Below are 72,089 nucleotides of genomic sequence, written 5' to 3'. Positions count from 1 at the left end.
CGTTACTGAAAGTCGGACACATTACCACATTAGAAATCATAACGAATATTAGCAAATCTTATTTCTATTGAATTCTTATAGCGATTATTGAGAATCGATTTATTAATGTTAATTTATTTCGATTTGTGTCCGGATCGCATATCAAAACTAATGTTGTTTTAAGGACCTTGTGTACGTTTCAAAAACAATTATTATCTATTAAAAATACATATGTATAGTTGGGTCGATGCAAATTGAAACTAAAGGAATAGGAGATTTTTTTTTTTTTTAACATAGAAATATGAAAAAAAATCTAATGCATTTGTAATTTATGCAATACGTTTTAGTGTAAGGTTAACGTGGTATGTTATTGCGATAAAATTATTAATAAAAAACGAAATATACCACGCACTTGGCTTTTATTAAAAGTTATCACAGCGATTATTACCGACGAACAAATTCAGGGACGACAACCGGAAATTGTTGTCGGCAACGGGCAAGGTCGCAGTCGAGTTCACCGGTCGACATGAGCTTTCCGAAGTTCAATGTCAGAATTTAGCGATCGGAAGCGTATTTTTTTATCGAAGCCTAACGTTGGATTTCGAAATAATAGAAATGCCACTGATTGCTTTATGTATTCGAGAGTAGAGAGCGGTTGGGCTTTACAACAGGCCACGGTCTTACGAAGAGACGACGACGGAGGACTTTCTTCTGAGATCGACTGTGGAGAAAATAGAAATTAAAATAGACACAGAATTCGCATTATCATAACGGATAACGTGTCTGTTTTTCGGCTATAGCGTCTATCGGAATGACAGCGCTTTTTGCCATCGTGAAGACAAAGTGTGGACCATTTATGAATTAGTAAATTAATATAGCAAAACGACAATTGCAATGGATGGGAAAAAAATCAACGTCACGCGGAAACGACGAGTGTCGTCGTGTCTATTTAGGATGAACGCTAAAAAGGAGAGAAAGACGACCTTTAAAGTTCTTTATATCCGTCTCCAAGGATGTTCGTAGGGGTCTTGTGCGTTTATTTATAATGCGCATTATGTCTGAAGAGATTCGTTCGACCACCGCGATCATCATGTTTAAAAATATACACCGAGTTAATTTTTTAAATATAAATTTATTCGATAATAGCGTGTTATAAAAATAGATAATATCAACTATGAAATATTGCCATCGCAGTAATAATGAAGTATTATGTTGAATTTCAGTTTTATAAGTGGCGCTTTTCTGTAGTGTACGTGTGTCGCATAGCTGAACGAAACGTGTTTGGATCACTTCCAGTCGGGAGTTGGGCCAAACTATTATAGCTGTCCTTTTATTATAAGCTGTTAGCGTCAGTGAGCTCCTTTACTATCAAATGTTTTATTTAAAATTAACGACATATTGTGTAATTTTCTTAGAACAACAAAAAATTGATGCGAGACTAAGTGAGAACACCTATGAAGATAATCAAATTGAACGTGCTATTTTAGGCACATTTCATTTAGCGTATAGATTAGACACTCGGCTATAATATGTACTCAAGGAACACCAACAAATTTCTTCTAATATCATTTGATCTCTAATACAGTCTAAACAAAGATAACAGTCAAATTTTCAGCGCTAGTTGGTCGATGTATACTTGTGCTTATACGAATCATATTAATTTTTTACCCAAGAATACATTTCAAAATAATTATAGCGAGTTCAACGTTTCTTCATAATTAGAGCATTAATAACTTGAAAATAGACGTTATAACATTCTAAGTAAACATTAAATATATATATTTTTTTATGAAATCTAGCACCGTACCGTTTACTTGAGGCGTACTAAAACAACTCGAGTATTCTTACTTATGTCCCTGCACTTAAACTAATCGAGTTTTAAACTGCCGAAAAGTGTTACAGAAAATAAATAATTTCATTGTTTTGCATGAGTTTTGTTGGAATAATATGTTAATACATCAATCAAATTACAGAACGCCTACGGGAATCGGCCATAAATAGTTATACACGTTAAGAGTTTTTACTATTTTAGTCAAACAACGATGGACACGTTATTTCTACCATTCGGACTTCAGGTTGTGGTACCGACGATTTGATCAGTTTAGTCGATTATTAATACATATTTATTATTCTAACAATAAAACATAAAACAGTGACGTCGAATAGCACAAAAAACCTTGGCAGCAATAATTACTTTGTCCGCGACCTTGTGGCGATTAAGACCAGTGTGCTTGTTACACTTCCGTGTCGCATTTATCAGGAGAACGTTGCAGTCGTTGCCCGTTTTCGGCTTATTATTCATAGGTACTATTTTTTTTTTTTTGTAACCAGTAGCCGGTGCCGGGACAATGTGCTTCCTTATGGCCTTAATGCATCTCGTGCCAGTACTTACAGTATTATAATTTCACCTACCTTTGAAAAATCTTAATTAGATTTTACACATCTGCTACTAATTATAATGATCATTAAGTCGGCTCTATTGATAAAACAAACGGAATAGAACATACCGGTGGGGGACTTGAGATAACATAGATTATTATTAGAAAAATATCATACATCTGCACGCGTTGTTGATCTGTCAGTCGGAGAGTTTTTCGATAAACTTTTGGAAATAATTTTCTTTAACTATGTACTTCTTAAGACATTACAAATAGTTATTCGTGGTATCGACTTTGAAATAAATAATTTAGCAATCGTAAGATAAAAGTTCTAGTTTTGAAGCCACTGGATTAAATAATATAACAGAATGATAACCATAAAATATTATTTCAGTAAAACACAGAGGTCGTTATGATACGATAGATAATTTTTTTAATAGAATTATTATTATTTGATATTATCATGAAGTAAGAAATTGATTAGAAACCTCTGAAAACTAAACATTTTTCTGGAAGAATGCTGAATTTCATTTAAATTGATCAAATTCCCAATAAAGTCAATTCAAAAGTTTGAAAGCAAATGATAAACTAAAAAGGTTTTTCACAATCTCCATTATTAAAATTATAGGAATAATAAAAAAAATAGTTCACCATGTTGCGTTTTCATATTTATAAGAAAAAGTTGTAACAAATTGTAAAACTAGTTCTGAAAAATGGATAATTTAGGCTTTGCATTATTGCTGATTATTCCTTACTGACTTTATACGTAGGCAGATAAGAATAAATATATTCCATGTAATTTTATTTGCATCAATTAATCATTAATTAATGCGTATTTTCTTTTTTCATTGAGTGCGAGCCATAAATCATCATAATAATGCTGATAAAATACTGCAAAAACATTATATGCATTATAAGTCTTTGCAAGATCTCTATAAGAGACATGCTTCTATTTTGTTGTTTAAACTCGGTAGTGACCAGGTAAAGAATCCGAAGTCTAAAAATGTATATATTGAAGAACTATAAATTACAAATATTTTCGCAGAAACAATTATTTATTTTTTGAGCGCTACAGAATTTTGGATCTCAATTTATTAATTTTTAACACACGAATTTATTAACTATTGTTTCATTGACATTTTTGTAGTGAGATCTAAATTAAAATGTCTTTAACCTTGAGTAGATAGTTAGTTTTTGCTTCAGGCTTATGACCTAAGAAACACTTCTGGTGCTTATACATTGGTACATGTCAACAACTTGGGTACAGTCTACCTAGTACCTTAGAGCGTTACTTAAAAATAATTTTGTTACATCTTTCCAAGGCTGAATTTGTATAGGATTAAATCGTTGAAAGTAAAACGATTAAAATAACGCAAATCGACGTGCATTGGCATTTACCGACAAGTACCTGTACTTGTTACTTACTATGCACAAAAATTATATCTGTAATGGCCTTCGTCACTGAATGGGAAGTCAAATAATTTATATTTTAAAACGTTTTTCGTATGTATTACGTATGGACACTCAGTTTTGATTTATTCACGATTAAATGATAATAAGGCAATAAAATAAGGTGAGATGATAGTAAGTTCATGTTTATATGTCTTCATTGTTCAGTGCTTAACGTTTAAACACCAACATAGACAATAGTTAACATGTTTAAATGGGGCGATGCTATCCCATTACTGGCAGTCAGTAAAAAAAAACGTTATCATTTGTGAGTTATGCCAGTACAGTACAAAATATCAGTACTGCGCCCGTAATGTACTATGTCCTGAGTACATTTCGGGTTGTGATCGATGTTGGTTTTGGAATAATTCAATAATTCCTTTTAAAAAATCTACTATCTACAGATCTGCATCGAAGCATTTTTCATAATAGTGATTTTAATCACTATCAGATATCATCTGCACTTGTTCCAACTATGCCGCATCCTCACTGACGTTTGATTTTTTATTGTTGCTCATCACTTTAGTCAGATATATCTTTCTAAAATACGAAGTGATGAGCAAACAAAAATCCTCATTTAATATCAGAAAAACATTGATTTTAACATTAACAACTTGAAAAGAATCATTATCGGAAATTGTATTTATTTTCTAGACGGAAATGCTACTACTTTGTTCCTCGATGAGCATTCATGCATACGATTATATTTGTACATTTCTGTAATATATTTGTAAAACATATATGTTTTACAAAAAAGTATATCGCATGAACTTTATTATGCATGGGAAAAACGTGCCAATCTCAAAAATTACACTTCTTTTACATTTATTAATTATATATGGTATATACAGGTGTCCCAACATGTTTGACATCTTTAATTAAAATTATTTTTCTTATTAGAGGAAAATAATAAAATATGTGCTTTTAACATAGTCCAAAACTGTAAAAATAATTTTAAAATAACTAACGCAAAATATTCGCTGGATCAAAAGTTATGAAGGATGTCTGAAAATGGCGGAACACTTTTTATTGAAGAAACACTTGTATGATAACAAAATCATGTAAACTTCTTAGGGAAGAATAAATGCTGTTATTTTAGAGTAAACTGAGTTAATTACAGTATCGTGCATATTATCAGTATTGTAATTTTTAAACAATAAAAATTTCGTTACTAAAATTTCTTTATTGAGCACCATCGATTTAAACATAAAGTTCTTCCTGAAAACTCAACATTAAAATAATTAGGTAAATATTATATAGAATACACCGGAATAATTTGGAGTTAAAAATAATATTGGCGTAAAAAATTTTAGTAGAAAATAAAAGATGGAACGATTTTTGAAAAACGTTAATTTTTATTTATAAGTAGTTGTGTTTTTCAATAATTATGATTGATATAATATATGCAGTCAATAGTTTCTCTTTGTTTCAATCGTATTACCTGCACATTCGACATCTTTTGTTGTAATTTGCCTTGTAAACAGATATAGAGTTGTATGTGCTAGTGCCAAAACGTATAAACAAAATAATTATTGTAATTGCATAAAACGAGGCAGTGTGGTATAATCGCTAACAACGTTGCCCACATCAACTGGTCGATGAGTAGAAGAGCGATGACGGCGTAACGACAATGTTGTACTGGATGGCCGTGAAAATGCTATTGAACGTTGACAAAAAATCGTGATACCGAAAGAGTGTATATTATGTGTGTGCAGTAAAAACTATGAAAAATTATTTCGATTAAAAAATAATGAGCGTCTAATGACTAAAACAAAAAATACATGATCCTGCTGTTTATAAAATGTTTAGTTGTTAGGTATTGACATGAAAACATAAAATTTGTTCAGTCATTTTCCCTGAGCATATTTGAAACGCAAGGTGGAAACTCGTGGCGATTCTCCAAAACAAGAACTTTAGTTCCCAACGGCTTTGCAATGAAGGCATAACTATTGTGATGACTGCACATTTTTAGACACGTGGTGATAGTACGCGAGTCTCATCGAGCAATCTAATGAGCATGTGTGAGGTTGGGAAACAAAGGAAAGAGAAACGATAAACGATTTGCATAAAAAAAAAACTTATTGATATCATAATTAATTAACGATTATTCGGTTAGTTCGAATTGATTAATGGAACATTTCCATCATCATTATTAAGATAATTTATAATTTTTAAATTGATAATAAATGTATTATGAGACAATTCAAGCTCATAATTGTTGGGCCGTATAATAGCACAGGTCTATTTGATAATAACGTGTACATTGCCAAGGTCAAGGTAATCTAGGTTGTTACTATGCGATAACCTATGCGAATACATGGGTGAATTTGTTTATTATCTAATTTAATGCGGCAAAGATGTCTTCCCCACGCCATGTTATCAAATAAATATTTTTTTTTTTTTGCAATACTGGAAAATCCTGTTGTTCATGTAAATATGTTACAAGCGATTCATTTCGTTCAAATATCGTGCACAATAATAAAATTTCGGGCCTCAATTTACCATATGACATTTAGATTTTGAGCAGATATATCGCAACAGACTTTAATTGACGATCCTGCAAATAGAGTTTGTAATTACTCCAGCCCGAGGCTCCAATGCATTTGCTCACGTTCTTGTCAGCGTTTATTAACTATTTCCGTGTAAATTTGCATAAACAAAATTTGCAAGCCAGTTTTTTTTTCCGACAGGCAAATTGTGTAGGATTCACGATAATTAATTAATAAATTGAAAAAAATATTCTACATAGTTGCAAAAAAACATTAAACAAATTTAAAGGTCGTCACGTATCTATACAGTCCATATAGTCGTTGTCAATGTTTTCCGGAAGTCGAGAACAAAATTTTGCACAGCACACACGTAGGGAATCGATCATTATAGTTAGAATTTGTTTGCATAAAATTTGGAGAATCATGTTTCATGTGATTATATATTAAACAATTTTTTATGTTCTTTATATTGATAGTGTTATTTCTCACTAATAATTTTTATATTATCAACACAATTTAAATATTTTTAACATTTTAGGGTTTAATGAACAAATCATTTTTTTGTTATACAGGAGGTAATGATAAATTTAATGTTTTTATTTTTGTGTATTTCGATTTCTTTACTTAGCAAATGCTTTGATAGTTCATTGAGTAAAATTATAAAAAGAATATACGGCAAAAGTATTATTACACTGTATATTTAATAAAAAAAAAAAACAGTATTCCAAAAATTAATGATATTTTTTCACTTTACTTTTTCCCTAAAAGAAGTACAAAAAAGTATATTTTAGTAAAATAATCTTATGTATAAAATTTAATTTTCTAGTTTTTTTTTTAGAGATATTTATAGTTTAATGGCGTTTACTCAGTTCTACCTTTAGTTCTTGAATGAAATTATCTCTTGTTCCCATCCTTAGCCTTATGTACGGCTAATTTTTTGTTACATAATTATGAACTATATAAATCAGATATTCATTATTTTTAGTATTACCTAAAACGGAATATAGTGCAAAAAAGTTTTATGATGATATGCATCACGAAATATCATAATTAACCATTACATAGAAAACACATTTTGGCAATTGGTGGTCAATGGTAAAGTCACGAGGTGATGACTATGATAAAATGTGATTGCACTTACTGTTATAGGATTTTTAACACATCTCATACACTATTAAAAATAATTTTGTTCTGTATATACATATATTTTAATTATACATATTAATAAAAATGTAAAAGTTATGATACTTTTCGTGCACTTAATTATTTTTCTAAAATTTCGTTTCTTCAAATTTGTTTGTTAAGTTAAAAATACTTATAAATAAGTTTATTTTAGGTTCAAATATATTATAAATCTAACTCAATCGCGACAAAAACTCCTAATAAATGATTAAAAAGTTTTATAATAAATTAAAAGTTATTTTTTATATTAATTTTTTAACTTAACACAACTGCGAAAAATAAATTTTCATTTTCAATAGTGATTCAATATTTTTGTTTTGTAGAAAACAAATGACTTTATTAGTCATTTAATCTGTTTAATTGTATTGCATGTCACGAATATAATAATATTAGTTCTGTAAAAAATAAAAAAGTTATTTGATAATTTATTTGTTTTGTTCCTGAGTAAATACTTCTAAACTAACATTAATGTAGTTTTATTAAACAATCAAGTTAAATATGAGCTATTTCAAGAATTTAGGAAATTTTTATTATTTTAAAATACAGGTGTTTATTTATATATTATGAGAAGAATGGAATTTATTCAAATATAAGAGTAACGAATTTTCAATGATTATTATTTTCTAAATTTTTAATATTTCCATTATATAACCTGTCCTCAAAATTGAAATAATATTTTTTCACGTAACATCATTCGTTTTTGGAGTTTGCTTTTAGCAAATTACAAATATATTATGTGATCCAACTATGTATTCGAGTAAAACAAAAAGTTCAAGAATTAAAGGTTAAAGTTTTTTTTTAATTAAGTATACATAAACTTTTATTTAAAATACATTTAATTTTGTAGAATTTTTTCAAACATTTAAAAGAGAAAAAGTTTTATTGATATGTACAAATTACTATATAAAACCCGCTGTTTTTTGTAGATATATGGTTAGATTTTCAAAATATGTTTTTATATCTATATTACATAAGTTTTCATTAAAGATATATTTTAAGGTGTTTGGTTTTGCAAAACATTTCCAAAACTTTTCATACAAAAGTTGCTTCTTTTAATCTTTTTTGGGTAAGGTTTGTTTGTGCACAACGAAAATATCTATAAACACCATTATTTTACATTTTATATACTGTATACTGGTCTCATTTTAGCATTACCTACGATACTGTCTTGTATAGGCATAAAACCAATAAAGCGGACATCGTGTTTTCAATTTTTATTTTTATATAAAAAAAAACTCAGCACAGTGGGGACGTGGCATAGTTGAGTCCAGTATATTTTTAATCTGACAGTGATTTAAATCACTATCATAAAAAACGCTTCGATGCAAATCTGTAGATAATGTTTAATTTTTAAAAATTGGTGGATTATACCAAAAACAAAATGAATTCCTATTTCCTTTATTACTCCTGATTAGTAGTTTTTTGATTTAAAAGTATAATATACGAATAAATATTTATTATAGCAATTAAAAATCTGTAGATAGTGATTTTATTTGTTTATTGTTTGTTTTAATTGAGATTAACTATTTTGTTTTATGCCGTTTCGCCGGCCATTAGTATTTAAGGGCCCCCCGTTACCCCTTAAATTTAAGATACTCTCTGAAGAATTTCTAATACATGTGGTTATTTGATATTTAATTTATTGTCTACTCTCGTTACTTATTGGATGAACAGTTAGCCGTCATCCCACAAGTGACCCATTCCCGCTTCAGTAATAGCGATTTAAATAGGCTTAAGGTAAAACGGCATTCGAGTGTGGTGCCGTCCTACGGTCTAGCTGCCTCGTACAAAACAAGTGTATTCTAATCATAAGAATAGTAAAATTAAGTTGCTACTCGATACTTAATATTGATACACAGATGTTTATGATCAAATATAAATTAGTTTGTTGTTTACTTTTAATCAGTGCTCGAATTGGCCAAAAATAAGTAGGGGAGCTCAACTTAACAATTTGAAAACTGCGTCCCTAGCATTTTGAAGACCTTTTTTTTTTTTTTAACTCATTACTTTATTTAGTATTTATTAATAAATTATATTTCATTATCATACTAATATTTAAAAAAAGAGATGGTATTTTCCACCGTCCTCATAAAAAAAGTAGTTGGGGTGCGCAAAAAAATTTAAAAAAAAGTAGAGGAGCTACGTCCCCCTGCGCACCCCCCCAATTCGAGCACTGCTTTTAATTAAGAAAAACTATTTTTTGTGCTTGTATTGAATTACTGAAAATTCTGTAAGAAATATTTTGATACATTAATTTTGTTNCATTAAAAATTCTGTAAGAAATATTTTGATACATTAATTTTGTTGTATATAACATTATTACGATGAAGGTGAAGAGTTTTTTTCGTCGATTAGCAACATTATTTAAATGCTGTGTTTCGAAGAATAAGAAGCATAATACAAGTGGTAATGTATCTTAGTGCAATCCAGCTCAGATATTTTTTTAACGAATAATATTAAAATATATACAAAAAAGTATATTGAAAAATGCAAAAAGATAAAAATTTACTTAAACATAATAAATAATTTACTATACTAAAATTTGATGTTGCATAACGGGATGAATAATACCTTTTATAATTAAGCTGAAAAAAAAAACAATTTTCTGTGAAATATTATATTTACAATTGTAAATATCGATTGACTATTGCCTAAGACGAATTTAAGACTGTAGACTTAACAATGAATTATAGGAGATAAGTGCTGTTAATGTTTTTGTAGATGATTGCATTAATGAGACGATGTATCTAACATTAGTTTGTTTAATATATTGACTTCATACCTTCATCTATATTTTACATAAATCAATTTTATAAATGACACCTTTTGATGTCAGGTTATCATAAAATTACATTTTTTTAGTACGCGAGTTATATTGTAGTCAAAATATTTAGATTTTATAACTTTAAAATTCAAGGAAACATTTTAGGGACTTATAGAGTTTATTCTTTTTCAATTTAACTAATTATATGTACACGTTTAACGTATCGATGAAATATTTCGTTAATAATTTATTCCAACTTGAAAATTAAAAATAATTCTATTTTTATAGATAAAAGTAACGTCGTAAAATATATAACTTAATGAGTTATATATTTTAATAACTTAAAACATATGATTTAACAAATGTTAAGACATCTGGTTAGTTAAAACTATTGTTTCACTCATTGTCTGTCATAGTAATGTGAAATCTACATGAACTTAAAGTTCATGATCTGAAAATACATCTGTACTTTTAGCTCTGACGAACAACGACGCTTATTTGATCATTTTGAAACAGGAAACAAACAAGCAACAATATTTTGGTAACCCCTCCAATAAAAATTAAAATGTACCTAAAAGATGTTATTTATTTTCAAATGGGGTGTCAGAACCCCTATCCTCTCTCTTGGTATCCTTCAAATAGTGTGATATTAATGTTTTTGGACAGTAACTCAAAAAAGGACTTATAGGATACCTATTTTATATAGTTACTATAGGAATGTTACTAAAAGAAAAAATACTATAACATAGAAAATAAAAAATATTTCGTTTCTGCAGTAAAACTTTGAAAAATGTATTATTACTTAATTAATTACCACCATAATTTTTCAATTACTTAATGTACTTGTTACGATTTTTCATATACAAAAATTATACAAGTTTAAATGATTAAATTTTCATTAAAATACCATAATTAAATTTTTTAAGTACAACTATTAATATTAATAGCACTGTTCTACGTAATATTTTAATTTGAAATCATTATAACAAAGTCTCAATTAATTGTTTGACCTTATGTCAAATCTAGCCTTAGATTTCATTATTTAAGCCTAGTTGCTTAGTAAATATAATAATATATTGAGCTTTCCCCGTAGTGTCACTATTGTAACAATTAACTCTCAAAAAATACACTTTAGGAATTTTAGTGATATATTATATTCATTTTATCAATAATATATAATTTTGTAATTATTGTTTAGACTATAACAATAATGGAATATTTAATATTTTTAGTATTAATAATATCTAATTAATATTTGAAATATTAATCAGAAATTATGTCAGGTGATGTACGTCTAGATATTAAAAACATGGAATGTACACCCAAAGAAAAACCTCAATCAAAATTGAAAGAGAAATTTTATCAAGGGTTTATGATAATGTTTTATTAATACGAACAAAATAACTATTCTTATAAATAATTATTGTTCAAGACAAGAAAAAAAAATATCATATTGATAAATATATCATTGATTCAATAGTAATGATATATTTATCAAATTGAACAATGAATTTATTATATAGATCGAGGTTTTTCTCTGGGTGTACCACAACGCAAATTAAAGATATTGATGTTGAAAATGTAGTGCAGTAGGTGGTGTGATTACAGTAAAACAAGAGAGTGGTGACGACAAGATTGCTGTGGAAAGTATGGATTTACATGATGATGCGAATAAACTTTGCACTTCTCATATTATAATCGAGGATGATTGCCAAAATAATTATACCCCAGAGCTCAAAGTGGCTGGTATAGAAGGTTTGTTGGCTGCTAAATTAGATAATGGTGAAGACATGATTGCTGTGGAAAGTATGGATTTACACGAAGATGCGAATGAACTTTGCACTTACTATATTTTAAATGAGAAGGATCACCCAAATAGAACGCCAGAACTTGATGTAATAGCTATTGAAAAAGCAGTGTTAATGGAAATGCATAAACACAAAGAAGGTGTTATACGCTATTTTGGAATGAATAATGAAGCCGGTAGAATTATTTCAAAAAATGGAAAATGTTATAAATTTTATAAGGTAGGTATATTATTTTATTGTCATTTACATGACATAACCTACATTTAAAAAGAACTAGTCAAGTTTTTAATACATAAATAAAGGCGGATGGAGTATACGTACACCAAAATAAAAAATCTTAAATTTCTTGTAATAATTGGGCATTAAACATAAAACAATTCTCTTTTAATCTATATAAAAATAGAATTTTGTATTCCATAAAAATAATTGATAAAATCATGTTTCGCAGTTTAGTCATGAAGTTGGTAATATATATTGGGGAATTCAAAAAAATCCTTTAAAATTGTCTTTTTTTTAGAAAGATATTGTTGGTTCTTATAAATATTATAAATCTCCCCAAAAAGCCAAGTTTGTTGTCGATGATTCACAAGCAAATTGGGCGAAAGATGTAGAAATAGTTGGAGACATTTATTAAATGATTTAACAGTATAAATATTTGAATTAATTTTGTTATTTTTTTGTATCTATAGATGCTATTATTGTTTAATGCATGGTCACTATACAGAGGAATGTATTCAATTAGACATTGATTCTTTAAATTTTTACTATCCTTACATTTAAGGTACTAGTACTACCAGCTTGGTTATTCTATTTATTCAGTTATTATTCAAATTTAATATTGTATATATTTTAATGTGTTAAGTAAAAAATATTATACATTATAATACATTTAAGTACTTAAATTTATTGTTAAAAATGAAGACTTAAAACTATTGTAAATAATATTTTACGTAATTGTTACTTAATAAACAATATGTTGCCATAAATTAAATTTGAATTTCAATGTTTTGGCAATAGATTTTTCAATTAATTAAAAAAAAAAACCAGCACAGTGGGGTTGTGACATAGTTGGATCCAAAATTGATTTAATCTGATTGTGATTAAAATCACTATCATAAGAAAGGCTTTGATGCAACTCTGTAGATAGTGTTTAATTCTAAGAAATTGGTAGATAATTACAAAAGCAACATTAACTTCTATTTCCTTAATTATATCCAGATTAGTATACTTAGATTCAAAAATATAATATATAATTTTTATAATTAATTGTTTTAAAATTATTATTGATTTTGATTTTTAATATGTTAAATGTAATCATTTTTAATCTACTTATTTTTGTCCTATGAAGTGAAAGTTTATAATAAAAAAAAATTGTATTTATTACCATAACTTTTAGCTCAACTTGCAAGTTTAAAATTGACATCATTAAATAAAAAATATGGGATTTTTAAGATTAATATGCAGTCAGGACATTTTATAATTACTATTTACAGTAAAATTATCACAAAAGCTTGATATTTTTGCATTTTTACAAAATAGATCACTTAAATAAAAATCATTGTAATAATTTTTAATTAACTTTTGGTGTTTAAAAAGATTCTACAATTGAAATATGTAGAACTGAATTATTAATTTTAATGATTTACTTTAACTAAAAAAACCAATAAAAAAAAGTTTTTTAAAAAATCTACTCAATTGAGCGTATTATAAAATTTGATTATAATTTTAAAAATCCATTGTTAAATTCAAGTAAAACTAAAAATCATTTATTTTTTGTTTTATGATTTATTATAAATTATTATTATATGGTCATTTTCCTATTGAAGAAAAGGTGTCGGGACAAATTTTTTTTTTTGAACTTATAGTAATATTGTAAGCTTTAATTTGACATATGTATAAAGAACACAGTATTTCCGGAACATTTTCAAAAGTTAAGTTGAAAAAGTTCTACTTTTTATACGTATGTTTCAAGTTTTGAACGCCCTTAATATAAGGGGAAATTGCCCGATTTAAATAACAAATATATCGGATGAAAGGGGTAGATATTATGTATTAAGAAAAAAAAAAATTTGTGTTGATACATACATTTTTCTAAAAATTATAGCAATTTAAACTTGTAAATATATATAATCGATAATCAAAAATGTTAACACAAAAATAGCATGTTTTTAACTACGGCAGCTATTTGCACATAGAAAATAAGTCGTCGGGACAAATTGTTTTTTTCCATTTTATAGTACATAACATAAGTTTTAATTTGATATATATTTAAAGGATGCGGTATTTCTGGAACAATTTCGAAAGTTAAGTAAAAAAAAATAATTTTCATAAAAAAGTTGCTATTTTAAATCCCCCTCAGTGAGCAGGCTAAGTGATTTTCAAAAAATGAAAGGAAAGGAAAATATCTAAGGTTTCAATATAAAAAAAATCAAGTTCATTTGTTAATTTTTGAAAAAGTTATGGTAGCTTTAAGAAAAAAGTGAAAAATATGACAAAATTTACCAATTTTAAAAATTGTAATTTTTTTAAAAATATTTTCCATTTACATGGAAAAATTTACAAACGATGTAAATTTTTTCAATTTTTAAGTTTAATGTCTTCAACTATATACGATGTGTGATTTTTTGACATATTGTTTATTAAAATCGGTCCAGTAAGAGCTGAGAAAAAGTGGCAACAGACACAAAAAACACATTATGGTAAAATTAATACCTTCTCAGCTTCGCATCCAAGCTAAAAGCAACAATAAATACATTATTTTTTAAATTTATGTATTGTATGCACAACCAAATAAGGAGTGAGTAATTAAGAATTTGTAATCTACTTGTATAATTAATATTAATTTTTTGGGAATTTTTATTATTGGGATCAGTATATAATTTTTGACCATCTAAATAATAAAATTAATTTCCTTTAACAGATAAAAAGTCTAATTTTACCAAAATGTATATTTTAAAATGTCCTACTTCTTAAATCAATAAATTAAACATAATATTTAAATTAACCCCGAAACTAGAAAGAACGTGTCAGTCTTTAATTAAATACATAATTACCAGATATTTACTAATTAGCAATTATCTCAAAAACTAAAATAAATCTAAAAATTCTAAGGCTAGAGTCAGAATTAATTGTATTATATTTATAATCAATAATTTTGTATAAACAGTTAAACTTAAAGATTTTTTAATAATTATTATTAGGTAAACAAATTACATTAATTTGTTATCATTTAAATGATTTATTCCTCATTGATAAGGCGATATCCTATCCATATTTATAATACCTATAGCTTTAGCACAAATAAGATAAACCCAGGTAGTGCACTTTCTATTCAGATGTAAAATTCTCAAAAATGTAAACAAATCAAAACCTGCCACAAATAAGTAGGAAAAAACTCATAGGAAAAAAAATTCTTTATGAGAAATTATTGTTTTTCAACTATGCATCATTGACTTAAAAATTATATCCCTGAAGCATTACAATGTATACTTTACGCAGATGAAATGACTTCAAAAACTAATTTATATTAGTGAAATAAAAATGTGAATTAAAGTTTATTTAACTTTATTTTACTTAAAGTTTAATTTAAATGAATTAAAAGAGATTAAATAAAGGGGTTTAATACAACAAATTACCATAATGCTTAGAATACATGTAAATTGGAAGCAATCAATTACATATTTTTTAGTGTCTACTTCATGTACTGGTTATGACCTACAAGATATTATTTTTTCAACAATAAATAAATTCAAAGTACTTCTATTTATGTCTACCAGATCAAAATTCATTAACTTATCTTTGTGTATATTTCAAGAAAAAGTGTTTAAAAAAACATAGTTGTGGTGTTTGTATAAATTATGCTTATTTTCAAAAAGATTAGATCACTCATTTTTGTTTTCTTACTTTAAATTTATCCAATCAGTTAATTACTATGTCTTAAAAAAGTTACTTAACACATTCATACATTCGTTCCTTATAATATATGTATATATATTTTTAAATAGACAAATATTTTTATTATTTTTTACTACTTAAGGCGATTAACGTAAATTCAAATTTTTTTTTTTGAAGATGTAGAAAATTTTAATAAATGAGCTTACGTCCAGTATACAGAGCAAAAGAAGTTTTTTCCCTCCTTTTCTTTTTTAATTTACCTGCGAGGCACCTAATATGTGCTACATAATTAGGTTAAATTGAGTTTTATTTAAATTATTTACTACTTAATAAATCATAGACTTAATGTAGTATTAATGGTGTTTACTTAAATTTGTAATTTGTTTTCACTAAAAAATAATTAAAAATTGCAGTAAAAAAAGCACAGGAAAATATTTTAAAAAATGTGTCTAGGAGATAATTTTTATTGAAGTGTAAATATTATAAGCATATTTAGCATATTCATATTCATATAGCATATTCATCAGAAGATTAGATAAAATCGAATTATTTAACCTGCAATATATTTAAAAAGACTAATGTAGGTAGATTAAAGATAATTCAAAAAGTTTACCAATAAATAGTACATTGAAGCTACTCAAATTTTACCTATTTTTAATAGCATTAACATTGTATTAATATGCATTAACTGTCATATACAACCAATTATTTGATACAATAATTATAGTAAAAGGTGCTGTACAATAAATTAATTTCTTATATGTGTTGTCACTGATTTGAGACAGGTAGAGTTGGCAGTAAATCAAAAATTGTGCCATCTGGTTTTATCATATCTGTGTCTGTAGTGCATAAGCTTTTTATGTTATTTTGATAAGAAATTCTACCGCCGAATAATGAAATCTTGTGTAACTATTCTATTCTACGTATAATCATTGTTCGTTTTCCTTAGTTCTTATAATTATTTAAACAGCTTTGTTTTCAAAGTACTCAACGTTTTATTTTTTTATAAATCAATTTAATGTTTTTTATAATAAATGATAGTGAAAGATGGATATTAAAATAATAAATTTTCTTTAGCTCTGTTAATAATGGAAAAATATAATTTTAGGTAGGAAATATAAAAATTATATAAAAATTTGTATATAATTTATATATTTTGTACAATAATTAATATAATTTAGGTATTTTTTTTTTTTGTAAAGAACAAAAATGCTTAAAACTGACGTTTAATTGTGAATTATTTATTGATTTGAAGGAACAACTTGCATACTTTGATTGTTATGTATAGAAATGAAATCACTGCATTGATGTATAAGTGATTGATGGACATTAACAATTAAATGAATATTTACTATAAAATTTGGATGTATGGCTTTTAATATTTTAAGTTTGTGAATTGTCAATGAATTTTATAGAATGGTCAGAAACTGTTATTATAATCAGTGAACAACAAAGATTAGACAAAGTGAATTATGATAATCTTAAAGTATTTGACAAATTTGGTTTTGAATGGGTTAATGATGCACATTATTTCCAAATGTTTAATGTTACAAAAGATCCTTTTAAATGGAGTGTGGTAAGCAATTTAATTAGTTGTTTGTTTTATATTATGCTAATCTGTGTTGTAATGATAATCATTTTATTAAATGTATATTACATTTTGGACTGCCTATCTATCTGAAATAGTAATGCTGGTACTAGGCTTTCATTGCCATATGCTGTGCTCCATAAGGTTGTCTTGTCCTCTCTGGCACAAACCATAGCTTTTAGGAAGAATGTTAAATATAAATAATTATAAATTAAAAAGTAGCTTATAAAATATTTAATAAGTATGTATTATTTGTAGGATGTATAAAATTATTATTTTAATTTATTTACAGTGTATATCTAATCAGTTGTAAATGTAATAAAGTACAGTAGTTGTGTTACTATTTTAAAAAATATTATGAATACTTTTACTAAGAGTTTTTACTTTTGAAATCAAATATGTTGAGCTAAATAAAACTGTTCTATTATTGTAACCCTATATTTTTTATTTAACTTATCTAAATTATGATCTTAATAAGAGTTGGGTTATTATATATATACAAATTGTTTTAAGAGTAAAATTTTATTTTATATACTCTGTCAGGCAGTTTTGTAATAAAATATTTGAATGAAAGTATTTAATATTCTTAGGAATTTTTACGGTATTCTAAATTCTTAAAGAAATATGTAATTAAGTATATTTTCTGAATATTTTTTTTTGTATTTTTATTTTATATTTAAATAGATTAAATACCTTTAACTATATTGACCTATTGGATAAATATAGTAAATCTAACCATATTAAAGAAAAAAAAATGTTTATATGCATTTAAATGTTGGTTTTTTATTATTGCTCATCTAGATAATATTGTTTTATCATTAAGCAGTATTTGGGAAACTTTCTTGAAAATGCCAGTATATCTATTATTTTAGTTAATGTTAAAATTTAATTATTTATAAATCTAATTTATTTTAATGTTAATTTTTATTTTTTGGCATAAAATATATTTTTATCATATTGTCATTTTAGTTTTTTTTTCAATACCGGTCTTGTGTTAATATATATATTCAATTTATTACATAGGCATAAATCGTGGGGAGAGCCCCCCTAAAATGTTAAGAAAATGATATGAATACAAAAAAAAAAATTAGGAAAAATCAATTTAGCCCTCCCAAATTTTTCATAAACTTATGCCAATGATTTACTATAGTGTTAAGAGTATTTATAAAATTTCATTTTATATTAAATAGATTATTTTTTTTAAATAATCTCAAAGAATTTGAATATTTTTCTCGTGTTCCATAATATATTTTGAATATACAGGGTTTTTAGATTGTAAAGAAACAGGTTTTTATTGTTCTTATTGCAACCATTGACCTGTTTCATTACTTAATGAACACTCTAATGTATATATGTTTTAATGTTCAAACATATTTTCTGAATATAAAAAAAAGTTTACAAGATTGCTGTCAGAGGTGGACTGACACCTCAAAGACCTGGGTGAGATAGGAGACCTATTAATAAATGTAAAGAAATTTTTTTTGTTTTTTGCTTATTAAATTTTATGCAGATTTTATTTTGTGTATATGTTTCTAAATACACATCTGTCTTAAAGGGTATAGAGATTACATAAGTCATGCAATTAAATTTGTTGGTAAAATTATTTTATTTAAAATCATTTTAGAAATATGTAATTTTTTATAATATATTTTACTTGTTTTTAGAAAGAGGTTTCCATCTGGTTAAATTGGATTGCAAAACAATACAGTCTTATTAATTTTAATATACCAAAATTTAAAGTGAACGGCAGTCAATTATTTAGTGAAACTTTTTGTTGGAATACTAATGATGTAAAAAATATACCACCTAATAATGACTTTTGGATTCATATATCTTTATTAAGAAAATTGAAATGTGTGTTCATAAAACTTAAAAATGATGAATTAGTTGACATCAAATCATTAAAAAAAATGAAAGAAAAAACTGAATTAATTTCAAAATTAAAAACAAATGTAGAGATATGGCAATTTTTTCTCCATTTATTATCTAATAAGGATTATCAAGAAATTATTGAATGGATTGATGACAATGGACACTTCAGACTTATCAAACCTAAAACTGTCTCAATTTTATGGGGTATAATAAAAAATAATATCACGATGGACTATAAAAAAATGTCTTCATCCATAAGATATCACTATGGTAAAGGTATTATCAACAGAGCTAAAGGCAAACATGTGTATAAATTTGAATCTGATGTTAAAATGTTGGTTGGTTATACACCTATGGAAATTAAAAAAACGTTTGCAAATCAATGAATTTTCATTTGTAAATGTTATATTGTATTTTTGCAACAAAACTTGCTAATAGTTTGTAACGTAATAAAATTAAGGTGTGTATAAGGTCACAGATAAATATATTCAATAAGTAACGTTGTACATCTGTAAGTTCAGTGTTTCACACATATATATATATATATACAGATTTATATAGTATGTAATGAATTGTCCTACCACCTGTGTTTCCCTTATCATAAATACCATTATATCTCTATGGGGTCAACCAAAACTATGGTTACACTGTCCACTACCATATCTCATGTGTTATTAAGCCAGCTTGGGAGACTGTGGTTAAGTTTCAAAAAAAAGAAAAGAAGATCACACCAACTTAGTTAACCTTTTTGCTGTCTATCAAAACAAAAACCAAATATGGAATTGAAAATTTTCATATGTTTTGGCCATCATTATGGCACCATTATATTAATCATCTAGACTTGGACATCTCGACAATGATATTATGTGGTATTTTATCATTTTGTATCTTTCACAGTGTGTGTATTTAATATTTTATGTAATTATGTTTTTTTTTTTGGGTTATCTTACCATGTTGTGTGCTTGTAAATAATAGTTTAACAACTATATATATTTTAGCTATATATATTTTAGCTACATATATTTCATTTTATCTTTAATGGTCAATACTATTTAAAATTATTTTATTTTCTTACCTCTTTTGTGAGTCCTCAGATACGGTCAGGTTGGACATGATGAACATCTCATTGGACTTTGCATTTATGTAGACAACACCCATTGACGTCAGATCTGCCATACTCATCATGTTCCATCCATTTTATTTTTTATTCTGTATTGTTGGTACTTTAAATTTACTTTTAATTCTGCGTATGGTAGTGAAATTTTAGTATATTTAAGTAGATAGTTTTTCTTATCTAGTTAATATTTCTGTATGCATGCTGATTGTTATAATAAAAACTTTAATATTAGTTGTTTGACGCTGTATTAATGATATGTTATTGCTCTTTTTAGAAACACATAGGCCATTTCAATACGTGTCTATTGACAGCCTGTTTTATATCATTGTGATAAATCACATTGAACTATTCTTTATTTATCTGGATTTAATTATTATTAGCACTCGAAATTATATTATAAACAAATGGAATATTAATATTGTTTAATTACATAATTTTTAAATAACTCTTCAGTCAGATTTATAATCTCAGACATGTCATGAATCTTCTATCCATAACTTAATTATTAATATAGTTTTTTTTATTTAACTTTATCTATTTAACATTACATTGTGATTTTTTTATTATATCTATATTTTCCTCCTATTATTTTGAATTCTGTATATTTTATTTTATTAATATGGTTGTAATTTTCCATTTTATCTTGTTATATTTATTACAAAATTAATGTATAACATTTAATAAATTTTAATAATTGTTGTATTAATTCAACACTGTTAATCATAGAACCTTTCCTCCACTAAGATTAGATACAATATCCATGATTTTCCGAATTTTCCTTTAGCTTGCCTTCCTGGTGGACCCTCCTTGTTCTTGTTAAAGTTATAAGGTTTTATGAATTTAGCTTACAAGATTCATGTGTTAAACTATTATTTTGTACCTATTTCTTTTTTGCATTTTTAATAGTTTTTTTAGTGATAAAAGAGTTATTTTCAAACAAAATTTTCATTAATTTAAAAAAAAAATCATCAATATTTTTCTTTTAATTTCTTATTACTGTCATTTTAAGTAAATTAATTATGAGCAAAAATATAATTTCACACATCAATATTTTTTTAATTTTGGCGATTGAGTAATTTAATTACATTTACTTAGGGTCTGTTATATAGGGCGTTTGTGCCTCTCTTATGGTAAAATTAGCAGTTTTTTTTAAATTTGTTAATAAGTTTGAGATGTATTATTTAATTTTTTTTTTTTTTGATATTTTCAGATGTCTCCAATTTCAGTGATAAATTAGTTAATATGGTTATATATTATCAAGCAAATGCTTTTGGCTAGGAAAAATATTAAGAACACTAATTGCTTTTTAAGCATAAAAGGTTACACAATAATGAAAATGATAAATTTTTTCCCACAACGCACAAATTTTTGTAATTTTCACAGCGCTATGGAAATAAAAATAAATTGGATCGCTAATCTACTGGATGAGATAATATGTTGTCGGACCATTTAAGGACTTTTGTAATAAAATATACAGATTAATCATTGAAGTTAAATGTATAATTTTAAAAATGATAAGAATAGAAAAAAATTATATTTTTGTAAATTTTAGAGTCATAATTGAACTAAGAAGATACTACTAAATACTAAGTAAAAGAAAATTATTTTATAATTGACTATGACGTAATAATTGTGGTGGTGTCACGTTACCATTATTGTGAGAATTATTATAATAAAATACAGACGGCACATCCGCTTCCGGAGATTGATGAATTAACAAATAATATTTATTGCCAAATTGACAATAGTTCAAATTATTATAAAAACCCAAAAGACCTAACCATCTGGGTCAGTCGACTCCAATGCTTTGTGTCATTCATCAGTCTCAGTACTCGGTTGTCGCTGTCCAGCTTACTGCTTAAAGTAAAGTCTTTGTTTTTTCCTTTTTAACCTATCTACTCTCTTCTACAAGTACTCTTCAGAGTACTTGTGTCTTGCACTTCGTCTGCACCTTATACTCGACTACCCGTTCTCTCTTTGAAGTACTTGTGTCTTGCATTTCGTCTGCACCTCGTATTTTGTTATACTCCTTACTTGGTACGCTCATTTTTTGTCTTGCACTTCGTCTGCACCTCATACCTAGGTGTTACCCTTATTCCCTTCCTATAACAACAGCCTTTCGATACCCACAGCTAACCCGGAGTGTCAGCCGAGCACGGTGACTCCTGTACGATAATACGCACGTGAATACCTAGACAGCAGGCACCTCATCTTCATCTTAGTACACATTACATTCCATTTCCCACTTATTGTGTTACGACATAACATTAAATATGAAATAACTGTAGATTTATGAAACAATTAAAGCTGTAAACGATGTATGTTGATGAGTCGTTAATAGTTGATGAACATCAATTATCTCGTGATAAGTTGTCACATAATCATGATTAAATTGGATAACTTTATACAATGCCGATGTCTGTATTTTATAAACTAGGGGAATATGATTTTTAAAGGAAAAGACATACAAAATACGTGAGTTCATTAGATGGAGCATCCAAGAATAAGACTTTTTGGTCAAGTTAAAATAAGACGACTTAATTAAATAAAATAAAAAAGTTAGTTTAATACAAGGCAAATCACCTCGTCTACAATTTAAACAGAATGAAGCGGTGTCGATCGAACCGGTCGACGCCACAAAAAGATGAAATTTATATTGTAATTTTAACGATCACACGAGAAAAAATAAATACAAGCACAAAAAAATGGTGCAGCGTACATAATAAACTATAGGACCACTAAGGGCGGGAAATAGTTTGAAAAATTCTGATTCTTTTAGAGGTAGGGTTGACAATTATTATTAAAACCAGTATAGGAAGTTTTAGAAATAAACGTGAATTAATTTAAATTTATTAAAAGACGTCAATGTAGTCGGTGAGCAGAGCAAATGACGTTCAAGAGTGTACACGTAAATGCCGTCTACGAATGGGTTCGAAGTAGTACACAACTAATCATCTCGCACGCGCACAAACAAATCGCAACACTTTATCATGATTATTATCATTTATCATTTTTATTATCACTATATATAATAAACACCGTCGAAACACGCGTTCGGCTAAACCAAAGAAAATTTTATTTAAAAAATGGGTTTATAAAAAATTTTTGTTACGTTACAGAAGTCACACCGAAAAAAGATTTGTAATAAAACAACAAAAGAACTCAAGAGAGAGTAACAGTAAGAAAAAGGTATCTCCTAATATAATAACTAAAAATAAAGTAGCTGGGGGTGGTACAAATAGTAATGAACGATAAAAGCAATATTCGCAAACACATAATAAATACAAGTACTTTGAATTCTAGTTATTACTTGATTATTTTAACAAATGTAAGTCTTAAATTGTGTGATTGAATTAAGTTAAAGACTACGTTGACACACGTAAAGAATACACTAGAGTATTCAGGGAATAATCTGAAACAGTAATGTGAGAAAAAGATAAGTTAGTGAGTGGAAAACAGCGTCTTTAGCCCTTATACATGCCAAGAACTGCACAAACGGGGATTGGGTATCTCGAATGTGTCATGCTTTTTATTGACGTATTTAGTTATTTAGGGAAACCCTTTGCCTTCTGCACTGGGAACATGGTGCTTTTTTTTCGCCACCGTAGAAGCGTACGCATGGTCACCCATCCGTTCACCTACGGCGGTAGGCGCGGCTTAATACTAGAATTTTATCAACAACTACTATGACCACCGCGCCATACCACGCCCGCTAATAAACGACACCATTCTATACAGAGGGATTTTTTTTATTATAACACACTCAATTACTTACATTTTTTTTTGGTTCCCTTTAGTTACATATTATTCTTGAATTATTAGCTATATAATACTTTTGAAGTTCATCCCTTATGCATGGTAAAGGTGTTAACTTTGTTTTTCAAATGGAAACTCATATTTTGAATTTAATAAAATGTTTGAGGTTTTATTTTAATAGTAAATGGCATTTGAATTTCTAATATAGTATTATTCGTCTATTAGATATAAAAATTAAAATAGTTTAAAATTTTTGAGTAAATATACATGAAGAGTGAATGTGTCAAACGTTCTATGTGCCAAAAACATATTTGTTCAGAAAACACAAAAAACAATGGTAACATAGGCCACTTCGTTGGCCACTTTTACCACTTCGTAAAATATGTATACTTTCAGTATCCATAATAACACAATTAAAAAAATGAAAAAGAAAACTTAACGAATACAACAACACCAGTATTAGTTATTTTGAAATATAACGAACTATATTATAATATTGTAATCGTCAAACTATTATATTCGCCCAAGGCACTTAGAACGTACAGGTAACAAAGGGCATGTCTCACAGAACAAATACAATCTATGAACGCAATTTTGTACAAGTAAAAAATTTAATTGACACTTGAAACACATACAAGATTGTGACCTTTGGCTCATAGAACATAAATCAGAAATAAAACAATTTTTCAATTTTTTGGCACATAGAACGTTTGACACATTCACTCTTCACATGTATAATACAAGAAGAATTTCAAATACAGGTAGCTAATTGTTTTTTGTGATATTTGTTTTTTCATATTCGCAGATACGCAGCATTTATTATCAATGGTAGTAAAACATATTTATGTGAGATCATAAATACACCAACTGGCAATACAGAAAGTATATCTATTGATAAAGTTATAATTTTAGGTACCTGTTTTTCTCACTTTATTAATCGTAAAGTATTTTTATGTTCATCCCTTTTACCTTATTATCTTTATTTTTTCAAATAACAACATACATAATTAATATAATTAATTAATAGATAATGGTCTAGTTAAGAAAATGACTAATCCGATAACAATTTTTGGACTAATATTCCAAAAGTTATAAACATTTTATAGCGTTGGTTGGAGGTGAGATATGGGTTTGTTTTTTTTATCAATAGTAATTTCCCGGCCGTACTTATCCATCCGCCTAGGTATAAAAATGTCAATAATTTCCGAAATACTGGTTCAAACATATTATAATTTTAATGATGATGATATAACTTATTTATAGAGTTTTAAAATTTCCCATTTTTTTTATATAATAAAGATTTTTTTTATATAAAGCAAATAGCTATAATTTAAATTATCGTTGAATATTGTTTGTGCAATTGAAAAACTGTTTTGCGTAGTTAAGAAAAAAAAGTTGAGCATCTGAAAATTATTAAAATTTTAAATAAGAGTAAGTTACAAAAATACTTCTTGAAAATATTAGTTAGTTAAAACCTATTTTTATTTTTTTCTTTGTGTGATATTGTAGTTTTATAATTATTAAAATATAAAAAATGTATTGATAATTTAAAGATGATAATTCTTAGGTTTATTAGATAGATTCATTAATTAATTAATTAATATATAAGTAATAAATAGCCTTAAAAAAACAATTAACGGAGTATAGAAAACCAGATAATTAAAATCGGGAGGGGATATATCTCTTCGTCTCTGTGTTAGCTAGCATAGAATTTTAAATGCATAGTTAAGTAAAATCCTTAAATTATACTCTAAATATCAACCATTTTTATCTATATATATATTAGGGTGTCCCTTATTTTGAAAATTTTGGAAATTCTTCGGGCTCACCCCCCAAACTTTTGTGTATACATATAAAAAGTGGCTACAAAAAATTTCAGGCCGATCAGATAAGTTTAACCCGTGCCGACTTGGGGTTGAAAATCGGCCAAAAGTGGTACTTTATTAGTTTTTAGCAATTAACTCGTAAATTAGCGCTCTCACAAAAAAAAATGTTATAACTAAATTGTATATCTAACTGTTTTGTATAGATTAAGTCCTTAAAGTTTTTATTTTAAATCCATTAGTTTTCTAGAAAAATGTCAAATTAAATAATATTTCATAAAATTGCCGAAATTAGCATATTTACAAATATTTCATCATATATGACGAACCATATGTGATACGACTTAATGTTTCATACAAAAATTATTTAAAATTAAATTTTACGAAATAAAAGTAATAAGTACAAATTTCATTGAAGCGATCGTTTTATTGCTATAGTTGAAATAACTCGATCATATTACGATTTTTACTAAATATATGAATTTTATTGTTAGATTCTGTCAGTTATCATCTGGTACATTACAACACTTATCGTACAAGTACGGCGATAATACTATGGTATGACTGGATTAATGTATTGTTATTATTTTTAAATTATAAATAACTCTGGAAATCGTAAATTTATAAGGCGTATTTTACAAAAGAATTCTCACAAAATTGGAGAAACGTTTAGAGCAAAAGAAACTGAGTTTATTAATAATTTTGATAATTTGTTTGATATCGCTCACGCCGATACTTTAAATTTGATTAAGGTAGTTACCGATAAACAATTTTTAATGAACCAGACTTCCTGGTCGAATGGTTGTCTAGGTGGCATCGACCAAAAATTATAAAAGAAAGAAGAGAGATCTAAAAAGCGTAAGATTAGGGAAACAGAAAGGCTTAATGAATACCAAGCCGGTCCATCTACTTTATATACTACGCAAATTATACCTTATTTATCAGATGATATAATTATCAGAGACTCGGGCATTCATAGGTTACCAATTATGATAACTAGTAAAAATCTAGATTTATTAATTGATATACCGAAACTGAAAATTTCGACGGGGTATGAACAAACTAATGCTGTTTATTGTGCGTTAGACGATTGGGGCTTATTAAATATTGTCCAAGCTCTACGCTGCGATACCACAACATCTAATATGGGATGTTTAAAGGGTTCGTGTATTTTACTAGAGCAAAAATTAGAGAAAGATCTATTGTATTTACCTTGTCGCCACCTAATATATGAACTGATTTTACGAGGTGTTTTCGAAACAAAACTGCCTCAGGTAACATTAAGCCCTGATATTCCCATATTTAAAAATTTAAAAAAAAATTGGAATAATATTGATGTTTCTAATACGATGTGTGGAATAGATGACGTCGAATGTTGCTCTGCACTTGAAAATTATTGAAATGATATTCTCCAGTTTTCTAGGGAAATGTTGCGAATCGGATGTTTTAGAGATGATTATAGAGAATTGCATCTATAATTTTTTTAAATGGTGACTCAGATAAAAAAAATTATATACACCCTCCTGGAGCCATCAAACTCGTTGGATGAGTAGAGCAATATATTGCTTAAAGATTTATTTATACCGAAAACAGTATTTACTAAAAACTTTTGAAATAAATGCTATTCGAGATATATGTATTTTTATTATTCGATTTTATTTAAAAGCCTGGTTTAACTGTACTGAACCGTCCAAAGCTCCGAATAACGACTTAAATTTTATCAAAGAATTAAAGTTATACGGAAAAGAACAACCGAAAGCAGCGTTAAACAAAATTTGTAATAATTTATGGTACTTAATAGAGGAAACAGCTGCTCTAACATTTTTTGACGATTACATTTCAACTGAATAAAAAAATTAATGGTTGTATCCCTTAATAATGAGTCAATAATAAACCCTAGCAAACGTTTTATTCTTTCATCAAGTGATATAGACAAATCATTTTCAGGTATAATAATTTTTGATATCTTTACTTTTTGATGACTATTGAGTGATTGATTTTTTTTTAGAAACATCTGTAGCTTCTTTTTGTCAAAAAACAGTATGAAATTATTTAAACGATTCGATATCAATACTAATTTTTTAAATTTGGATCCAAGTAAGTGGAATACTGATGATTTTTATTGTATTTACACGGAAAAGAAATTGTATGTTCACTTAAAGTAATAAATGACTCTGCAGAAAGAGCGGTTAAAAATATTTTATTGTCATTTCGTAATACTACGGACATTTTTACGTACATTAAAAGAAAAACACAATAGGAAGCAGTTCAACTTAATACGCGACTAGAGCGACTAAAGTGGTATAAGTATGAGTTCACTATACCTATTGCTGCGATTTATAATAAATTTATGATTTCCAGAGTTATTTATAATTTAAAAATAATAACAATACATTAATCCAGTCATACCATAGTATTATCGCCGTACTTGTACGATAAGTGTTGTAATGTACCAGATGATAACTGACAGAATCTAACAATAAAATTCATATATTTAGTAAGAATCGTAATATGATCGAGTTATTTCAACTATAGCAATAAAACGATCGCTTCAATGAAATTTGTACTTATTACTTTTATTTCGTAAAATTTAATTTTAAATAATTTTTGTATGAAACATTAAGTCGTATCACATATGGTTCGTCATATATGATGAAATATTTGTAAATATGCTAATTTCGGCAATTTTATGAAATATTATTTAATTTGACATTTTTCTAGAAAACTAATGGATTTAAAATAAAAACTTTAAGGACTTAATCTATACAAAACAGTTAGATATACAATTTAGTTATAACATTTTTTTTTGTGAGAGCGCTAATTTACGAGTTAATTGCTAAAAACTAATAAAGTACCACTTTTGGCCGATTTTCAACCCCAAGTCGGCACGGGTTAAACTTATCTGATCGGCCTGAAATTTTTTGTAGCCACTTTTTATATGTATACACAAAAGTTTGGGGGGTGAGCCCGAAGAATTTCCAAAATTTTCAAAATAAGGGACACCCTAATATATATATATATATATAGGTTATCCAATTATCATGAGTAAAAATTAATGAATAAAAATTAATTTTTTTCATATTAGTGATAAATAAGAAAACATATGCTTTTAACATAGTTTAACCATAAATTATAAACATTGTGACAGATGTGGAACACCTATATTAACCTCTAAAATAAAAGTTTCATTATGTTTTACAACAAATTTATATTAGTATTAAAAGTTATATTTAATTAAAATTTTTGAATGGGTAAAGAAAATTGAAATATTTATAATATGATGTGTATTGACGAATGTGTATTGATTTATTAATATTTATTAACTTATACTCATACTGTAATTACAAATATATTTTAGTAATATTTTAGAAATGAAAATATAAAAAAAAACACATCATAGTAAAAAAATACCTTCTCAGCATCGCATCAAAACTAAAAAAATTTAAACCATGTTTTATAAATCATCACAAATATTCGCAAAATTATATCCAACAAATCTCGCGGTCGCATATAATTTATGATTTCGGATTCGCAATCAATTTATTGGATGTTTCTCTTTATTATTTGTGTATTCAAAAAAAAATTAGAATATTTAGCTTCGATGGGAAGCAGAGAAGGTATTAATTTTAACGTATATTTTTTTTTGTGTCTGTTGCCACTTTTTCTCAGCTCTCACTGGTCCGATTTCTTTCAATGATACGTCAAAAGATCACAAATAGTATCTAGTTGAAGACGTGGCCTTGAAAATTGAAAAAAATTCGGCCATTCCCTGTAAATAACGCATATCCCCCAAAAATTTTAAAAATTTAAAATTAAAATTTTGAAAATCTGTAAACTTTGACATTTTTTTCACTTTTCTTTCTAAAAATTGCCAAAACTCATTGATAAATAAACAAATCAAAATAATTTTTTTTTTTATATTGAAACATTAAGTAATTTCCTTTTGTTTGATATAATATGTTTGAAAATTTAACTCTTTACTTGTCCTCAGGCAGGATTCAAAATAGCAACTTTTTTACAAAAGTCATTTTTTTCAACTTAAAATTAAAGCTTAGGTTACATACTAAAAATAAAAATAAATTTTGTTCTGATGACTTATCTTCTACGTACAAATGGCTGCCGTAGTTAATAAAATGCTATTTTTGTGTTAAAATTTTTGATTTAAAAATCGAAAATTTTTAATTCGAACTTAAATTGCTATAAGTTTTTGAAAAATGTAAATATCAGCAAAAATTTTTGTTTTTAAATACATTATATCTACCCCTTTCATCCGATATATTTGTTATTTAAATCAGGCAATTTCCCCTTATATAGGGTGCGTTCAAAACTTGAAACATACGTATAAAAAGTAGAACTTTTTCAACTTAACTTTTGAAAATGTTCCGGAAATACTGTGTTCTTTAAACATATGTTAAATTAAACCTTACATTATGTACTATAAGATAGAAAAAATATTTATACTGATGACCTATATTCTATGTGCAAATGACAGTCGAAGTAGAACAAAAAATAGGAGCTAATTATGTTTTTGGAATAATCCACCAATTTCTTAGAATTAAACACTATCTACAGATTTGCATCGAAGCGTTTCTTATGATAGTGATTTTAATCACTGTCAGATTACATCTATACCTGTCCCAACTATTCCATGTGCATACTGTGCTACTGTTTTTTTTAATAAAGAAAAGTAAATATATGAATATAGTTTTTTTTGGACTTTATGAACAAAAGAAGACTCCTTAAATCGATAACTGATAACAATTTTCTTCACCCAGGACTTCGGGATCCCAGTCCACTGGAATATAATTTATTTCAAAAAATAAATAATATTCTGTATCAACTACGTGGAAATAATTATTTTAGTATTAATAAATCTTCTTTAATACAAAACTAAATAATTTTAAATTTATTTGTCAGTAACTACATTATTTTTCGCTGTCAAAAAATTCATATCTGAAATTTGGGAAAAAATTACTTTGTAATTAATTTTAGTTCATTTAAAATGTTTTAATATCTAAACAAATTAATTACTGTTTCATATTGCTTGATAAAATAAAAATAAATCTATTTAAATTTACATTAGAAAGTCATTATATATGAACTTAAACATGATGGAAAAATTAAAAAAAAATCAGCATTGGCAGCAATTTATTTTAAAAGTGGTTGACAATGATTTGTTAAGACAATTATCTTTTATTCTTACACTCTCACTGTTGGATTTGCTATCATAATAATATGTGATAAGACAATTTATTCTTTTTAATAAATAGATATGTGTATGAGTAATACTGATCTTACACGTGTATGACGCACATATTGAACATGTGTGAATAATGTAACTTGTGACCTTTATAGTGAGCCAAAAGTAAAATTTTATTATAATATAATAAGGTAAATAAAATTGGTTGTGTTGGTTAATTAATTTGGACTTTTGAGCACTTGAATAAATATAATTGTCTTACTTTCTGTTACTATAATTCAGTTTGTTTAATTTCATTGGGGTCCTGGAGTCCGAGAGTTTAGAGGATGACAATACAATCAGATAAAAGGGTTATGGTGAATATTGAAGTTTAATACATGAATTAAACTTGTAAAAATTGGTAAATCTTTTGAATAGTCTTACGTTTCAAAAGCACGAGCTTAGGTCGGCAACTATGGAACGTAATAAGAAAATGTGTAGATACGATCTTAGGTCAAGCACTTTGAATGCATTTAATAATTCTCCTGACAAACCAGTTAATAAATTTGAATGAGAAAATATAAGTTAATTATTATTATTTTGTCATCCTCTTCTCGGATTAAATAATTCCAAATTATCTGAATTATAATGTATTACCTACTTTATAATGTTTTCTGCGGAATTGAAATGAACAAGACTGACAAGTTTTCTTTTGAATATTTTTGAGACTGGTGGTTAATTTCTGTATTTGATTCTTGACTTGAAAGGTGGAATGAGAAAATTGTATAGCTTTTTATGGCTTTTTATATGAAATCTATGATCTATATATGTCACCAAAATGTAAGAATTGACCACCAGGGCTCCTATCTTTATTGAAATGAAAATTATAAGCAGGGATAATATGTTACATTGGTTGTGGTACATTTGATTTTTCTTAGGGATACTGTTACTTAATACATTGTCTTTGTAGATTAATTTACAGTGTTTACATTTATGTACAGATATTAATCTTAAACTGAACAAATACATACATTGTAATAATTACATTAGTGATTATGCTATAATATTAATTTAAGACAATTGTTTTATTTTGTCATACACATTGCGAATAATATTAAATTTTTATGAACGGTATCACAACACCTTATACACATTATTGTTTTATTTCGTTATACGTGTTTAAAGGAATTTTATTAAAAAATGTTAAAGTTCTCAAAATCCCCTCCTGAATTTTTAGCTTCAATGCGAAGCTGGAAGGTATTAATTTTACTATGATGTGTTTTTTTTTTGTGTCTGTTACCACTTTTTCTCAGCACTCACCGAACGGATTTCATTCAACGATACGTAAAAAGATCACAAATCGTATCTAGTCGAAGACATTACCCTCAAAAATTGAAAAAATTTCCCTCGTTCCCCGTAAATAGGGGAACCTCCAAAAAAATTATAAATTTAAAAATCGCTAATTTTCGAAATTTTTTCAATTTTTTTTACTAAAAACCATCATAACTTTTTCAAAAATATAATATCAATATAATTTTTTTTTTTTATAAAAAAAATGTCTTTACCTATCACTTGGTATATTTTTTTCATAAATTTAACCCTTTACCTTCCCACAGGGGGGGATTTAAAATGACAACTTTTTCACAAAAAATTAACTTTTTCACAAAAAATTAACTTTTTCAACTTATTTTTTAAAAGTGTTCCGGTAGGTCTGACACTTATATATATATCTTAAATTAAAGGTAATGTAATGCACTTTATTATGAAAAAAAAAATTTTACCTCTGGACTTGTCTTCGTGGTGAAAATGGCGACCGTTTCAAAAATATGCTATTTTTGTGTGTAAAATTCTGGGTTTTGTATTTTATTTTATTTTAAAATACTTGACAAGGGGAGTACAGATTTTCATAAATATTATATAAATAAAAATTAATATAGCATAGAAAGTTAAACTTATTTAAATTTTTTTGCTNTTAATATAGCCTAGAAAGTTAAACTTATTTAAATTTTTTTGCTATTTGAAGTTGAGAAAATTAATTTTGAAATTTGAACTAGCTTAAATAGCTAATTTTTTCAACCGACTGTAGTGACGTACGGTTGCCGAGTTGGTAACAATTGTGTTTGACACGCTTGGGGTACAAGGTTTCAACCCGCGTATGACAATGAAATTTTTGCATTTTTTCTTAATTCTTTTTAAGGTAGAATAAATTTTTAACTGCTTTGATTTTTATCTCATTTAGATTTAATAACTTCAATAAAGATCAAGGATCCCATCACTTTAGTCGCCCCTTGCAAGAAGAAATTTCTTATTCGTATTAAAATTATTTTACTATATTTTAAGTTTTCGCTTCGATGCAAAGCCGAGAAGATATTTTTTTGTGACTATCATTTATTTTCTCTGCTCTAACTTGACCTACTTTTTTAAACAATACGTCAAGTTACTTGAAACTGAGTTTTTCTGATAAATATACTGTAAATAGTAATTATAAAATTTCCTGACTGTATATTAGTCTTAAAATAGCATAGTTTTAATTCTCATAAAATTTTCTATTTAATGATGTCAATTTCAAACTTGTAATTGAGCTAAAAGTTATGGTAACATATTCAATTTTTTTTACTATAAACTTTCACGAAACTTTATCAAAAATTTTTCATCAACTTTAAAGAACCAAATAAATAGGTTAAAAATGAAAATTTGGACTGATTATTTTTAACATATTAAAAATCAAATCAGTAATAATTTGAAAACAAATTTTTTTTTCTTTTAATTATTATTTTATATATATTTAGTAATAATATAAAAAATTAGAAGTGATAGAAAAAGTCTAATTGCAGATTTGAAAACAACGCGAAAAGTTGATTTAGAAAATTATATTTTTGCTTCTGATGAAAGTTCCTTGTAGTCCAGTGCATTTATTTATAGTAACAAACAGTTTTTATTGAAAATTATTGTATCAAGCCCTTTAAATTTTTATACACGTAAAAGTAAAGCAAAATATAACTTCTTTATTATTTTTATAATATCTCCGTTTAAATTACAATATTAAATTATTGAATATCAATTTCATACTAAATTTAATAATTATAATTAGTATTTATTCATATATTATATTTTAAAATCAAAGAACTACTAATCAGGATATAATCAAAGAAATAAGGGTTGATGTTACTTTTGGAATAATCCACCAATTTCTCTAAATGAAACACTATCTACAGATTTGCATCGAAGCGTTTCTTATGATAGTGATTTTAATCACTGTCAGATATCATCTATACTTGTCCCACATATGCCTCGTCTACACTGTGCCTCGACCCTACTGTGCTACCGTTTTTTTACATAATCATATGTAATTTTAAAGATATTACTCCCCCCAAGCTCTTCTCTAATATGGATATATGTTAATGAATTAAAATTTTTTTAATATTTATAAAACATAAAAAATTCTTGTAGACATTTTCTTGAAATAAATCTTTTAGAAAAAGACTACACAATGTTCTTATATCTTGTGAATGGTATCCAATTCTCACTTATCAAATATTAAGTTATTTTCTTAATAGTTTTTTTTATATCATTGATTTTAATAAAAAAAAATGTTTAAATAAATGAAGAGTGAATGTGTCAAACGTTCTATGTGCCAAAAAATTGAAAAATTGTTTTATTTCTGATTTATGTTCTATGAGCCAAAGGTCACAATCTTGTATGTGTTTCAAGTGTCAATTAAATTTTTTACTTGTACAAAATTGCGTTCATAGATTGTATTTGTTCTGTGAGACATGCCCTTTGTTACCTGTACGTTCTAAGTGCCTTGGGCGAATATAATAGTTTGACGATTACAATATTATAATATAGTTCGTTATATTTCAAAATAACTAATACTGGTGTTGTTGTATTCGTTAAGTTTTCTTTTTCATTTGTTTAATTGTGTTATTATGGATACTGAAAGTATACATATTTTACGAAGTGGTAAAAAAAGAAGAAATGATCAGACTAAAAAAAGAATTAGTGGAAAATCGTATGCGACCAGGAAAAGCAATAATACAATTCAGGAAAGCGTCAACTTAGTTGTTATAACTTTGGAATACATCTCGGTGACAGCAATACAGCCTTTATGTATATGTGGGATGAAAGTATTGCTTCTCGTGGAAGCTCAGAAATCGCTTCTTTTCTTTTTCAAGTTATTAACAAAAACGAAAATACGATAAATCGCAAAAAACTAATTATATGGTAAGACAACTGTGCTGGCCAAAATAAAAATAAAACGTTAGTAGTTTTGATGTTATATTTAATAAATATGGGGATATTTGATGAGATTATACAAAAATTTTTGATAAGTGGCCACTCTCTCTTGGCTTGTGCTCGTGATTTCGCTATTATCGAAAAGAGACGTAGAGTTTTTCAAAATTTCACTCCTTCTGATTTACAAGAAATGGTTAGAGCAGCGAAGTTGATAAATCCATTTCGAGTTATTCCGATGGACGAAAACAACTTTTTTTCATTTAAAGACATTGCTAACAATTTTTTTAACACAACCAAGTTTCCAATGTTCGATGATTAAAGTTTCATTTTTAACTCCCAAAAAAATCTATTATAAAAAAACATTTTCAGATGAAGAACTTTGGAAAGATTTTAACGTTTTTAAAAGAAATGCTACTATAGACCAACTTAAAAATCAGACATTTATACCTATACCGAAACCCACATTGTCGTCAGAGAAGAAAAAAGATTTGTTGGCCATGATTCCTTTTTTACCTGATAAGCACAGAAACTTCTATAAAAATATAACGTCATGAATTAATTTTTTTTGCTATTTATTATGATGTTGCTATGTTCTAATTATGTTTAATCTAAATTTTTTTTTAAATTATTATTAGGTTTGTTAATTTATTTTTCAATTTGTGATACTCAAGAAAGCTACTGTTTTCTTTTCTTGTTACATTTTTATATGAAGAAAAAATTTTATTTTACGTTTTGAGATTTACTGACAATGTCATGTTAGATTAAGAGTATTTTTTATTTAAGTTTGTACATTTATTTTTCAATTTGTGATACTCAAAAAAAGTGTTGATTTTTTTACATATTTTATAAAAATATATATGAAGTCTTAATAAAATAAAGAATGATTTTCTGTTATCTATAATAAAATATTGGTACTTGGAACGATAATATTATCACATTATTAGAAACTTGGAACTTTAATATTATAATACTTGGCACTTGGAACTGTCATTAGCAAATATTTAATTTATACTAATATGAAATGACAAAATAAAATAATAGAAATTTACGAGGCTATTAATATAGTGTAAATATAGCATAACATATATTTTTATACAAAATTATAAGAAAATTTTTAATTTGTGATGTTTTTTGTGTTTTCTGAACAAATATTTTTTTGGCACATAGAACGTTTGACACATTCACTCTTCAAATATATTAATGATTTAAATTTCACATATGATTTATTACACAAAATATTATAATTTTTATTGAAAATTCCGTTTTGAGTTAAACATTTGAATCAGTGATTTGAAGCGTTGAATTTACTTTTATTGTTAGGTTGATATTTTTTAAATTCTACACTGATACTTCTATCTAGGTTAAATTATAACCAGAACCGTATTTAAACTTATGTGAGCCTGGGCAAATTTATTTTTGAAGCCTTTACAATCCTGAAAAAAAAGGTTCTTGAAAGTGTTAAAACCTAATTCTCTAAATTCTAGTTACTGGTACAAATAAGAGGGTCAAGTAGACTTAGCCTCCTAGTTGAAGAAGTAGCCCCCAAAATAATACATTATAGAAATATAATTTATATATTTCGTCGACTCATGACTAAACATTGTAACTCGAAAAAAACGAAGAAATAACACAATTTTTGTATAACTAATAATCGAAGTAGATTGGGTTTAAAAGTGTATTATTTAAACTAATATAACTCTATGTATGTAGATAATCAATTATAAACAAATAATTTAACTTAAAACACACGTACTTGTTAAAATAACTAATTGAATTAAAGTACTACAATTGTTATTTATTTATTATAATTTTAACTATAATGTTTATTGATGTCACTATAATTAGGTAATTAACATTTATTTAGAAATCTTATCTAGATTATAATATTTAATCAAACTATAAATACAAAAATTATAATTATTTTTTCATTATTTTTATGAATAAATTTAAAAATTTTAAATGATAACTTAAAATTCTATTAGACTGTAATACAATAAATCATTTCAATAAATCAATAAAAAAATTTTTTTTTAATTATTTACTTTAGTTGTTATTTTTAAATTGCATTATAATAAATTATAAAATTAAAATTATTTTAATATATACATTAAAGTTAATTTAAATAAAATATGGGCGATCGATATTTTATTATAATTTCTACAATAAAACTTGAAAATATTATCAACAAAGAAGAATTTTAAAGGTAATATTTAAAATAGTGTTAATTTCACATGCGTTTTATTTGATTGAGTTAACAATTATTCTAAAATATTTAAGGGATAAACTTATTTTCTACTTGGAAAATAACTATATTTACTCTAAATGACACTTATTAAGATTTGTATTAAATAAATGATTTTACCGACTTAATACTTTATGTGTTGCAACTTTTTTTGCAGTTTTATACTTTCTTGATTTAGGATTGATAAAAATATTAATGAATTTTGTTTTATGTACTGGGTTCCTAATATTAAATAAGGGGTTAAAATTACAGGATAATATTATGGTTGCGCACATATTTTATGTATTAAGTTAATTTTTAAAAAGTTATGTGTCATAATAACAATTATTTTATCAATCATTAAGTATATTAAAAATTTATATTTTATGGTGACATTAATATTTAACTAGCTTAAATTTTTGAAAATGGTCTTATTGAAGAAATACATAGTCCATAATAACTTTTTAATCATTTTTCAGAAATTGTGAATATTTCAACATTTGTTGGAAAGAGGAACGCAGTTGAAAAATGGTAACAATAAAGATAATAATAATAAGAAACTACCTCACTGATTATTTTCTTGAGTGAATATTCATAGAATATTCACTCAATAGAAATTTAACTTAAAATATAGTTAGTAATAATAATAATATATATATAATAAAAAATATATATATATATAATATATATATATATAGTTTAGTTGACAAAGCATGAAACATATATTGCATATAATATATGAATATTTTATTTATAAGAAAAGTTTAGTTACTATTTTTTGAAAATCACTTTTTTAATTAATACAATTTATAAGTACATAATTTATTGTTGAAAAAGTCGAATCATACGATATTTATACAAACAATTAGTTTATTTGTGAGTAGTACTAAGTATGGGGAATAATATATTAATAATATACTTATAATATAATATATTTTATCAATTGATTACTTAAGAATAAAAATATTAATTTTTTTAATTAAATAAATTATTTTCCTTGTTTTAAAAATAGTTATTGAAAAATGTATTTTTATTCTTACCAAGAAGTAATAAAATAGAATTATTAATAAATATTAAATATTTTAATTTAAATCAAACTCATGAATAGCTTTTTAAATTTCTACATGGTAATTATGCCTTTTATGTCCCCTTAAAACAGTCTCTGTTCAAAGCAATAATGATATTTTTGAATGGGTGGGAGATGGTACAATGATAGAATAAATGTAGGTCTACATGTATAGTATTTAAAAATATTTTTGTAGTTTTTCAATTGAGCAATAAACAAAAATTTCACATGAAGTTTTTAAAATTATAACCAATTTTGTGTACATATCATTTATTCATGTTTAAATTGTTATAAGGTCTATAATATTCATTTTTACTATAGATAGTCATAAATACTATTACCAATAATATGATATAAGAAAGGATGTTTTGTATTTTTATATTTTATCAACCAGAAACAGTGGCGCCGAAATCAAAAATAATAGGTTGGGAAAAAATTTTGTAAACTTTTAAATAGCTATCCACCCCTTAAGAATTGCAAAAATTTGCTCTTCTTTTCTTAAATTATTTTTCAATAATTAGAAAAAAATTGGGACATAAGTTCCTTACAAAACTAGGTTATTTATCATTGGATGGATTTTTTTAGTAATTAAAAAGAAAAATATTTAGCCACTTAATAGAAAAAATATATACAAATATTTAATGGATTAGTAGGGTTTAATATATTTTGCAAAAATTGTTAATCCATTGTGTATAATCTAATTTGAACAATAGTAAAAAGTTTTGTGAAGTTTTTAGTTGAACCCTCAATGCCTCATACATGTTAGTTGACCAGGTACTATTAGTACGTACAATCAGTCTAACGAGCTGTCGCGAACCAAATACTTATATGTATTTATAATATTTTACCTTTTTTTTTAGAATAAGGTCTTTAGAGCCATATTTTTTAGATATCGGCCTTAAAAAATATTAATAGGGCTGATCTAAGGAGGAAATCACCCATATCTCCTTTAAATATTATACTGGTATACAAAATAATTAATAATATTCCATTTATAATAATTGTGTTAATATTATAGAATAACTAGGTTATATCAAGCCAGGGCTCTGCCCCAGACTCGGTTCTCTACGGACTTTACAAGCTTATGGCGCGTTAGGACCTTCGGGCTGTCCTTAAAGGTAAACCACTGATTTCAGTAAATCTACCCAGCTACGATGTGTATGATATGTGTTGTGTAAAAAAATTATAATTCCAAGAGAAGTTTACTAGAAAATATGCCCCACATGTAAATTAAATAATAATTAAAATAAAATAATATGACCACAAAATCCTTAGATGTATTTACAATTATACTTCATAATAATCTATTAATTATTATTCGAATTATAAACGAAAGAAAACTTGAAAACAATCTTTAAACTCCGTGTTATTAGTGAAAACTATGTAAACTAACATAAAATTTAATCAAACATCGTTAAATAATTTTTTGAGTATAAGCTAATTTTTCAACGTTTTATTGTAAAATTAGATTATAGAAATATTCGGCAGGTCATTATTTCTAGGACTATGTAAAGAAGTAAATTTTGACAAGAATGTTGGTTACTGTGATTTGATGTTGTACAGTATAGTCATAGATAAGTTACATAAGATAAGACCTTGTGTAAGCACTTGTGAAAAATTCAAACCTTAAGTTTAAAATTTTTCGACCATCGCCAATGATTTTTCCAGATTCTCGTGATTAAGTATTATCGTTGAAAAAAAAAATGTTGAAAATCGTAGCACGCTGAGTAATTTTCCCAGAAAAGTGTTTTTTACTTGTTCTATTATATAGAATGTTCGGTAAGTAAGTAAACAGTTTTCTATTGTTATCATTATTTGTAAGAATTGACCTGTTTCCTTACTTACTGAACACTCTATATAATCATATATAAATTAATTGTAACATGTAGAAACTAGACTTCTAAGTCATTAGACTCTATCAGAACACTGACTAATTTGTCAATAAAGCTTCGTGGCTTTCATAGTCCTTTGATAATAAAAGTTGTGAAAATCCTACGATTAAACTCTAATGTTTTCTCCAGTGAACGGTTTCTGACCACTATTTGGAGGAAATCCTGTATCCCATTTGGCTATACCTATGTAAAAGTTACTTGACCATAACAGAGCAAAACTCTGATGACTAATAAAATATTGTCCACAAATTATGTTTAGATTACTCATACTTGTAGCGTTCCTAGCACAATTAATTTTTCGCTATAAACAATAATTAATGTGTTTCAGGTGTCAATTACTATGTTTCCTTTATTTCTGGTTGTCATTAGCGGTAAATTATGTTATTTTACATACAATAAGTACATATTCACTATTTTAAATAATTTTTTTTATTCTTATTTTAGTTATATTTCCTAAAGGCATTTATTATTGAGACGATAATAAATCTTAATCAATACAGTTAAATGTTATTCATAAATTTACAAAATATGTATGTTTTTATAAATCTAATAACTTTTGATTGAGCAGATACTTTTTTAATTATTATTCTCATTTTCATACATAGACGGGAGGAAGAGTGTAGTTTGTTAATTTTCTGACATAGATTTGTGTATCGAGTTAGTAAATTGAAAAAGATTAGTAACTGTTGATATTTCTGGCATAAAACCATTTGGATGTATTCTTATTAATTGTTTGAGTTCTGGTTTTATTATGCTTTTTATTATTTTTTAAAAAATGTTTAAAAAATAGATTAATATTGTAATTGGTTGGTAATTTTCAATATATAGTTTGGATCCGCATTTTTGCCAGAGAATGATATAATCAATTTTTCAATATTTTGGAAAAATTTCTTTGTTTTAATGACTGGTTGTAAACATACAACAGCATATCTACAATGATAGAGGAAATATAATGCTGACAGGTTTGAGCCATTTTGCTGTATTAAAAAATCAAATATGTCTGACTTCGAAATAAGGCATTTTATACTGGAAATTATTTATTTATGTGATGGGATAAAAAGTATATTTTGAGTTAACTGGCCAATATTGCAGGTAGTTCTGAACAATTCGACAAAAAAGGCTGATGTTTGTTTATGTTTCTTAATTTTATATCTGAATATATTATATGATATGGTATTTTACTATGTGATTTCCATTTTAATATAAATAATTAATTGCATATTTTATTGTAGTTTGTTTCTTTTTAAAAGTGTTTCAAAGTATTGAGGTTGAGAATCGATTAAACGAGTCTTGAAATATAAATGGATTGTAATTAACTACTGTGAGAAATGGTTCAGCTTTCTATTATAAAATAAATTGGAATATTTCATAATCTTGTAGTGTTTACTTAAATATATATTATAAGGATAAAATATAAGGTCAAGATTGACAAAAAATTATCAATGGTTTTTATAGTAGAAAATGCAATAAAAAAAAAAAAAATGGCTTATCCATAGATTTTATTAAATTAGAAAGATGGGTTTCCATGTGAAATCATCTAATGCGTGCGCAGCTATAGTTCAGAAATTTTTATCATAGACTTCTTTTAGGTTATTGAAAACAAAAATAATTTTTTTTTTATCAGATAAAGTAGTTTTTTTAATTAAAAACTTTAAAAAACACCTTCTTTATCTTCCCAACTTTTCCTTTCATTTGTTTATACATAATGCCGTGGCATGTTAGTACTTAATTGACGTTACAATCGAAAGCAACTGTGAATTTATGACCAATTTTAAATTATAAATTTATTTGATGAATGTTATTAGTTGCTATATATTATACTATCATATTATACAGTTTTGTAATCATATTATTAACATTATTATTGTTATCATTATAAAAATTTTTACAGAATTTGGAGTACTATTTAAAAAATGTATAAATAATGAAAATATCATGTGTAAATTACGTTCCCTCTCACTTAATTTTTACCGGACTGACATTTATCAGTAATAAAAAGTATTGTAATAGAAATTGATGATTTTTTATGAGTTTAGAAGTATTTAGAATTACTTTCAGAATATTCAAGAGAGAAAGTTGAAAAACTTAACATTGAATGATAATACCTTGCGTTTAAAGCTTAAAAATTATAGTAACATACGTTATATTCGCATTTTTAATAACAACCTAAACTAAAGTACGTGAACGTATGTCAATACTAGCGAGTAATCATCGGCACCATACGAAGTTCTTATGTTAGATGTGATAGGGTACTATCTGTGATAGTTTTTGAAAACATTGATTTGGTCATCTTTTACCATTCGTCATTCTACCCTACTATAAATTAAAACAAAAAATTTGTTCTGAAGACTTATCTTTTACGTGCAAATGGCTGCCGTAGTTGAAATAATGCTATTTTCGATTTTAAATTTCCAACTATAAATTGCTATAACTTCTTGAAAAATGTAAAGATCAACACAAATTTTTGTTTCTAAATACATTATATTTACCCCTTTCATCGGACATACTTTTTTTTTTTAAATCGGACAATTTCCCCTTATATAAGTGTTTGAACAAATTGCATAACACACGCAGTCAGCTGATGGCCGGCTTATCTCCCCGCCCGGGACAAATATTTAAAACACTCTGAAAGTTTACGGTGGGGATAAACGGGCCCATGTGTCCAGCTGCTTGACGTATTAGGCAACATTGCTGCAGAAGTGTTGAAAGTGGTCTTAGTGTATTGGAGTATACTTAATTTTGTCGTACGTAATTTCCGGTGTGTTTTGATTTTGTTGGTGTGTTCGCGTCGGGGCATCATGGCCTCTGGGACCAGTGCATATTCTCCAGTCTCAGAAGGTCTAGGTAACATATGCAATGGCATACTGATTCTGTATGTGAATAAATACGCACTGGTATATTGATATTGGACAGGTAGAAATCAATTGGTACGATTCGTTTGTCAGGCAGAGAGAAAACCGTGATGTGTCCTATGTTGCCAAAATAACTCAAGGAGACCAGGTGGTTACACCATATGAGATAATATTTATCGATACACAGCCCTTATTGAGTCTAAAACTGCTACCGAAAAATACGTGACAGCGTACGANCCGAAAAATCCGTGACAGCGTACGAGAATCAATTCCTAGTGACGCGTCACAAATTATTGTTTTACCAATAGTTTCAACCACTGAATGTGCTAATGTAGAATATAAAAATCCACTTATTAAACAATTACTCAAATTAAAGAATTAATGAAATTCTTAATAAAAAAACTCACAAAAACAAAATTTTGTTAAAAAAATACATTTTTTAAATAGTTATTAAATATTTAGAACTTAAAAAAAATTAACAAATAAAAATAAAATATAATTATTTTTTATATACACGATTACTCAGAGAGTTAGATAAAACATGAAGTATGAAAACCAGGAGAACACAATCGCGTATCAGTCTGGTGCAGAGATGGTTTCATGACGAGATTTTTTAGAATACAAGACTCTTAACTTACCATATTTTTTTTTTAAATTTTAACAATACCAAGAAGATTGATTATAATCTATAGATTTTTACCAGAATCTCACAGTACCCTTGTAAATAAATATACATAGTTTATTTTAATAACTTAAAATGTTTGGTATTTCATTTAGTAAGCGAATTAAAAATATCAGGAATTGTTTGCCAAATAATAGGTATAGTTCAAATTTTCATGATTATAAAAAAAATTAATTTTTTATCTAATACATTTTTTTCAGTTTTAATTGTGTTACCCAGTTGGGAATTGCCTTCTAGTTCAAATAATGGTAAGTAAACAGAATTAATTAAATTTACTATTGTAAACAATGGAATTATTAATAAAAATTCAATCATGAGTATAATAAATCTTAAAAAAAAAAGTTAGTATAATACACAGGCAATTGAAATTTATTATACCAAAAGGTTAAAAAAATTACTATGCCATGATTGATGATTATTATTTGGATTCGAAAATTAATGAATTAATAAAATTTGTCTGGATCTCTTATGAAACAATTAACTCCGTGAATATTTATTATAAGCATATTAGGTTGCTTACATAATGCACATCGAAAATTTTATACCAGATACCCGAAATTTTATTCTACGTATAAAAATGTTTGGCCTTTTCGAGTATGATACTTTTTTGTGGTATTTTCAACTAGGTGGAATTTAATTGGTTTAATGACACTAATGGTGTTCTACATTATTCTCTTTTATCTTCTCGTTACTCCTGTATTTCTGAAACATTTGCTTTTTATGGTTTCTATCAGCCTAACTGAACTTTTATTACACATGGCTCCCTTTAGATTTAGTGTTTAGTAAAGCTCATAATATAACAGTTAGCCTAGCTCGTGAGCCTTGTATTCCTATTGACCCCTATCACCCTGTTCTCTGTCTTTCCTTTCCAGTTACTTATCAGTTCTCTAAATCCTCTTTACCTACAACTTGTTATAACTACAATTTTGCTAATTGACATGTAGAATTCAACATTTTCCTCTTTAAATGTGAACTTAGCAGTAAACAGCTTCATGGATGCACTTAACTCCTCAATATTATAAAATGTTTCTCAACATAAATCTTATTTCTCCAAATGCCCCCCATGGTTTAATTCTGAACTGAGAAATTTTGTGTTAAAAAAAAGCGTGCTCATTATAAATTAAAAAAACCTCTTTACTTGATAACTGTCGTTATTTTTTACTAAGCCTATAGCATGCTATAAATATCTAAGCAAAATTTTCGAGCTTGTACTGCTACTGACTGCTGAAAATTGCCTTCTTAAAAACACCAAATTTTTATGGAAGTGCATAAAAATTAATCTTATGCTATATCTAACTCTGTTAGTTATAATGGCTTAGTTTCCAATATTGCACTGTCTATAATATAAACTCTATATCAAACATGTTTTGTAAAAATTTTTTCTCAGTGTTTTCTTAATTCTCTTGTCTCTAATAATATCTATTTTTCAATAGTTGATGTCTTTAATGGTCTATCTAAACTTAATAATAATAAATTTATTGGACCAGACGGTATTCCTGGTAATTTTTTATTTTACCTACGATATTCGTTATTGTTTTGGATGCTTTTCCGAAAATTTCTCGATGCAGGTTATTTCCATCTATTTTCAAAATTTCTTCTATATCTCTCCTTTTTAAATCTGATGATTCAACTTAAGTTGTTAATTATCGTCTTATTTCTCATTTATCAAAAAATGTTGAGTCCCCTGTATTTCAATTAATTGTATCTAGCACCATAATATTTTTATTGATGAACATGGTTTCCGTCATGGCCGATCTACATTAACACCTTGGGTTTTGTATCACTAATACTTTAAATTATCGCCTTTATATTGAAGAAACAAGGCTCACAAAACTTTATAAAGTTTATAAAAAACTTATAAAGTGAGTCGCTCATAAATTTCAACTCTCAAAACCTTTAAATAGTTTTGCTTGTTGGTTCACCTTATTCTTAAATATGTTATGAGATCCTTACACAGTTACAGACTCTATGATGCTCGAAAGAGTCCAGCGTAACTTTTTGTGCTTTGCCTCTTTTATCCTTAATATTCCCCATACACCTCATAACTAAAGTTCTATTCAAAATTTTTTGCAATTTCCTTCTCTATCAACCAGAAATTACGATTCTAATATCATTTTCCTCTCTAAACTCGCAGCAGGATTGATTGATTCTTCTGTCCTACTTTCAAAATTCAATTTTCGAGTGCCTGCATGTTCAACTTGTAACATTACCCCTTATGTCATTCCTCTTTCTACTTCTAATTATATAGTTCAAACTGCTCTCCCACGTCTAATGTACACTACAAATAATGACCCTAATTTATTGCACTCTTATCATATTTAATTTAGTAATTTAGCTACTCTCCGTCAATAGCTTCTAACTACCGACCCATCTCGATCCAATCGAAAAAGTTTTCGAGTCGTTAATCTTACAAGCCATTCAACCATCTATTAACAGAATAATTATGGAAGAACAACATGGCTTTCGCCCTGGTCGTTCAACTACTACAAATAATCTTTTATTCTGTAATTATATTTTCGATTCTTTTCTCAGGTGGATGTAATATACACTGATTTTAAAAAAGCTTTTGACTCAGTCAGTCATAATAATCTTATTAGTGTTTTAGGTAAATCTGGTTTAGGTGAACCTCTCTTATCTTGGTTTAAATCATACCTTCATGACCGATATCAATGGGTAAAGGTATATGGTATAAAGTCTGAACTATTTTCTGCCTCATATCGTGTTCCACAAGGGGGTCATCTATCTACACTTTTGTTCTCTTTATTTATTAACAGTGTCACTCAAATTCTTCGCCACTGCCGCATTCTCTGTTTCGCAGATGACATCAAGCTATATATGCGTGTATCCACAACTGAAGATTGCCTTAAGTTACAGTCTGATTTGAATTCCTTCTCTAAATGGTTTAGTACATTAGGATTAACACTTAATATCTCCAAGTGTCTGGTTTTCACGTTCCATAGGATAAAATCCCCATTTGTGTTTTCTTATAACCTTGAGTCAAAAAACATACAACGGGAGACTAATTTTGTAATGGACCTTGGATTAAGATTAAATTTTAACCTTGACCCTAACCAACATATTAATTATGTTTGCTGTAAGGCGTTTAAATCACTTGACTTTTTACTAAGATTGGCAAAGGACTATCAGCTAAAAAAATCTATTAAAACGTTATACTGTGCTCTAGTAAGACCAATACTCGAATATGGTTGTGTTGTTTGGAATCCCCGGGCAGCAAATGGTTCATTGCAAATTGAGCGGGTTCAACGCAAATTTTTGCGTTTTGCCAGTGCCTTACTTAAAATTATAACAAGTCTTAACATAGGGCCTCCTTTGAACCAATAAGGTTCAAAAGACATAATTAATATGGGATTCACAAAACAATTATTCACAATGAAAAGGGAAACAGCACAAAAATAAAACATTAAAATAAATATTGATGGCATAACTCCAGCTCATAAATAAATGAAGTTCATTAAAAAAAAAAAATAATAATCACAATAAAAAATATAACTTCACAATATCATATATATATATAAACAAATATATTTTTATAAAATTAGATGAAACATTAACCATTTATTTTATCAAATTCATTATCTACCGGCTCGTCGAATGGCAAAGGACATAAGTATTGCACTGCACGTTTCTTAAGACCATTGACAGTTTGCACTAAAACTACCCTTACTTTACTATCGCTACCTGGACATACTTCCATGACTCTTCCCAAGCACCACTTCAAAGGGGGTAAGTTGGAGTCTTTTTTACAATTACCATCGATCCGACTTGCAACATTTGCTTCCTATTCTCTTTCCATTTAGTTCTTTTCTGAAGTTGAGTAATATATTCCATGCTCCATCGCTTCCATATCCGTTGAGTTATTTGTTGAACTCATTGCCACCGTTTCAGTCTATTCTGTTTAAATGTGGACAATTCTTGTTCAGGCAAAGCTACTAAAGAGTCTCCTATTAAAAAATGTGCTGGTGTAAGTACAGAGAGATCTAAAGGATCTATGGAAATTGGACATATTGGCCTTGAATTTAAACAAGCTTCAACTTGTACCAGAAGCGTGTAAAATTCATCATATGTCATTTGTACGTTAGTAACACATCGATATAAATACCTTTTAACACATTTTACTCCAGCCTCCCATAATCCACCCACGTGGGCGGCTCTCCGGGGTATGAAGTGCCACATTATTTTATTGTCATTTAAAAATTGATTTACCCTGTTAAGGTGATTCTCTGACTCAATTAATATTTTTAATTCCTTTAATTTGTTATTTGCACCTTGAAAACATGTAGCATTATTGGAATAAATCTTACTACAAATGCCCCGTCTTGAAATGAACCTATTTAATGCTGCTAGAAATGCATCGGTACTCAGATCATTGACTAATTCTAAGTGTATTGCTTTAATCGCAAAACAAACAAATATACAAATATACGATTTTTGCGTTGCTGCATTTCGTCTATTACTGCATTTCGAAAAAGAGGGTCCAGCGTAGTCTATCCCGGTAGTTTCAAAACAACGAGCTGGCTTATCTACGCGCGCTGATGGCAAATTACCCATTATAGGTGAATAACTTTTTGGACTTGCCTTAAAACAAACAACACATTTATGAATAATTTTCCTAACTACTGATCGGCCATTTCAAATCCAATAACGTAACCGTAAAGATGCTAATACCGCTTGTGATCCTGCATGTAATAGTCTCTTATGCTCATGTATGATTAATAGCTCTGTAATCTTATCCTCCTTTGGATAACATATTAAGCTAGCGGATAGGTTATTGCGGCTGTTGTCGCACTAGTACTGACGCACTGATATAATAACAAGTCATAACAATATTTTTTGGGCTATTACCTGTAATTATAATAATACATGTTAATAAATAAATAACAGTTAATTTCGATGTCCAAACTATATAAGATCAAATTTTTAGTTTGTTTAGGTTTTAAAAATAATTTCATATTGCTTTCGGTTTTTACTACTTAAAACTAACAAATTAAAAAAAAAAAAGATCAATTAGCTTATCAGAAATAATAAAAATTTTTGAAAAATCGAAATCATCTAGATTCATAGACATGATTTAAACGCACTTGTTTTTCTTAATAGATTCTAAAAGAAAAAGACCAGATGATGTTGCAAAAAATGGTAAGATACAAAGTCAGAAATTTTAATAATTTACTTTAAAAATGATAAAATGAAAATATTTCAATTAAATATAAGTATATTTTTGAACACCGTAGCGGTTTTGGTTAGAAATAAATATAGTTTAAAAAACTAAAAAAACACGCTTTTAAAGCACATCGAACTAAAAAGTTAAAAATAATTTTTAAAATAATTATGAACAAAAAATACTAGTTTTATTGTGATAAAAGCGTCGGGCGCTCAATATACGAAAAATATGACACAAAGCACCCACGCTTTTATCACAATAAAACTAGTATTTTTTGTTCATAATTATTTTAAAAATTATTTTTAACTTTTTAGTTCGATGTGCTTTAAAAGCGTGTTTTTTTAGTTTTTTAAACTATATTTATTTTTTACTTTTTAGTTTCATGTTATGATAGTAGTTACTATCAATATCATGGTTGTTACGGGTAACGGGAAATCAGGGTTCGATTCCGGGGAGGGAGTCTGAGAAACGGCTACCACATCCAAGGAAAGCAGCAGGCGCGCAAATTACCCACTCCCGGAACATGGAGGTAGTGACGAAAAATGACAATACGGAAAACATCCCTCGAAATCGGAATGAATACTTTATACCTCTTAATTAGAATAATATATATTTTTAATAGTAATTAGAATATATATATATATACAAATAATGCGACTTAACTACGTAAAAGTATCATGCACTAGGTATAGCTGTGTTTTGTGGGCGGGCGTGTCGAACTAAGGTTATACCTGAGGTATAAACGGCAGTAGAAATATATACGTAAGCCATATGGTACGCGGATAGTATTGGTCAGTCAAAATAAAAATTTGTTTATATATATATAATATTGATGACAAGCACACGGGTACTATAACCAAAAATAAATTTATACAGAGGAATAGTGTTGCCGTCTTGTGTAGAGCGAGGCGTGGTGTGGGGTGAATGCGTTATGACAGTTTAGTCTAGACGACAGAATATGCGATAACGCGTGGCGTTTGGAGAGTTACATACATACATTCATACATACATACATACAAGTGAAACTAATATAAGCGTGTTAAAAACGAAAAATCTATTTTAACCAGGTATTGCTGGATTTATTATATAATTTTAGCTTCGATGCGAAGCTGAGAAAGTATTAATTTTACCATGATGTGTTTTTTTAGTCTGTTGCCTAATTTTTTCAGCTCTAACTGGACCAATTTTGATGAACAATAAGTCCCATCATATCTAGTTGAAGACATTACCCTTAAAAATTGAAAAAAATTCCCTTGTTCCCTGTAAATGGGGAAAATTTCCAAAAAAATTACAATTTTTCAAATAGGTAAATTTTGTCATTTTTTTTCTTAAAACTGTCATAACTTTTTTTAAAAATTAACAAATCAACATAATTTTATATTGAAGCCTTTGATATTTTCCTTTCATTCGATGTCATTTTTTTGAAAATCTGACACTTAACTTACTCACAGGGGGGATTTAAAAAATAACTTTTTACAAAAACTAGTTTTTGCAACATAACTTTTGAAAATGTTCCGGAAATACTGCGTCCTTTAAATATATATCAAATTAAAGCTTATGACATGTACTATAGAATTAAAAAAAAATTTTTTCCCGACGACCTATCTTCTATGCGAAAAAAGGCTACCGTATTCAAAAGTATGCTATTTTTTTTATTAAAATTCTGGGTTTTGTATTTAATATAAGCTTCTTATTATGATTAAATAAAAGTATTAACATTCCGGAATATTTTCAAAAATTTAATTGAAAAAGCTTTACTTGTGTGCAAAAATTGCTTTTTTGAATCTCTCCTATGGACAGGTTTAAAGTCAGATTTTCAAAAAAATTATATCAAAGGAAAGGAAAATATCTAAGGTTTCAACATAAAAGATAGTTATGATAATTTGTTAATTTTTAAAAAAGTTATGAAAGTTTAAAGAAAAAAAAATTTAAAAAAAAGTAAAAAATTAATGATTTTCCCCATTTACGAGAGAAATTTTTTCAATTTTTAAGGATAATATCTTTGATTAGATACGATTTGTGATCTTTTGATGTATCGCTGAAAGAAATCGGTTAAGGAGAGCTGAGAAAATGTGGCAACAGACACAAAAAATAAAAAATAAATTAATACATCATGGTAAAATTAATACCATCTCAGCTTCGCATCGAAACTAAAATTATATAATATTTAATTAAAAATTATATATTATATTTTTGAATCTAAGAATTGCTAATCTGGATATAATTAAGGAAATAGAAGATGATGTTGCTTTTGTAATTATCCATCAATTTCATAGAATTAAATACTATCTACAGATTTACATCTAAGCGTTTCTTATGATAGTGATTTTAATCATTGTCAGTTTAAATTTATACTGGACCCAACAATGACACGTCCCTACTGTACTGGGTTTTTTTTAAATTTAATATTTAAAAGGAATTAATTTTTCTTTTAAATTGTATTATATTTAATAATTATATTTAACTATTTTACGAATACGTATGTTGTATTATGTTTAACAAATTTTATGCTTCTTGATGCCACCTATTTAAAATTAAAATTAATTATTTCAAGTAATTTTATACATGATTATTATGGTGTTTTAGATATCGATGTAGAAAAAAAGCCTAAATCAAATAGTTGTGAAGATTGTAAAAATATTGTGTATTCAAAAAAATTCTATGCAATACTTTATCCCTGTAAACATGAGTTTTGTACTAATTGTGCTTGTCGTATCATTAATAACGATAAAATATGTTTTACTTGTAACAAATTAGTCACTCATGGAATTCATTATTAATATATATTTATTTCGCAATATTTGTGTAATATTATTTTACATTATTTTTAAATAATTAAAATAAAATGTATTGATGAAAATAAAATGATAATTATTCTACAATATTACAAACATTTTTATAGATACTATACTAAATTAATTTTTAATCAACTCTTTATAATAATAATAAGTTTATTTAACCAATTATGAGAAAAATTAAATAAAAATATTTAAAAAATATGGAAAATAAAATATTTAATACCCCTCCAATAAGCATAGATTTTGTTTGGAGCGAGTGAGTTCAAATTTACTTATATATAATTAAAATAAATTTTTTAATATTTATAAAATAATAAATTTCAGTTTATAATGACAATAAAATTACAATAAATTAAAATAGAAAGTAACAAGAGAGAAAGAGAAAAATATAAATCTATACAATGAATAGTATACTGATACTTTATATAACGTATATATGTTCAGTTTAAAATTAAATATTATTAAAATTTAATTTCTTAATAAAACTAAATGAATTTTTTTTTAAATTTACTCAAATCATTATTTAATTTTCTTCATAAGATGTAGATACATAACATGTATTACATTCATTTTAACAAATTGTGTAATAGCCACAACAATATTTAAATTACTAAATTTGTTTAAACGTGTATTGTATTCTTGTTTTGGCATACATAAACTAAAATAAACTTTTAACATACATAATATAATATTTCTGTAATAAATATCTTTTAAATGAGAAACATTGACATTATTATTGTAGTAAATAGCTGAGGAAGTAATGAATTACGTCTATTTTAGTATAATATAAGCTACAACAAGAGTAAGTAATTTTTGAACTCTTAAGCAATATAATAATTCCATATAAAAGAGAAATACAGGGTAAGCAAATGAATAATGGTGGGAAAAAGAATATAAAAGGGAAACATGAAAAGTATAGGGGACTGGTCTAGACGAGACTGGACGTTTTGACGAAAAAACGTCAAGTTACCGGTTAGGTCGTTAGTGTGCGAGTAACTTTGCATTTTTATAAGATTTAATTAATTTTGTGTTAAATTTTTATAATATATTTGACATTGTGTTTTTACGTTATATAAATAAAATAATTATTTAAAAATCTGTACTTGAGAGTAAATACTTTATATCCATCGTGATATTAAAATTTGTGTATGTGCGGCAAGAGTCGATATCAAATTGAGCTAAAGAGATGTAAACTGTTTTAAACACAAGTGAATTAAGCATATATTGAATAGGTCATTTGAAGAACCCCTTTAATCCCAAAGTAAAAATTGTATAGGAGAAGGAAAAAACTTTCTCTACTTACACTGAAAGACGGAAAGTAGCATAAAACGAATTAACACTTTAATGTACCTTATATTGAAGTAGTTAAATGATAGCTCTGGTTTATACTTTTATATTACTAAAAATATTTGAGTTCTAAGGTTTTGGGACTGATGGGGTTTATTAAATGACTTTTGCCGCTAATTAATATATAAACGTAAAACAAATAAAATATCCTAATTAAATTTAAATTAAGATATTTTTACCAAATAAAAATCTTTAAAGTAAAGATTCATGTTTAATAAACATTGTTTATATACCTAAATAATTTATATTTTTCATCTAGAATATTAATAGCAAAAAAATAAATGGTACTTTCATTTAACATTTTTTTTAATACAAGTTTTAATTTTTAATGCAACTTGGAAACATTTATAAATTCTTTGTATCAGAACCAGGTTCTCCGTCTCTGACCGGTAGGTTAAGATTTTGTTATAGAATGACTTACTAAAGTAAGTAAGGCTTAAGCTTTAAAAAATCATTCTTTTTTTTGTTTGTTTATTGGTATGGGCCGTTTATGTAGGCAGTGTAGGCAAACAAATTTAAAAGAAGATTTCATTGTAACTCTGAACGGATAAGATGTGAAGCCATCTATATAGTTTCTGGTAACTACAGTTCCATCATTTTATTTAGAGTAAGTTAGTAGCATAAACTGGGAAAGATTAATGTAAATTTTTTGTCCCTTGATAACTTTTCTTCATTTGGTTTCCAAAGAAATTACTTTTTTATAATAATGATTTGGCTACCAAGTTTTAGCCAAGTTCGATACGAAGCTGAGAAGGTATTAGTTTTAATATGACGTGTTTCATTTTTTTTTTGTGTCTATTACCACTTTTTCTCAGCTCTCATCGAATCGATTTCTTTTAATAATACGTCAAAAGATCAAAAATCGTATCTAGTTGATGATATTACCCTTAAAAATTGAAAAATTTCCCTCGTTCGCCGTAAATGGGGAAAATCTCCAAAAAAATTACAAATATATAAACCGCTAATTTTTAACATTTTTTCAATTTTTTTTACCTAAAACTGCAATAACTCTTTTAAAAATATCCAAATCAATACAATTTTTTTTTATAGATACATGAAGTCTTTACCTTTTATTTGGTATATTTTTTTATAAATTTGACCCTTTACCTGCTCACAGGGGAGGATTTAAAATGATAAATTTTTTACAAAAAATTAACTTTATCAACTTAATTTTTGAAAGTTTTCCGGAAAGTCTTACACTTTAATATATATCTTAAATTAAAGCTAAAGTAATGTACTTTATTGTAGAAAAAAAAAATTCGGACTGTATTTTTTCTTCACGGTGAAAATGGCTACCAAATGCTATTTTTGTGTGAAAATTATCGATTTTATTTTTTACATTTCTAACTTTATAATGCTAAAACTTATTGAAAAGTGTGTGGATCAACACAATTTTTTTATGAGAAATGATATTTATATCCCTCTTTCATTCGACACACTTTATCTTAATTAGGATATTAATAAGGAAATTGCAGATCATGTAGCTTTTGGATTAAGCCACCAATTATTTAAAATTAAACACTATCTAAAGATTTTCATCGAAGCGTTTTTTAGATAGTGATTTTCATCACTGTCAGATATCATATATACTGGACCCAACTATGCCATGACCCCACTGTTCTGTGTTTTTATAGTCTAATTTTTGATCGGACATAACCATATTTATTAAAAATTTTCCGTTAAAACTGGAAGAAAATATTAATCTTATATACTGCTCCAGTGTATTAATCCTGTCAGAAAAATTGCGGTCACTTGGTAAAAAAAAATAACTTCTTATAGGATAATTGTTTGAACGGAACGCCCGTTTATAATGTGCGGGTTAGTTAACGTCCAGTTGGGTTATCTAATTATGCCGGAGAAAGAAATATGGAGTGGACTGTATATAAGAGGATGGTACTTACACTAAATAAAATAATAAGAATTACAAGACAAGGAGTTATATATTATAGTAACAATATATATATATAAACTATCATAGAATTGTGGGTTGGGGGGGGGTCACTTAATACTAAAATGGCCAACAAGGCATCTCTGAACAAAATAGATAAAATATAATATAATAATTACAATCAAATAAAAACTTAACTGTGTAACGTACAATAGATGACAAATGACTGATGACGGTGAGAAATGAACAGTTGGAATACTTTACATTAAAATGTTGAAGACTACAAGGGTAGTCCATACAAACGGAGGCACTTGTTATGTACACGAAGTGCGCACAATGGCATAGACTGGTATAGCAATTCTATACCCACAACGATTCACCAGGGTAGTTAATCCATTAAAGTGACTATGAGCTAGGTGCATCGTAGAACCACGTAGCAAGTGCTAGAAATGGTGGCGAGAACGCAGAATTTACAAAGGGGACCGATAATAGTTCGGCGAGACACAATAATCACGTACACTAGCATCCAACGTAGTGAATCGCTCACACAACCGGTAGTGGTAGTGCGAGAGATGTTATCAGTCATAAAAATAAGATGTAGCAAAACGCCCTCTCGTAATGCGTATCCAACAATAATATTGCTGAATTGATTTAAATTTCTTTAAATACATTTTAAGGATTGAAATTTACAAACATATTTTATTGTACTGCATCCTTTCAAGGTGTTAGCTCCAGGACACAATGGACCATCCAATACCGCCTTGAAAAAAATGTTGCAAGTATATTAAACACCAAATGTTTGATAAAGTTCCTTTTACATAAAGTTAATTGTATCGATTGTAGATTTTGGAAGATCTTTATCGAGTACCGGTATTCAATTTTCTATTTACACCTTCAATTCTGATTCAAAAGTTTCATCAGTAGGTAATATTTTTTATAAAATCAATTAAATTTTAAAAGTCATTGCAATTTGGATTTAACTTAATTAGAAAACTTGGAAGAGAGTTTTGCAAATCAGAAATAATAGAATTGTGTTTTATCATTTATCAACAAATTGACTTTTAAAATAATCTAAAAGTACTATTCAAATGATTCTACTGGAATATTATTACGTAGAATAAAAAACCTAACATTCATGACGTTTTAACCGTTTCGTTTATTAAGTCTAATACGTTTATTACTTCTAAACATAACTTATGAACAATTAATTATGATTTTGTTCACAACACTCAAATTAATCTATATTTATTTTTTGTAGAGAATTACATATAGGCAATGATATAGCAAATAGTTTTTTTTGTAATGTATAATGAAATTACAAATGAGTTCGAGGTAATATCTTTTGTAAGTTGTGATGTTTCTAAATTATAATGGTGTTCAAGTTCACTTAATGTATGTGTTATTGGTAAAAATAGTTCTTTAAATCGTAACAAGGTGTCGTGGCGTTCAACCCAGCGAGTTTCATGCATTTTTAAAAGTGTATTTTGGTATATGGTTGGAAATGGTTTTTTATTAACTTTTTGACTAATGTAAATAAAATTTATTGCTGAATTTTCTAAATTTTCTTTAAATACAATGAATTGCTTTGTATTATTAATGAAAATTTATACCAGGGACGTTAAATTATTTATTTTTGAATAATTATACTCACTTTATCTATAATTTAAATTAATTAGGACTTTACATAGTTCACAAACAATAATATGGCTAGATAAAAATAATTTTCCATAACAATTTAAATCAACGTTAAATAAGAGTATATGTTATCACCGTTTAAATAAAGTAGATCAAAGCCTTTTCCCATTTATGACCTTACAATCATTGACTTATCAGTATAATATTTTGCTAAACATTATGTTAAAATTTTAAAACAAAATTTGTTTTACAATTTAACATACATTTTTAAACAAAAGTTTATGGCAGTATCAAGTAAATTAAGTTTAAAAAACCCATCTTATCCCTATTAAGCTTTAATTTGGTATAAGTTCAAAGAATGCAGAGGCTCCGGAACATTTTCAGTAATTGAATTAAAAAAAAAATGACATACTTAAGTGTTCAAACCCTTTTTATACTCCAGTATTCTTTGAATATTCATAGAAAGCATATCAAAGAATGATTATTGTCTTTAGTATGTTGAAATATAATGTCACACAAATCCAAATGCTTAACAAAATTTTATTGAAAATATTTAATGCAGAAAATCGCTGCATCTTTAAAAACAGACGATATTGTACTGGATATCTATGAGAAATTTGAAAATAAAATTTAAAGAAAGTAAATTCAGCCATGTAACATTTACTCTTAACCCTGAAATATTCCCAGCTGTAATTTTTAACAATATCTTTATATTTACTCAAAAAGACACAAAATACTTAGGTATAATTATAGATAAACAACTAACACGGGGGTCTCTCTCAGGGGAAAAAACAGGCAAATATTAAATTGCATCATTTTTATACGTTGCTCAAGTTCAATCTGCCATTTAGGACTAAATTACTTATATTTAAATAAATAATTATTTTATAATTAATTTAATGTACAAATTGTATTTATTTTATAATGTAATTATTTAAAGTGTTATTCAATGTTAAACCTTTTTTATTATTATATAATCTTACATGAACACTGCAACAAGACGTATATGAATGTTTTATGGTAATATTTTAAAAATTTTATTTAATACCTTTTTCTTAAGGTGAATAATAAAAAAAAGTTATTTTTACAATTTCAGTATATTTAATTTCCTGATGGTTACTATTTGAATAAGTAAAAATTATTATTAAAAATCGATTCATTTATTGTAATAAATTATAATGAGAAACATATGTTACATACAAAAATTAATTGTAAAAGAAAAAACTAACCATATTCAAGGAAGAGACAATATTGCGCTAATTCATTCTGATATTTCAGAAATTAAATTTGCAAAAAATATTTGTACTAATTTCAACATAGTAAATGATTTACATCAATGTAATTGTTAATTGTTCGTCAGGTGGAATAAAGAACCTCAAAACATCTTATTTCTTCAATTTGCCTCCAAGTTATAACTACACAACAAAAAATACGATGTGTAAATAACTGAAATCTCTTAAAATCTATATATTATGAATTAATATCAATTTTACATAGTTTCAATACAAGGACATAGTTATATATTATTCATAAGAAAAAGTTCAATGCATTATCCTATACCATTATTTTAGCTTCGATGCGAAGCTAAGGAGGTGTTGGTTTTACTATGTGTTTTTTTTTTGTGTCTGTTACCACTTTTTCTCAGCTCTCACCGAACTGATTTCTATCAGCAATACGTTTTTTTTTTAATAAAACTTGATTATATGTAAATATAATATATTAATATTCGTAATGGGAGTTTGAATCCCTTCGAACTCACTCTTAATCTACAATTATTAGTGTGTAAGGTAAAAATAATTATTTAGTTAAACGATCATTTTGAAGTCAAAACACATTATTAATTTTGATGAAAATGAGATATTGATATCTTATGATAAGTAGAACCATCTTAAAGATATCAAAATCTAAAAAAATAAATGATAAATATGTTTTATAGTTATAGTTAATATAACGTTAAGCCTAATTATATAGATAGAAGAATAAACTTATAAAGTTGGCCTAACAATTATATTAAGATAAAATTACTAAATAAATTTAGTCAGTAATTTTTTATAGCTGATTTAAAGTTTTTTATTTTAAAAGTTAAGCCTTGTCATAGCAAAAAAATAGACTTTCTTCTCTCTTTAATGCTAGATTTTTCATTTGTGAACACCTATTGCATCCAGCCATTCCAATCATCTCTCCTATGAAAGTCGTGTCAATAATTAGACGAATTAACCTAGTTTAAATTTAAATTATATAATTAATAAATTTAAAAATGCTAATATTTTACATCGAAGAAAATAAACACCTATAAACATATATCTGATAGTTATTTAAACAAGTTTTTATTGATATTTTAAAAATCCCAAAAAAAGTTTTTTGTCTTGAAATATTTAATTGTATAACTTTTAACTTTAATAAAATTTTTTAAATTTTGTAACAATTTAAGCAGAAAAATATCTTGGAAATAAGGCCGTGGTATATAAGGTGTAGAAATAAAATTTCCTAATTAAAGTTTTTTCCGTAAATAATCAGTGAAAAACTTTTTTTTCTGGAAAAATATTTGAAATTAAAAGTTTAATTTTCAACATAAAAATCTATATAAATCCTTACAAATATATCCATACAGATATATTAGAAAAAAAATTTTCCTAAAAGAAAAATGACTATGTATGTTGAGATTAGTAACTTTTAATTATTGATTGGAAATGTATAACTATAACACTATATCAATAATTTTTAATAATCAATAAAAAAAAATAAATTATTTGTATGCTTAAAACTCAAATGTAATTAAAATTACACAGTAATATATTTAGAAAGTGAATTGTAGGTTAGTAGATAAATAAGAAAAAACAAAACTTTACTTGACAAATGACTACTAAAATAATAAGTAGAGCTTGGATTTATTTACATTTATAAATTTTGTTTAAGGAACTTTGAAGGATTCAAGTTTGTGCAACTTTGTCATAGAATTACATAGTAGAGTAGAAATATTTTTCATTTTAGCGGAGAATAATACCTCCCATAAACTATAACTGCGGTAATAACACATTGCTAAATTTTCAACTTGATTAATAAAAATGTGTATTAGCTGATGGTGCGTTTAGAATAACTTAATAAAATTTATAAATGCACATAATTTCTACCCCTTATTACGACTAGAAATTAACTTAACTTATTATTATAAGTTAAGTTAAGAAATATTACAGTTATTAAATAATAATTTAACAATAAATGATAAATGGCTAATACTTATAATTTTTTAGTGAACTTAATCATACAACGGCTCGGTCAAAGTGTATTCTTTAGCCTGTAGATACATTCGGAACCTCAGCTGGCAACACAAAATGGCAGCTTTTAATAATATGGTTTACAGATAATTAATATTCCGATGAGTAAAATAAATTTTGATAACGAATTGGGGGTTATAAGAAAAATAGCTTGATTTAATTCAATTTTAGAACTTTGGCATTACTTTAGTAAAAACTAAGAGTAATAATTTAAGAAATTTACTAGGTAACCTTAAAAATAAAGTAGAAATAGGATGGAAATCGGGTATTTATAAAATACAATATTAAATTTATAATAAATGTTATATAGGACAAATAAAAAGTAATAAGGGAGTCAGGTTTAAATAACACTTAGGAAATATTAAAAATCAAGAGTTGATAAATCTCCTGTGAAAATTAATTGACACATAATTACTCCATTTATACCATAAAACTAATTAAAAACGAAAATAATTACAAAGAATTTAATATAAGGGAGGCAATAGAAATATTTAAAAAATAAGAACAATTTAATTAATTAGGATTTTAGCCTACTAATAAGATGTATTATTAAACTTGTGAAAAATGTGAAAAGTTACTAGGTTATAAGATCACTAGGGGTACATAAGAAAGTATTTTTGGTCGGGGTGTTAGTATGTGTTTAGCGTTGATAATGGTAATATTACTATCGATATAATTCGCGATTTTTTTAGTAATTTTTGTAGCTTTTCGAGTTAAATATTTTTTAATTTCGAATTTATACTCGTTGGTCCCTAGCTTCACCCACCCTATTAATGCGAGCTTGAGTTCATTCAACTTAATTCAATTGAGTGTTAATACTGTACAGTACTATTTAGAAAATAAATTCCACTATAGAATTTCAATGTTCCAAATTCTCAATAAAACGACTGCATGGAAAAAAAACAATCTTGCCATAAAAAACATTTTACATGGATAAAAAAAATATAACCATGACAATCTTTATCATATGAATAATTATAGGAATTTTTGTAAATTTCTTTTAAATTTTATAACGCATTCCATCATTTGTTTTTATATTTCTATACATTTTTTTAATACTTAAATAATTGCCCCATTAACATTCAACTACAATGTTATTAATATTTGATTTATATTATTTGATCGAAAAACATTTATTGACATTATACATTATTTATAAATAATTATTGGGTAGTTTTTAAAACTTTACATAAATCAATTAAATTTAAGTTTTACTTATTGTTATTTTTGTACTTTAAATTCCGCAATAGATAATTTAGGTATAAATAAAGTTTAGTCAAGTTGTTAAGAATCAGAACTAAAGGTACTATTGAAGAAGAAAGGTAAGAACAGAACAGAATATTCCAACAAACGTTTGAAAAAATATTTAAGTAATCATATTCTCAGTAATCAATTTATATTATTCAATTTATAAATTGTTTATTATTTCTATAGTTAAAAATTATAATTAATTTTTTCAACCAATATTTAATAAATGATTTTTACATATGGTTAAAAAAAACTATTTTAACTTTTATACATTTTTATAGAGATAATATTTGGTTTATTACAAGAAATTAATTTCTTCTTTCAATATAAATCGATCTTAACATAAAAAAATATGTTATACTAACATTTTTTCTTTCCAATTTAATTTATATCTAGAAATACTATTTATGGTTGGCTATCATAAATTTAATAATATTGATAGATTTCTATTATATTTCTATATGTTATGAGGAGAGAGGAAACGGGAGCTGAACAATTATAGAAATGAATGTTGAGGAAGAAGAGGTAAAGGAAGACCAAAGAAATGATGGAGGGATGTAATTGAATGCGATATGAGGACGGCTGATGTGAGTGTAATTGATGTGGGAAATAGTATCAATTGCAAGTTTAGGGTTTAGGATAAGAGTGGACGACCCCAAGTCGTTGGGATTAAGGCGAGAAAAAAAAAGAAAATTGATCGATTTCTATTATCGGTTACCTTGTTTAAGGTTAAGATTAATGAAGGAAAAACTAAAAATGTTTCTATAGAGATCTTATTTCTTTAAAAATATAATATTATATTATATTGTGCGTATGTTTGTATTAACTACATCTATATTGTACTGGGCAAGGAAAGATTCTTAAATAAAATAGTAATATAGTTCACTACTAACAAATAATTTATGAAAAGGTAAACAGGAAATTTTGCTAAAATGAAAATATTTTTAATTAAATTTTTTATACATACATTAATCTATACAATTTTTAAAAATGTTAACACAAAAATAATAATTATTTAACTACGACATTTATTTGTACATAGAAAATAAGTTGTCGAGACATATTTCTATTTAAATTATAGAATGTAACGTAACATTGAATTTAATTTAATTTAATTAAAAGGCAGTATTTCCGGAATATTTTCAAAAGTAGAGTTGAAAAATTTTCTTTGCAATAGTTGCTATTTTGAATCCTTCTATGGGCAGGTAAAGAATCGGGTTTTTAACAATGTAAAATAATTACCTTTTTTTTAATTATATAAAAAAAATGATTTTCATTCATTTATTTTTAAAAAAATTATGGCGTTTATAAGTAAAAATAAGAACTCAAAAAATTGTGATTTTTTATACCAAAATAAAATTTTTTGACTAAATACGGTGACCATTTACACATAAAAGACGTCGGGACAATTTTTTTTTAACTTATAGTATGTAACATAAACTTTAATTTAACATATATCTAAAGTTTGGTGTATTTCCGTATCATTTTCAAAAGATAGGCATTACATTTAAAAGTATCATTGTTAGTTCTCATATCAATCTTAGTGGGCAGGTTAAAGATCAGGTTTTCAAATAAAATATAACTAAAGAAAGTTAAAATTAAAAAAAAATATAACAGTTTTAAGTAAAAAATGTTGAAATCTATCAATTTAAAAAAATCATAATTTTGGGAGGATTTATTTTATTTACGATAAACTAGCATAATTTTTTCAATTTTTAAGAGTTGTCTTCAACTACATACAATTTGTAATTTTATGACGTATTGTTGAAAATAATTGTTACAACGAGAGCTGAGAAAAATGGCGACAAACACAAAAAAAATTACTTCATAGTAAAATTAACACTTTCTCAGCTTCGAATCGAATTATTGTTTTCAGGCTATATTATGATTAAAATTACAATGTTTTATTTTCAATATAACTTAATAATCTCATTAATACTTATTTTATACTATATTATAGTTTGTCTACCTAATAAAAGGCAAATGTGATAGAAAAAAAGTAGTGCGCACTTTTACTCCAGATTATTTTATATAAAATAATCTATAAGATGGAAAATATCGGTTTAGGGTTGCTCTATAATGTTTTTATTATGGACTGAAATTCGATTTGTTTTGTGATTTCGGTTTCGTTTTTGAATCTCGGTTTAAAATAATAATTACTTTGTTTATTTAAAATAAGAAATAAATAATAGTAATGATAATGCAATCTTCTGGACACCTGTAGATAGTCCAACAGAGAGCTCACTGCGACATGCACACACATCGTAAGTCGAATTGTTAAATTAAGTTAATTTAAATTGAGCCAATTGCACGTTATATAATTCTATAAGAGATCTTATGTGAGGATGGTCGAATTAACTGCCACATAGTCTGTATAGACTGTATTGAGTTGGTCGTGAATAATGAACTGTGTGCAGTTTACCCTCCCGTCTGAAATGATATGTATTAAATTTTCAATGTCCGAATATTGAGTTGATGGCTTATGTTAGTTATAAGAACAGAATTTCTGCAACGAAATAACACAATAAAATATTTTAAAAAGTGTGTTTAGAAGACACTAGTTATTGAAGTGTAAATATAAACATAATAAGCATTTAATAGCAAGTTAGATAAAATCGAATTATTAAATCTACAATTAAATTAAAAATATTGATGTAGGTAGATTAAAGATAGACCAAAAAGATTACTACATATTAGTATACTAAATTTTCTCGAATTCTGGTTATTTTTTGAAATTCAATTAATGTGCATTGACACTAATGAATACGGGTCTATTATACAGGGTGTTCAGTAAGTCAGGAAACGGGTATCTATTGTTCTCATTGTTACAAACAATTATACACTCTGTATAATACAGTTAATACAATAAAAGATACTGTACAATAATTTAATTCTTCGTATGTGGTGGTGACACTGCATGTGGCACATTTGAGTTACTAGTAAATTTCGAAGTGAACTATATGGTTTTATTGACACGCTTATATTAGTTTCACCTGTATGCATGTACGTAAGTTTGTTTGTAGCTCTCCGCGCGCCACTTGTTATTCTCGCATGTCCTGTCGTCTATGACCTTGAGACTAGACTGTCGTAACGCATTCACCCTACCCCACCCCACACCACGATCTCCACATCCCGAAAACACTATTCCTGTATAAATTTAGTTTTGGTTATCGTATCCGTACACGCGTGCTTGCTATCAATATTATACATATATAAAAACAAATTTTTATTTTGACTGACCAATACCGCCCGCGTGCCATACGCCTTACGTATATATATATTTATATATTCCTACCGCCGCTGCCGCTGTTTATACCTCAGGTATAACATTCCTCCGCCCCGCCCGCCCGGCCACAAAACACGGCCATACCTAGTGCATGAAACGTTTAAGTACTTATGTCACCTTACTATATATATATATGTATGTATGTATGCATATACATATATATTCGTTTATATATTCTTACAGCCGCCGCATATGCCTCGCGTGCAAAGTTCTCCCGTTCCCCACTCGCCCACAAAACACAGCTATACCTCGTGCATGATATGTTTAAGTCGCTTTACATGTATATATATATATTCTAATTGCTATTAAAAATATATATTAACACGCTTTATTCTCATTTAGAGATATAGAGTGTATTCATTCCGATTACAAAAGATAATTCCTGTATCGTCATTTTCGGTCACTACCTCCATATTCCGGGAGTGGGTAATTTTTGCGCCTGCTGCTTTCCTTGGATGTGGTAGCCGTTTCTCAGACTCCCTCTCCGGAATCGAACCCTGATTTCCCGTTATCCGTTACAACCATGATATTGATAGTAACTACTATCATAACATGAAACTAAAAAGTGAAAAATAAATATAGTTTAAAAAACTGAAAAACACGCTTTTAAAATATATTGAACTAAAAAGTTAAAAATAATTTTTAAAATAAGCTTAAAACAATAATGAACCAAAAATACTAGTATTAATGTGAAAAAAAGCGTGGGTGCTTTGTGCCATATTATTCGTATATTGAGCGCCCGACACTTTTATCACAATAATACTAGTATTTTTCGTTCATAATTATTTTAAAAATTATTATTAACTTTTTAGTTTGATGTGCTTTAAAAGCGTGTTTTTTTAATTTGGTTAAACTATATTTTTTTATCTGTCACATAATCAAGAAAATTATTTAATTCTGTTTTAGGAATCAACTATGATGAAAACTTCAATTTATATTTTATTATGCGGTAGTAAAATGTATTTTTATTATATAAATTTTAGCATTAGAAGAAATTTTTGAATAATTAGTTTTAAATCGGTAAAATACCGAAAAAAGTGATCCTCTATTAATTAGTAGTAGTCCAACTGTCGGGATGTAGACAAAACAACTTTTTGGGATAATTTTGTGATTTCTTAGTTTGGAAAGAAATATCTAAGTAAAACATCTTTAAAAAATATGAGTTATTCATATAATAATAATGAACCCTACAATGATTGTTATTTAGGAGTTTTTTCGACCCATTTTGTTTATATAAATGTTATTGTTAATCAGATAAATGCGTTAGCCCGGTGCGTACCGGTTTTTTTTTTTTTTGTATTGTATAAAAAGTAGCCGGACGATAAACTCGTCATCGCAAAGGACGGCACGACGCGTCGTCAATATGTATGTACGAAATTAAGTATAAACTAAATTAAAAGTTTAAGTTTGTATTAATTAAATAGAAAACATTTTATATAGTCCACTCTAAAATCGAAAACCAGAGCTAATAAAAGTTTAGTTGCATACTGATTGACAGGAGTCAATTAAATTTTTGATTGCTAGAAAGACTACATTTCTTATGAATTTTTTATGATATATTTTTTATTTAAATGTATAATTTATACTTATTTAATTTACAGCAGCTGGATTTGCGTTTAATTTTTTAGCATGTAAGTAATTATCTGCAGGGGCGTATTTACATATTTTCCGCCTATAAGCATTTAAAAATATTTTCCAAGCAAATCTATGTTTATTAATAAATCATAAAATAAATTGCTTGTAGCTATTAATATACATATCATAAATACACAATAAATAAAACGATTATGATAATTTTTAGAAAGTCAATATGTCTTAACAACAATAAAAAAATGACTCACTTTTTGTAAATTTATTGGCCTTCAATATTTGCCGCCACTTAAAATACGCCACTGATTATCTGTTATTTTAGATAATTTCTATTTTAAACTTCTTATAAAAAAATGTTGTTTTAATTTTCCTACGAATGCAAGGTATAACAATACTTTGGATGTTATATTAATGAATATATAACTCAATTTTGTATAATTATTTCGGTTTTTCAGATTGCATGTGTTGTGATGAAGAAATAAAAAACACCGATGAAAATATCAATCACTGTGATGGACACGATAATTGCAAGGCGTGTGTTGAAAATTTAAAACCAAATGAAGAATTAAAAGAAACTATATCTATATTAGGTAAAGTCAAACTAATTATTATTATGTTTTACAGTTTCATTGATAATTTAAGTGTAATTTTGAAAGAGTTAATGCAAAATAAAAAAATATGACAAATGTTACGGTTATTACTTAAATGGCCATGTACTTATAGAACACAAATCGACAAAAAATTAATTATATTTTTAATCATTTAAAATTTTAACTTTGATGCGAAGCTGAGGAGGTATTGGTTTAACTATGTGTTTTTTTTTTGTGTCTGTTACCACTTTTTCTCAGCTCTCACGGAACTGATTTCTTTCAGCGATACGTCAAAAGATCACAAATCATATCTAATCGAAGACATAACCCTTAAAAATTGAAAATATTTCCCTCGTTCCCCATAAATGGGGAAAACCTCCAAAAAAATTACAAATTTTAAAATCGCTAATTTTCGAAATTTATTTTTACTTAAAAGTGCCATTGTTTTTTCAAAAATGAAAAATCAATAAAAAATTTTTTTTTTTTAGATGTTTGATGTCTTTAACTATCATTTGGTACATTTTTTTTATAAATCTGACCCTTTACCTGCCCACAGGGGGGATTTAAAATGATAACTTTTTCACAAAAAATTAACTTTTTCAACTTGACTTTTGAAAATGTTCCGGAAAATCTGACACTTTTATATATATCTTAAATTAAAGATAAAGTAATATACTTTATTATAGAAAAAAAAATTTCGGACTGTATTTTGTCTTCACGGTGAAAATGGCTACCAAATGCTAATTTTGTGTGAAAATTCTCAATTTTATATTTTATATTTTTAACTTTCAAATGCTATTACTTATTGAAAAGTGTATGGATCAACACAATTTTTTCATGAGAATTAGTATTTATATACATCTTTCATTCGACATTTTTTATCTTAATCATTAATAAGGAAATAGTAGATCATGTAGCTTTTGGAATAATCCACCAATTTTTTAAATTAAACACTATGTAAAGATTTGCATCGAAGCGTTTATTTTTGATAGTGATTTTAATCACTGTCAGATATTTTTATACTTGATCCAACTATGCCACGTCACCACTGTGCCACGACCCCCCTGTGCTGGGATTTTTAATTTAGTGTAAGGTTTAATTTGTTAGACATTCGGGTATTTTCCAAAAATTAAAATATAAGAGTTAAAAAAAATTTAGGTACGAGTGTGTGGTTTTAGTCATAACTTCCGTGTACCTAGTTTTTATAAAACTTTATTAAGATAACATTTATTGTCTCTAGCATTGTCAATAGAAACTTCATTATAGATGTTATTAAAAAAAAAAGTTATCAAAGTTATGAAATGCAAAAAAAAAAATTGAAAATTATCTTTTTTTACAATATCATAATAACTACGTTACCATAATTATCTCAAAATTATTTCGAGATGTTTTTTTAAATTCCTAAAATTGACAATTTTTTCATTTTTCAGCGCTTATAGTTTTAGTTTAATCAGATTAAAATGAGATGCAAAGGACTCATAGATAAATAAAACCTGTACAGTAAGAATTGAGAATTTTCAAAGATATCCTCTCCCCCCAAAAAAAACAGCACAGTGGGGAAGCGGCATAATTGGGACTAGTATAAATAATATTTAACAGTATTAAATATCATTTCCATAAAACGCTTCCATGAGAATTTTACTGAAATTATGATGATTTTCCATATTAGATGAATATCGAAACATTCTACATTCTTTTTAATAGAACATATTTTAAAAGGATTTTAATTTAGTGTAGGTTTTTATATATCAGACTACCAGAAAATGTTTAAAAATTGTAAAAGAACTATTTTTTTGTAAACACTACATATTTAACCTTAAGAATTAGTAATGGTAGAATAATAGTAAGATTTTTTATTGAAATATTGGAGTAAATATGATTATTTGTAATAGGTTGTCATTTTACTTTGCTTATAATGTATAAATAAATTTTGTTTATATTTTTTGATTATTTAGAGTGCGCATTGTGTAATGTAAATTTAGAAAATACTGATGAAACAATCAGCCCTTGTGATGACCATGTGTTTTGCAAGCCCTGTGTTAAAAGACTAAGACAAAATGAAACAGATGAAGAATTAAAAAAATATACATGTCCCTTTTGTAGAGCTAAATGTAATTATTACGTTTTGCAATTTCTTTTTTTTCTTTAAGTTTTTTAACGTTTTAAACAATTTTATTTACTACTTTAGTTTATAACTTTATTAGTTAAATATATCATTTTAATTAAATTTACAGCAGCTGCATTTGAGTTTAATTTTTCAGCATGTGAGTAATTATCTGTTATTTTAGATAATATCTTTTTTAAACTTCTTATAAAAAAACGTTGTTTTAATTTATCTTCAAATACAAGGTACACACTAAACAAAAATAAATAGTGAAATCAACCCGTCCAAAACGAAGTTTTCAAGTTAAGTTATTGACATGACTTACGTCGCAATAATGTAGACACTAATTTTTATACTAGAGACCCGCGAGTCATTTTAATTGATGAGCAACAACAGGTTGTTGGGTATCGGTGGTCGTGTCTTGGTCGTGCGACAAGCCGTAGCCGGTGGCTTATATCCTCGACGACGCGAACAAGACCCAACGGATATTAGCGGCCGGTCATTGTCAGTCGAGCGGCAATTGCTAAACTTTGCACAGCAAACGCCGGCGTATGGCACGCGATGTTTGTCAGTTAAACTACCAGACACACGAGTAGGGTTGTCAAAGGTGGCCGTGTTTAAAATTAAGTTTTCTATAGATTTTGTTCTGAAAATTGTTTTCTATTGCTTACCATTTATAAAATATGTTTATTCTATAGAACTATAGTGACATTAAATTAATATAATAGATTACACTTACACAATAATATACAAAGCATATTCACAACTTCAACTATTCTTTTTTTTTTATTAATTTTTAATCTATTTTACTTGAAGATATACTATTTTTGAGTATTTTTAAAATGTACTATTTTTGTATAATACATTTTTGAAGTATTCAAATAATTCTGAGAGGTAGATTTCGTGCAATTTTCAAAGTTTATAATTTACCGACAAAATATTATGTAACAATGTTACATAATATTAATAATATAATCTACAAGTAAACTTCCATAAACCACATAGAAAAAAAATATAGTAAAATCAAAATACTTACTATGGTCCTCAGTCCAATTTTCCAATATTTACACTAATATAAAAGCTGAAGTAACAAAAAATTATTTATTTAACAGACAAATTTTTTAAACGTATAATTTTATTACATTTACTGTTTTTAAGTAAAAATTATTTATTTGCTTATATGATTAATTATTGCATAAAGAAGTAAATACAATTGAAGTTTATTATACATAAATAAATTTTAAAAATATTTTGATTTTTCAGATTGTTTGCAGTGTAACGTAGAACTAAAAGACACCGATGAAAAAATCAGTGTCTGTGATGAACACATTTATTGTAAGTCATGTGTTGAAAAATTTGAAAAAAATGAAACTGATAAAATTATATGTCCAATATGTACATTTATTCATAATTATTACAGTAGACAAAATTTTCCTTTTAAATATCTCTAGTTAGAAATTGTTATTACTGTATAATTTACTATCTATAAAAATTATTTTTGGGGTAATAAATATAATAATGTGTGATCTAGAAATATGAAATTTTTGTATTTTATAATAACAAAATAAATCATTAAATGTACTTGAAAACTTCTAAAATTTCTCTATAAAAATGCTTAACAAGATAGAATAAATTATGAAACACATTTTTTTTTACAATGTATAAAAAAGACGGTTATTAAAAATGAAGTTTTAAAATGTATTCAATAAAACTCTAAGAATTTTTCCATTAGGTAAAAAATAACTTGTAAAAAAATTGGATGAAATTAAGTGACGTTAGCACATGCCGCAAAAGTAAATTTTCAATTTTCGTCACTTATCTTATAAACTATGTTTTTCACAAAAAAAGTTATAGAACTAAATGTTTAATGTAAAAAATTTTATTATCAAAAAAGTCATAACTACAATACTTACGCATAAATATTTAAAAAACGATATATTTTTATATTGATCGTTGAAATTTATTTTATTTGTTTATTTAAATATTTCCACGAACTATTTAACATATAGAAAAAGTTTCATATAAAAGTTGTTTAGAATTAAATTTTATCTTCGAAGCGAAGCTGAGAAGATATTAACTTTACTATGATGTTACCACTTTTTCTCAGCTCTCACCGAACCCATTTCTTTCAACAATACGTCGAAAGATTACAAATCGTATCTAGTTGAAGATATTACCCTTAAATATTGAAAAAAATTCCCTCGTTCACAATAAATGACGGAATCTCCAAAAAAAATACTAATTTTTTTTTTTTTTTTGCTTAAAACTACCATAATTTTTTTTAAAAATGACCAAATAAATAAGATATTTTTTATTGATACCTGAGGTATATACCTATCATTTCATATATTTTTTACCAACCATCCACCAAGAGGATTCAAAATGACAACTTTTTACAAAAAATTAACTTTTTCAACCTGACATTTTAAAATGTTCCGGAAATACTGACACTTTTATATGTATCTTAAATTAAAGTTTATATAATATACTTTAATATGCAAAAAAAAAAAATTTCGGATTCTATTTTGTTTTTATGGTGAAAACGGACATCAAATTAATAAAAAAAATACAATTTTAAAAAAAAAAATTTGTTTATATTTTTAACTTTACAATGCTATAATTTTTTGAAAAATATATGAATCATTACAATTTTTTTATGTGAAGTATAATTTATATACTTCTTTCATTCGATATACTTTTTTTTTTAAATCGGACCATTTTCCTTTGTACAGGGATGGTTCAAAACTTAAAAATGCGTGTAGAAAGTAGAACTTTTTCAATTTATTTATAATTAAAATATTTTTATTGTTTATTCATACGTAACCTAATAATCAAACATAAATATTTGCTATATTAAATAGAAGGATTATGTTATTATTTAGGCCATATGCGAAACTCTAATTTCAGACTTGAAATCATTGC

At 26.6% G+C, this 72,089-nt stretch overlaps 4 protein-coding genes across 18 annotated transcripts; all 4 read left to right on the top strand.

Annotated features, from left to right (window-relative positions):
* The first annotated feature begins 11,794 nt into the window (after positions 1–11,794).
* Positions 11,795–12,683, top strand: LOC126896569 (uncharacterized). The gene is made up of 2 exons (XM_050669473.1): positions 11,795–12,268; positions 12,567–12,683. Exons 1-2 carry the CDS (start codon positions 11,891–11,893, stop codon positions 12,681–12,683), a joined length of 495 nt encoding a protein of 164 aa, XP_050525430.1. The 5' UTR covers positions 11,795–11,890.
* A 4,136-nt stretch (positions 12,684–16,819) lies between these two features.
* On the top strand, positions 16,820–21,955 carry LOC126893486 (ETS-like protein pointed). 8 transcript variants are annotated; one of them, XM_050663757.1, is made up of 5 exons: positions 16,821–17,051; positions 17,199–17,519; positions 19,196–20,623; positions 21,731–21,839; positions 21,904–21,955. In XM_050663757.1, exons 2-3 carry the CDS (start codon positions 17,346–17,348, stop codon positions 19,787–19,789), a joined length of 768 nt encoding a protein of 255 aa, XP_050519714.1. In that variant the 5' UTR covers positions 16,821–17,051; positions 17,199–17,345; the 3' UTR covers positions 19,790–20,623; positions 21,731–21,839; positions 21,904–21,955. The 8 variants fall into 8 exon arrangements, with proteins under 8 accessions (XP_050519717.1, XP_050519714.1, XP_050519715.1 ...); XM_050663760.1 differs by having other exon boundaries at positions 16,820–17,051; positions 17,359–17,519; positions 21,731–21,955; XM_050663758.1 differs by having other exon boundaries at positions 19,196–19,863; positions 21,731–21,955.
* Positions 21,956–25,594: 3,639 nt separating this feature from the next.
* LOC126893554 (uncharacterized) lies at positions 25,595–52,206 on the top strand. 6 transcript variants are annotated; one of them, XM_050663870.1, is made up of 7 exons: positions 25,595–25,707; positions 38,215–38,266; positions 41,022–41,064; positions 44,323–44,364; positions 44,428–44,475; positions 49,343–49,381; positions 51,993–52,206. In XM_050663870.1, the coding sequence occupies exons 2-7, from the start codon at positions 38,264–38,266 to the stop codon at positions 52,184–52,186; spliced, it is 369 nt and encodes a 122-aa protein (XP_050519827.1). In that variant the 5' UTR covers positions 25,595–25,707; positions 38,215–38,263; the 3' UTR covers positions 52,187–52,206. The 6 variants fall into 6 exon arrangements, 4 of the variants coding, with proteins under 4 accessions (XP_050519827.1, XP_050519829.1, XP_050519828.1 ...); XM_050663871.1 differs by lacking the exon at positions 25,595–25,707 and adding an exon at positions 37,646–37,717; XM_050663872.1 differs by lacking the exon at positions 44,323–44,364.
* Positions 52,207–61,595: 9,389 nt separating this feature from the next.
* LOC126894898 (uncharacterized) lies at positions 61,596–70,716 on the top strand. Of its 3 annotated transcripts, none has more exons than XM_050666218.1 (7): positions 61,596–61,671; positions 65,790–65,832; positions 66,485–66,514; positions 66,929–67,063; positions 69,019–69,174; positions 69,298–69,327; positions 70,431–70,715. In XM_050666218.1, the coding sequence occupies exons 2-7, from the start codon at positions 65,799–65,801 to the stop codon at positions 70,616–70,618; spliced, it is 573 nt and encodes a 190-aa protein (XP_050522175.1). In that variant the 5' UTR covers positions 61,596–61,671; positions 65,790–65,798; the 3' UTR covers positions 70,619–70,715. The 3 variants fall into 3 exon arrangements, with proteins under 3 accessions (XP_050522175.1, XP_050522174.1, XP_050522176.1); XM_050666217.1 differs by having other exon boundaries at positions 61,642–61,719; XM_050666219.1 differs by lacking the exons at positions 61,596–61,671; positions 65,790–65,832; positions 66,485–66,514 and adding an exon at positions 66,762–66,856 and having other exon boundaries at positions 70,431–70,716.
* Positions 70,717–72,089: the final 1,373 nt, after the last annotated feature.

This window comes from Daktulosphaira vitifoliae, unplaced genomic scaffold (genome assembly GCF_025091365.1).
Source record: "Daktulosphaira vitifoliae isolate Bord-2020 unplaced genomic scaffold, ASM2509136v1 Scaffold_1, whole genome shotgun sequence".
In the NCBI taxonomy this organism is placed as follows: domain Eukaryota; kingdom Metazoa; phylum Arthropoda; class Insecta; order Hemiptera; family Phylloxeridae; genus Daktulosphaira; species Daktulosphaira vitifoliae.
The sequence above is the reverse complement of the archived record's forward strand: the minus strand, read 5'-3'. Positions and strand labels throughout refer to the sequence as shown.

Coding starts and splice junctions, on each gene's coding strand:
- LOC126894898 (XM_050666218.1), top strand. CDS start 65,799: ATGATGAAAACTTCAATTTATATTTTATTATGCG. Junction 66,515..66,928: donor TGCGTTTAATTTTTTAGCAT/GTAAGTAATTAT, acceptor TCGGTTTTTCAG/ATTGCATGTGTTGTGATGAA. Junction 69,328..70,430: donor TGAGTTTAATTTTTCAGCAT/GTGAGTAATTAT, acceptor TTGATTTTTCAG/ATTGTTTGCAGTGTAACGTA.
- LOC126893486 (XM_050663758.1), top strand. CDS start 17,346: ATGAATTTTATAGAATGGTCAGAAACTGTTATTATAATCAGTGAACAA. Junction 17,520..19,195: donor ATCCTTTTAAATGGAGTGTG/GTAAGCAATTTA, acceptor ACTTGTTTTTAG/AAAGAGGTTTCCATCTGGTT.
- LOC126896569 (XM_050669473.1), top strand. CDS start 11,891: ATGGATTTACATGATGATGCGAATAAACTTTGCACTTCTCATATTATA. Junction 12,269..12,566: donor AATGTTATAAATTTTATAAG/GTAGGTATATTA, acceptor TCTTTTTTTTAG/AAAGATATTGTTGGTTCTTA.
- LOC126893554 (XM_050663870.1), top strand. Junction 41,065..44,322: donor ATTTCTGGTTGTCATTAGCG/GTAAATTATGTT, acceptor TATTTCATTTAG/TAAGCGAATTAAAAATATCA. Junction 49,382..51,992: donor AGATGATGTTGCAAAAAATG/GTAAGATACAAA, acceptor ATGGTGTTTTAG/ATATCGATGTAGAAAAAAAG.